This window comes from Stegostoma tigrinum, chromosome 43, assembly GCF_030684315.1.
Source record: "Stegostoma tigrinum isolate sSteTig4 chromosome 43, sSteTig4.hap1, whole genome shotgun sequence".
Classification (NCBI taxonomy): Eukaryota; Metazoa; Chordata; class Chondrichthyes; order Orectolobiformes; family Stegostomatidae; genus Stegostoma; species Stegostoma tigrinum.
The window spans coordinates 2529207-2583042 of NC_081396.1; the positions used below are offsets into that span (position 1 = coordinate 2529207).

Sequence of the window (53836 nt, forward strand, 5' to 3'; positions counted from 1 at the left end):
CACCCTTCGGCACCACCTCGCCTTTATGAGTCTTTGCTGGAACTCACCAAAGCAGCTTTGATTGACTGGTATCAGAGATAATGGGAACTGCAGATGCTGGAGAATTCCAAGATAATAAAATGTGAGGCTGAATGAACACAGCAGGCCAAGCAGCATCTCAGGAGCACAAAAGCTGACCCCTCTGATGAAGGGTCTAGGCCCGAAACGTCAGCTTTTGTGCTCCTGAGATGCTGCTTGGCCTGCTGTGTTCATCCAGCCTCACATTTTATTATCTTTGATTGAATGGTGTCAGGTTCGTTGAAGTGCCAGGAGTGTTGGAATAGCGATTAAAAAGGCAGAAAGCATCGTTTCCTTTATTGGCCAAGGTGTAGAATATAAGATCCTGAAAGTCTTTACAGTGACCATGGTGTAATGATGAATGCCATTGGATTAGTATCAAAAATTGTGGGATTTTGCGTTCAATTCCCACACAGCAGCTGATGCAATTTGAAATGAGTAGATAATTGTGCAATTAGAACTATTCTCAGCATTAGTGACCATGTTATGGAGCATTGATAAACATAAAAATCCATCCAGTTAATTGACGCCCATTCTTACTCTTGTACTTCTTGCTATTAGTCTTTTCACCTGTGACATGAAGCAGACATCTGGGATTGGAACAGTTTGTAGTTGTTTTTGACTGGTGGAAACTCAATGGGTTCAATGGTCTTTTTCTAAACTCAAAGACTCAATTTAGCACATTCTTAACTGCTCCATGGAATGGTCTGGTAAGCCATTACATTCAAGGGCAATTAAGGACGACAAACGAAAGCAGGTTTTGACAGTGATGCCCAAATCGTATTGAAGAGTAAGGTAACTGTAAAAAAAAAGTTATGTTTAGGGCGCAATCTGTGTAGATTGTGCTGCTCAGTTACATTGCACTAGAGAGGGTACATCCCCTTTTTCCAGCATCTGGAAATGTAGGTACGTGGAAAAAAGGTAATGTAGAGAAGTGTGATGTGATTCACTTTGGAAGGAGTAACAGGAATACAGAGTACTGGGCTAATGGTAAGATTCTTGGTCGTGTGGATGTGCAGAGAGATCTCGGTGTCCGTGTGCATAGATCCCTGAAACCTGCCACCAGGTTGATAGGGTTGTTAGGAAGGCATATGGTGTGTTAGGTTTCATTGTTAGAGGGATTGAGTTTCAAAGTCATGAGGTCATGTTGCAGCTGTACAAAACTCTGGCATGGCCGTACAGTTCTGGTCACTGCATTATAGGAAGCATGTGGAAGCATTGGAAAGGGTGCAGAGATTTACTAGGATGTTGCCTGGTATGGAGGGAAGGTCTTATGAAGAAAGGCTAAGGGACTTGAGGCTGTTTTCTTTAGAGAGAAGTAGGTTAAGAGGTGACTTAATAGAGACATATAGGATGATCAAAAGATTAGATAAGGTGGACAGTGAGAGCCTTTTTCCTCGACGGTAATGGCTAGCACGAGGGGATGTAGCTTTAAACTAAGGGGTGATCAATATAGGACAGATGTCAGGTTATTTACTCAGAGAGTGGTAAGGGCGTGGAATGCCCTGCCTGCAACTGTAATAGACTCGCCAACTTTAGGGGCATTTAAATGGTCATTGGATAAATATATGGATGATAATGGAATAGAGTAGGTTAGATGGGCTTCAGATTGGTTTTACAGGTTGGCGCAACATTGAGGGCCAAAGGGCCTGTACTGCGCTGTAATGTTCTATGTTCTCTTTTGAATGGAGATTTGATGCACAAAATTGATAGGAAACAGAAAATTTGAATGTGAAGAACTTGTAAACCATAACAGTTGAGTGTAATGATTGGAAAATTGGAGACTTAAAAAGATCAGCAGAATGATTAGATGGGTTATGAACAAAAAAAAATCATTTTCTACAAGAAAATGTTGGAATTTGATTCTCTCTGTGTATGCACCTTAGGTGCTGTGCCCTGTAGGGCTATGGACCAAATGCTGGAAAGTTGGACGAGGTACATTGGGTTAATTTTCATCTGGCACAGACGCAATGGGTCAAAAGCCCCTTCATGCACCAGAAAATGTCAATGACTTTAGGAGTTTAAGGCGGCCAGAGATTTGAGATCAGACCTCACCTATCATCATTTGCTCCATTAAATGAAGACTCGAAGGCTTGACTTTTGGGAGTGACTGCAGACTTTGCTGGTAACAAATCGTTCACTTACACAATAGAATCATACACTTTGCCAACGTTACAACTAGAAATCACTGCTTTTATTGCTCCTTCATGAGATGTGGGAATTGCTAGATGTGCCACATCTTTGTCCATTCTTAGCTGCCTTGGTGAAGATGTTGCTAAATTGCATTCTTGAACAGTTGAGGTTTGTGTGGTGTTGGAACAACCACATTGCTGTGATTTCAATGATTTTCAACTAATGACAGTGAAGCAAAGGTGATCTGGATCCATTCAGGATTTTACTGGAGTCTTGGAATCGGAAGTGTAGGTAGTTTTGCTGCCATATATCAGCTTCCATTGTCCTTCCAGGTGGTGGATTGCAGAGGTTTGGCAGGGCATGAAACTGCGAGTTAATTTCTTTGTAAGTGGGCATACTGCAACATAACTGTTCCTCTCCAAACCCCACTCGCAATAAATAGGGACAGTTTTGCCACAGAGCTAAATTCTAAAGCTTTTGTAACTACTTTAGTTCTATTAGCTTCTGAAAGATCACGCACATGCCAACAAATAGCCTCTTCTTTGCTTTCTGCTTTCCCATTCTGTCAGCTGTGGGTGGCCCTGGTAAGTATTGGGTGTCAAATGACGAATTTTTGTTGCTGTAAATTTCCAGAAATGTCAGTTCCCTTTTGCAGAGCAGTATTAATTGTTCTAATATTAGTTGCTGCCCGGGTGTAAGGGATATTAAACAGGCTCTATGACATATGTAAGTTACTATAGAATATTATGCTATTGTAATAAATCACACAACTGTTGTCCTTATATCATTAAACATTGAATGCATGATGCTGCACTTTAATGGAAATGATATTTGTTTGACTGCTAATATATGACTTATAATGCATGGCATTGTGTGAACAGTTCTGTTTGCATTTTTGAACATGAGGTTTTATTCCAATTTAATAAGCCCATTCTAGTATTGTTAGTAATATGTGGAATAAAACTATTGTGTCATAAAATCTTTTGTTTCTGCTCTGAACGTATTACCTCACTTGAACTTGCATTTCATGTGTTCATTTTATTAGAGTGTTCGAAAATGAATTACTAAAGTGTATTCATTACGTTAAATCAATTGTAAAATTAAAAAAAAGTAATCAGTGAATGCACAAATCTACAGGGAAGTCTCTGGAATGATGCAATAGCTTCTCTGGGCAGACCTCGGCAATTATAATGAACTTACTTAAAAGTGCAGAGATCCAAGAGTTTTAACCTGTCCTTTATTTTACATTCTGCTCATAGGATTGGAAAGTTCAGTTTTTAATTTGGATAATTATTCTAATTATATTTTAATCATTAGATGAATGTCACTGACTCTGGCTAGGTCAACATCGGTTGCTTATCACTGGAAGAGTTTCTGCAGAAATTCTCTGAAGAAGGGTCCCAATGTGAAATGTCAACCTTCCTGTTCCTCTGATGCTCCCTGGCCTGCTATGTATTTCCAGCTCCACACTGTGTTATCTCTGACTCCAGCATCTGCAGTTCTTACTATATCTCTCATTGCAGACATGGTTATGGACCAGACTCACTCAAAATATTTCAAAAAGTTAACTTAGACCCTAACTTTTTCTCATTTAAAGGAAAATGTAAAGAGTCTGCTCCACATGCAATGTTACTGGTCAAACTACTCCACATTAAGCAAAACACAATTTATTTGAACACCGTAGTTAAAACATAACCAAAGAAAAATAATTTTGGAATAACAACTCTATTGGAAAACCTAACACAATAACAGATACAATAGCTATTACTAATTAACTGTTCCAATGTAGTAACATCCCAGAAACAGATCCCTTGGTAAAAAGAAAATTCAGACGCAGATTCTCACATGCAGTTCTCTCACCCAGGAGGGAGAAAAAAAAACATATTCAGAATGTAGAAGCCAGGAGACATTCACTGAAGCTTCCAACTTGGTTGAACCCCAAATAGCTTATGACACAACACAGAAATCCTGACCTATGAGAGCTGAGCACATCTATTTGGGCTGCACCAAAAAGAACCCCAGTCCTCCCGAGCTGTTTACTCAAGTGGTCTTCGGCAGGCAGCTTGTCACTTCTTGTTCAACCTCACTCTTAAAACGAAACAGGGTAAAACATCCTCTTAAATCAACAGTTTCATCACAATGTAAATGGCCGTAGATACAAATGTAAATATGGAAACCAAGAGACACATATCTCTTATTGCAAACAGAGATGCAAGCACAACTACAAATGCACACACACAGACTTAGAACACATATATGAACAATAGAGATACGTATGCAGGTGCAGTAAGAGATGCACATACATTATACACACAGCTACATATAAAGGTCTGTGCAATATTTATTCATAATTTAATGTCTGATGCCATGTTAATATTTTTATTCTGGTTTAACCGTTGCCAACATCTTGCAAACATTCAAACTTTGTTGCAAACTCTGCATTTGTTGCAACATTTAGCTTTTCTGTCTCAAAGTCCTGGAATGTGATAGACTGAAATTTCAATGCCTGCTGCAATGATTGCAAATTGGCATTCGCCAGTCACAAGAGAAGTCATTTCAGTTTCCAGGAACACTGCTGGCTCTGAACAGAATGATTCAGTTAACCCCACTCCCCTATTCTTCCCACAAGTACTGCATATGTTCAATCTGAAAATAAGATTCAAACTGTTGTAGCTCCCTATCAAACAGTTTATTTCACTTCAGAATGACTTTCTTCAAAGATAATGCATCCTCATAATGCCCCTGAATCTTTTGCGACATTTTGTTTGTCTCCAGAAAGTGGAATATGAGGATCATTCTTCTACACATTGGGAACAGCAGTTACAGCATTTATGTGTCTAATTTTGTGATATTGTCAGTAAGAGTTTCCTGAGAATTTGTTTAGCAGTGTTGTATTGTCTGCGAATGAGACAAAGTGAGTGTTAGAGAGTGTCTGACTGTGTTCTGAGAGACAGTGTGTTAGTTTTTCAGTGTGTGAGTGTTTGAGTGACAGTTTGTCAGAGATAGCTTGACACCGTAAGAGTGAGGGTGTGACACAGTGTGTGAGCATTTTTTTTAATATGAGGAGTATGATGAGTAGGGCAGGTAAATGCAGAACGCAGATTAGTGCACAAAACTATGATGTTGTTGCTATTTCAGTGATTTGGTTGAGAGAGCGATGAGACTACAATCTCAACTTTTCGGAGAGCCAAGGGTGAGGTGCCAGAAGACAGGAGGGTGCCCAATGTGGTGCCATTATTTAAGAAAGGATGCAAGGACAAGCCAGGGAACAATAGACCAGTGAGCCTGACATCAGTGGTGGGTAAGTTGTTGATGGGAATTCTGACAGAGAAGGTTGACATGCATTGGGAAAGGCAATGGCTGATGAGGGATAGTCAATGTGGTTTTCTGTGTAGAAAATCATGCCTCACTAACTGGTTTGAGTTTTTTAAGAGATGATCAAGAAAACAGGTGAAGGCAGAGCAAGAGACATTGTCCGCATGGACTCCGGCAAGATTTTCAGCAGGGTTCCCTGCATGTGTGAATGTGAGAGCAAGAGAGTGTGAGTGTGCGTAACAGTTTGTCTAAGAGTGAGTTTGACAGTGTGTAAGAGAGAGTTCATATTTGCATGTTAGTATGTGAGGGGGGTGCTTGTATGAATGAGGGGTTCATAACTGTGAGAGGAGTGTGTAAGTGTGAGAGAATGTGTTAGTCTTTTGTAGTGAGAATTAATCACTGGGGACAAGATAATTATCTGTAAATTGATTTAATAGAAATGCATTTTTAATTAAATCATTGCTGGAGAGTAAAAATGGCAGCTGTGCCATTGTCTACTTCTCCTGCAGAATCTGGAAAATCAAAGACAGTTCAAACGTCCCCTGATGGCTACATCTGCAGGAAGTGTGTCTGACTGCTGCTCCTGTCAGACTGCACTGGTCAGCTGGAGTGGAAGGTGGGTACAATTAAGGGCATGTAAGAGGCAGGAAGTGCCACAAACAGGAGATTTATAGATGTGGTCATGCTGCAAGTACAGACAAATAGAAGGGTGGCTGCTAGAAGGGGCTCACAGGTATGCAGGAGTCCACCGTGACTGTTGACCATTCCAACAAATGCCCGGCTTTGGATACTGTTGAGTGAGGAGAGTGCCTATCGGGGGTGGCAACAGCAGCAGCAAGATGACGTTGTCACCACAGCTGGCCATCTTGTACGAGAGGGAGGGCCAAAGTTCAGTAGGTAGGTAGTAATAGGGAAGTCCACAATCAGGGGTACAGGGAGATGTTTCTGTAGCTGCAAAAGAGATTCCAGGATGGCATGCTGCCTCCCTAGTGCCAGGGAAAAGGATGTTCTGAGCAAGCACAGGACATTCTCAAAAGGCATGGTGAGTAGCTAGAGGCCAGGGTACCTATTGGCACTAACATCATAGGCAGGAACAGTGACGAGATCCTGAAAAGGGAGTTCAGGGAGTTAGGTAGTAAACTGAAAAGCGGACCACTATAGTTATAATCTCAGGCTTACTCCCTGTGCCACATGCCAATGAGGCTATGAATAGGGAATTAATACAGTTACATGTGTACATAAAGAGCTCGCGTAGGAGGGAGACCTTCAGGTATGTGGATCTTTAGAATGTTTTCCGTGGTAGGTGAGGCCTGCCCAAGAAGGATGTGTTGCACCTAAACTGGAGGGACACCAATATCCTGGCACAGAGGTTTGCTACTGTCACTCAGGAGGGTTTAAACAAGCACAACTTGGGGTTAGGAACCGAAGCTGCAGATCCACAAATGAAATGACTGAGGAGTTGTTACAGGCCAAGGCCAGGAACACTGAGAGCAAGAACAGTCAGGGAGAAATTACTGAACACAACCGGACTAACTGTCTGTAGAACATTTGTTCTAATACGAGGAGCAAGACAGGTAAGGCAGATCAATTCAGATATTGGATTTGTGCACATAACTATGACGTTGTAGCTATTTCAGTGACTTGGTAGAGAGAGAGAGAGAGAAGACTAGGCTCTTATGTTTAGGAGAGCCACGGTGAGGCACCAGAAGACAGGAGGGTGGCTAAAATTGTGTCATTATTTAAGAAAGGCTGAGCCTGACATCAATGCTGGTTAAGTTGTTGGAGGGAATTCTGACAGAGGGGGTCTGCATGCACTCAGAAAGGCAATGACTAACTAGGGATAGGCAATGAGGCTTTCTGCATGGAAAATCGTATCTCACTAACTTGTTTGAGTTTTTGAAGAGATGATCAAGAAGACAGATGAAGGCAGAGCAAAAGATACTGTCCACATAGGCTATAGTAAGGCTTTGGATAAGGTTCCCCAGGGTAGACTGGTCAATAACGTTAGATCACATGGGATCATGGCAGAGCTTGCCTATCAGATCTGAAATTGGATTGAAAGTAGGAGACAAAGGATGGGAATAGAAGGCAGTTATTCAGACTGATGACCTGTAACTAGCAGCGTGCTACAAGGAGAAGTGTTGGGTCCGGCTCCACCTTGCTCATTGGAAACGAGAGATGAGCAACAAATATTGGCCTTGGCAGAGCCAGCCACATCTCAGCAAAATTAAAAATATTTATTTGAACTAAGAGCTAAATTGTACAAGACCTGTCAGTGCAAAACTAAACGCACTAGCAGCTCTCCAGAGAGAAAACTTACTGAATTTTAATGATTATATCCTTCCAGGGGTAGCACTGTTGGTTTTATCAATGCTGAATATACTTTTACGTTGCGATTAATCTAACATAATGGCAATATTTCCTATTCTTGCACGGGTTATGCGCATGACCTATTGGCTACCTTTTGCTGCTCATCCGTCACTGCCCTCTAGAAGGGGAGGTAGGTCACTTGGTGAATGGCTTGGAGGTGAACTTGCAGGGCGTGGTGTTCCCATGTATCTGCTGTCCTTGTCCTTCTAGATGGGAATGATCATGCGACTGGCAGACGTTGTCTGAGGATCTGTGGAGAATTTCGGCAGTGCATCTTGTAGGTAGTTGCAGTTGACTGTCGGCGGTGGAGTGAGAGGGTGTTTGTGCTAATCAGGCAGCTGATTTGTCCTGGGCAGTGTTAAGCCTCGAGCGTTGCTGGAGCTGCACCCTTCCACACAGGTGGGGAGCATTCCAAGACACTCCGGACTTGTGCCCTATAGATGATGGACAGGATTTGGGGATTCGGTTGATGAGTTACTCACATCAGTTTTTCCAGCCTCTGGCATGCTTTTGTCGTCACTGTGTTTAAATGGCTGGTTGAATTGAGTTTCTTGTCAGTAGCAACTCCCAGAATGTTGATAGTGGAGGATTCAGTAATGGGAACAATCTTGAATGGCAATGGACGGTGCGGGGGTAGTCTTTTATTGGTGATGGTCGTAGCCTGGCATTTGTGGGGTGTGAATGTCACTTGCTACTTGTCAAGCCCAGTCCTGGAACATTGATCAGACCTTGTTGCATTTGAACAAGGACTGCTTCGGTTTCTGAGGAGTCACAAATGGTGCTGAACATTGTGTAATCATCAGCAAACCTCCACAATTCTGACCTTATGATGAAGAGAAGATCATTTCTAAAGTGTATGAACTCTACATGATAACGATGACCGTACAGTATGGTATCAAAATCAGAAAAATGTATTGCAGTTCTCCATGCAACACGATTATCCAATGTTCAATTCAGATTAATATTCATGCAAAATAACAAACTCTGCTCAATATTAAAATGACTTACCACACTGTCTAATTGATACACAGGCAGACAGCAGAAACACTGCAGTTCCAATTTTGGGATGAATATAGATGGGTTGGAAAATATTATTTGATTCACTGCGAAATTTCTCTCAAGAACTTGGTGCCTGATGATGTCCCTTCAAAACATTCTCAGCTGAAATTCATCTTAGAATTATTTAGAACATAGAACAGTACAGCACAGAACAGGCCCTTCAGCCCACAATGTTGTGCCGACTATTGATCCTCATGTATGCACCCTCAAATTTCTGTGACCATATGCATGTCCAGCATTATCTTAAATGTCCCCAATGACCTTGCTTCCACAACTGCTGCTGGCAACGCATTCCATGCTCTCACAACTCTCTGTGTAAAGAACCCGCCTCTGACATCCCCTCTATACTTTCCTCCAACCAGCTTAAAACTATGACCCCTCGTGTTAGCCTTTTCTGCCCTGGGAAATAGTCTCTGGCTATCAACTCTATCTTTGCCTCTCATTATCCTGTATACCTCAATTAGGTCCCCTCTCCTCCTCCTTTTCTCCAATGAAAAAAGTCCGAGCTCAGTCAACCTCTTTTCATAAGATAAGCCCTCCAGTCCAGGCAGCATCCTGGTAAACCTCCTCTGAACCCTCTCCAAAGCATCCACATCTTTCCTATAATAGGGCGACCAGAACTGGACGCAGTATTCCAAGTGCGGTCTAACCAAAGTTTTATAGAGCTGCAACAAGATCTCACGACTCTTAAACTCAATCCCCCTGTTAATGAAAGCCAAAACACCATATGCTTTCTTAACAACCCTGTCCACTTGGGTGGCCATTTTAAGGGATCTATGTATCTGCACACCAAGATCCCTCTGTTCCTCCATACTGCCAAGAATCCTATCCTTAATCCTGTATTCAGCTTTCAAATTCGACCTTCCAAAATGCATCACCTCGCATTTATCCAGGTTGAACTCCATCTGCCACCTCTCAGCCCATCTCTGCATCGTGTCAATGTCCCGCTGCAGCCTACAACAGTCCTCTATACTGTCAATGACACCTCCAACCTTCGTGTCGTCTGCAAACTTGCTGACCCATCCTTCAATCCCCTCATCCAAATCATTAATAAAAATTACAAAATTACAAAAAATTAATGGTTGAATAACTCTAAAACAGTGTCAACATAGATCAACAGAGCTACTTTTCCCCAGGAGGCCGAAGGGTGCCTACCCTGCCGCTGCTAGCATCTTGAGGCAGACTCTTACATGCCTACGCAATGCTTCAAATGATCATTAAACCTCCACAAACACAAAGTCACTCATGCCAACATGAGAGCATGGAAATGTGGCAACAGTACGTGGGGAATTTGTTCTCCATCTGAACCAAAAGCTCATTGTCAGCGCACAACTCAGACGAGTTGAAGGTGAATCCAGAGGAGACAGGGAAAGGGAAATTTCTACAAAAGTACCGAAATTGCATTAGAGATATTAACAAGTGTCAACACATTATGTGTTTAACACAAAGCCGTTTCTGTTGAATTTTATTCAGAGTGGGAACAGCTAAAAATACGCTGAATTTGTCAAAATCATGAGAAAAGGAAACCAAGGTACTGGGTTCAGTCCTGGAAGTGACTAGCAGTAAAATCTAGCTCCTAAAATCACTTGTGAACTCGCTGGTGTCTCAGTAGGTTACAAGTCCGAGTGAATCTCTTCCCACATTCAGTGCAGGCAAATGGCCTCTCGCCGGTGTGAACTCTCTGGTGTGCAGTGAGATGAGACGATTGCCTGAACCCAGACCCACAGTAAGAGCACCTGAAAGGTCTCTCCTCAGTGTGAACTCGCTGATGTGCCACAAGGCGACAGGACCGAGTGAATTCCTTCCCACATATGGAGCAGATGAATGGCCTCTCCCCAGTGTGAATTCGCCGGTGCTCAGTGAGATCAAATAATCGCCTGAATCTGGTCCCACAGTGAGAACACGTGAACTGTCTCTCCTCAGTGTGAACACGTTGATGAGAAGTCAGCTCTCCAGAACTTTTATAGCACTTCCCACAATCCAAACATTTAAAAGGTTTCTCACTACTGTGAACACGTTGGTGGGACATCAGTTCCCCAGAACTTTTAAAGCAATTTCCACAGTCTGAACATTTAAAAGGTTTGTCATCAGAATGGACACGTTGATGGTTCATCAAATCACGGGAGCTTTTAAAGCATTTCCCGCAGTCTGCGCATCCAAAAGGCCTCTCATCAGTGTGAACACGTCGATGGGAGATCAGATTGCTGGAAGTTTTAAAGCATTTCCCACAGTCTAGGCATTCAAAAGGTCTCTCCTCAGTGTGAACTTGTTGATGGTTCATCAGTGCCCTTGGGCTTTTATAGCACTTCCCGCAGTTTGGACATTTAAAAGGCCTCTCTTCAGTGTGAATATGTTGATGGCGCATCAGATCCCCGGAGCCTTTATAGCATTTTCCACAGTCCAGGCATTGAAAAGGTCTCTCGTCACTGTGAACACGTAGGTGGGCCATTAAATTGCTGGAGCTTTTATAGCACATCCCGCAAACTGGGCACTTAAAAGGTCTCTCCCCAGTGTGAACTCGCTGGTGTTTCAGCAAGATGGACGACCGAGTGAATCCTTTCCCACACTCCGTGCAGGTGAATGGTCTCTCTCCGGTGTGACTGCGGCGATGAATTTCCAGCACAGACAAGTAACGGAATCCTTCTCCACAATCTCCACATTTCCATGGTTTCTGTCCACTGAGAACGGTGTTTTTTCCTTCCATGTTCAAAATCTGTTGCTATTCAGGTCGTGGTAAATAGGGCACATCTGTCTGATCCCGATGTAATGATTGGTTTCAGTTTCCTTACTGCAATTCCTGTAACATCCTGTGAAGTTGATTTAAAACAGAAGAAAGAGAGTGAGAGAGAGCACACCAAATCACAAAGGCAGGCTGAGAAACACAGCTGAATGACTCTGGTCATTTGTGGGGCTGGAAAGTAGAAAAAGTGACCATGAAAGCTGCTGGATTGTCACAAATACCTGACTGGTTCATTGATGGCCTTCAGAGAAGGGAATCTGCTACTGATCTGGACACATGGAAGACTCTACATGTTTTGAAATTGTGCTATGATCTAAATTGTTTATGTAAATGAGGAAAAGTAGAATTCCTAACAGCACTCCATCGGGAACTCCACGGTGAAGCTTCCTACAGTCAGAAAAATATCTTTCTCCTGTCTATCAGTCAGGTTCATGTTCAAGTTGCTACTGTTCCTGTTATTCCATGAAGCTCCCTCTGGAGCCTATTGCACGACATTTGCTCAAATGCATTTTGGAAGTCCATCTAAAGTACATCAATAACATTAACTGTAACAACGCTCTCTGTTACCATATCAAAAATGGAAGCAAGATAGCAAAACATAATTTGTCAAACAACAAGTGGCTTTTCGTAATTAAACTAAATTTGCTCAAGCGACTGTTCATTTTGTCCTGAATCATTGGTTCTGTACCCTTCATCACCAAAGTCAACTGACTGATCTGTCATTGATGGACTTATCTTTACTAAATGTTAGAACAAGGGTGTAACACTTGAAATTCAACAGGTCTTTGACACCACCCATTATGGGTCTTAGGGAATTGAACTGCCTCCTGAGCCTCTACACTCACTTCCCTCAGTAATCCATGGATATGTGTCCTCTGGTCCTGAATCCTGATCAACATTGACAAACAACCTATCTGATGCCTCTTGTCAATTTTAAACATGTGAAGTGTCTCAATGTCTTCCACTTTCACCATGGCCTGCATCGCATCAACTTCCTCAGTGAACAATCTAGATTTAATACCTCTGCCAACTCTCTGCCTCCAGCTGTAAATCAAATTTTCAATTCCTAATTGGCTTCTCTTCTCAATTACCATATTTACAATTTACAGGCTGACAGACCTGAATCGGTAAGCCTTCGATTTTTCCTTCCTCTTTCTGCTCATCCTCTCACTTTGCCTCTCTAATTAGCTCATTCAGTTCCCCTTGAAACTTCTGGTTCCAGTCCAACCTCACATCTGTCACAAGCATTCTTTCCTCCTTCACCTTAATTTCTTTATTTTGCCATCTTGGGTGATCTGGATTTGTTTTCTCTGGCTTTCTCTTTGAGCATGTTGCAATTTATGCCTGCAGCTGACACTTGGTCCTCCTAAGATCTTCCTTGTGTCGATATGCTGACACTAAACCACCTTCTAAATTATTCTACTTACTAACATTAATTGATGAACTAATAAGTCTCGCAAAAGAGTCGTTACTAAATTAACAAGGTAATTTGTTTCATAGCAGTAAAATTAACAGGTTAAACATTCATGCTTGGCGAGAAACATTGTTAACTCTTGAGACATACTAAGTTGGTCAGGGCTACATGGCTTTGTCACATCGAATGAACAACTGAACATGAAATGAGAACCCGACTGGCACAGCTCAGAGACAGTTATCTATGACTCAGCGCATGGGACTATACCACAGGTTCTGAATTAACCCTTGAATGTCTACTGTCTTATGCAACAGTCGGAAAATTTGTACCATGACTGTTTCAGCAGTATTTCATCTTTAAAGGCAGATCGTTGTTTGGACCTGATTTCAATTTATCTGGATCAGGTCCATTCATACGCTATTGACGTTGGGTTTTTACCAATTAATTACCCTTACTCGCAGCTGAAATGTTTGCCCACAGTTAGAAGTGTCAAATCACTTCCTATCAAATTGAACACTTGATGATAATCAGATCCTGAAGAGTTAATTGACCCTATCAGATATGGATTTCCCATTTAATTTAAGTTCCGCAGCTGTTGATTCCCCCGTTTTCTAATATTCTGTAAAGTAAAATTTAAAAGAACTTCAGAGTGAGTTCAAGGTAGAAGTTCAGACGAGAGAAACAGGTTTCTTGAATAAAAAGAAATACTGTAAATGCCAGAAAACTGAAATGAAAAACAGAAACCGCTGCAGAAACATTGCATGTCCAGCAGCATCTGTCAAGGAATCATAAGAGTTAACACTTCCAGTTCAGTTACTCTTCTTTCTCATCTGCTCTTGATGCGACCAGCATTGAGATTTCGTGCATTCTATGTCTATCTACAATTTCATTTCATGTGAGTTTGCTGCGTCTAAATGCTCCCCTCCACACATCTGTAAACTCCAAGCCTGTCAGTTCAAGCGACATTCACAACATTCTCTCTCCTGGCCCCCAGTATGGCCGCGCATGCGCCCTGATGCGCCTTTCCCCCTACAAAGATGGCCGCCATCACCTGAGCCTTTCGCCGAGGGACATGGCCTCGCAGCTTCCAGCCCACTCGCCGTCAATGCGGAACCGGGAGTCCCTCATTTAGGAGTTTTATGTCAACGGTGGATGTTTAATGAAGCCTCCCTACGCACAGAGACCCCTCCGGGGCCCTCCTAAATCCGTTTTTGCCTCACCATTTACGGAGCCGACATCATCAAATGCCTGCAGGAGAGATCTCACACAGCGCATGTGTCAGCCCAGCTCTGTACAGGGCATGCTCCAATCACAGGGACCACTGCGCGTGCGCGCATCTCGAAAGGGTGAAGACCAGGTCCTCAGGGTGCTCAGAGCTGCAGATCACAAAGTGTGGGGCTGGAAGAACACAGTTCCCATTATCTCTGAGCAGAACTGCAGATGCTGGAGAAACACGGCAGGCCAGGCAGTATCAGAGGAGCAAGAAATTTGAGGTTTTGGGTCGGGGCTGTTCTTCAGAAATGTAGAGGGGAAGGGAGCTCAGAAATCAACCGAGGAGGGATGGGGCTAGGAGATAACAAAGTGTAGAGCTGGATGAACACAGCAGCACCCAAGCAGCATCAGAGAAGCAGGAAGACTGACGTTTCGGGCCTAGACCCTCCATCAGAAGGTTGGGATTGGTCAGAGAAGGTGGACAGGTTGTGTCACGTCAAGGAGGCAAGGATGAGAGAGGGGGTTAGTCATGGGATGAAGCAGAGGGGTGGGGAGATTTTGAAACTGGTAAAATCCACATTTAGGCCATTGAGCTGTAGGCTCCCAGGATGGAATATGAGGTGCTGCTCCTCCTGTTTGCGGGTGGCATCATTGTGGCACTGGAGGATGTCCAGGATGGACATGTCACCCAGGGAGTGAGAGGAGGAGGTGAAATGGTTCACGGTCGTGAGATGTTATCCTTTGTCTCGAACAAAGCTCAGGTGCTGTACAAATGGTCTCCAAGCCTCCGCTTGGTCTCACCAATGTAGAGGAGTTAGGGTTAGGGTTAGAGAAGGTGAATCCCTGTCTCATGTGGAAGGTTTGTTTGGTATCTTGAATGGAGGTGGGGGGGGAGAGGTATATGGACAGGTGTAGCACTCCCTGCAGTTGTAGGGAAAGGTACCGGGAAGGGGGAGAGTGGTGGGACTAGTGGGGTAGTGTGGAGTAGATGAGTGAGCCGTGGAAAGAGCGGTCTCTATGAAAGGCAGGTAGGGCTGGGGAGGGAAATATATCTTTGGTTGTGGGGTCGGAATGCAGGTGGCAGAGAATGATACGTTAGGTATGGAGGTTGGTGGGGTGATATGTGAGATCAAGGGGGATTCTGTCTTTTTTTTGTTGGGGCAACGGATGTGAAGGCAGAAGTGTAGGAAACACAAGAGATGTGGTTAAGGGCATTTTTGATTTCCGAAGCGGGGGGTGTTGCAGTCCTTGAAATAGGGAGATATCTGGAATGTATGGGACTGGGATGCCGCATCTTGAGACTAGCTGTGATGGAGACAGAGGAATTGGGAGTAGGGGATAACTCAGTTCTTACAGGAAGGTAGGTGAGAGGAGGTAGTCCAGGTCACCATGGGAGTCGGTGGGCTTGAAACAGATGCTGATTTTGAGGCAGTCATCAGAGATGATGATAGAGAGGCCCAGGAAGGAGATGGAGGTATCAGACATGGTTCAACCGACATGGACAAGGCACATTCTCTCTTGTCTGTGGACAATGTCAGGATGTCAGAAATAGGAGTAGAAGAATACTTCCAGCCTCTCAAACCTGGCCCACCATTCAACCATATCAGCACTAATCTGCTCCAGGCCTTAATTCCTCTTTTCTCTGACATTCTGATATTATTAAAGTTGGATTTCTGTTTTTTTTTTCAAAATTCTGTCTACTGCCTTTCAAATACTTGTAGTGACTTCACATCTGCAACCATCCACCTAGGAGGACAAGGGCATCAGACATATAGGAACACCACCATCTCCAAGTTCCCCGCCAAGTCACTCACCATCCTGACTTGGAAATATATCACCATTCCTTCATTGTCGCTGGGTCAAAATCCTGGAATACCCTCCCTATTAGCATTGTGGGTCAATCCACATCAGGAGGACTGCGGCAGTTCAAGAAGGCAGCTCAACGCCACCTTCTCAAGGGCAACTAGGGATGGGCAAGAAATGCTGACCAGCCAGCGACGCCCACATCCCAGAAATGAATAAAAAAAATCTGTCTGGTGCAAGATATTCTCTACTCCCAGGGAAGAAATCCTTCACATCCCACTGAGTGCCACTTCATTCTGGAAATGTGCTGCTCGTGCAATATCCATCCACTTGGGAAAAAATCTTCTTAACATCGACCCTGTTAAAATCTTATCTGCATCAACAAGATCACCCCTCATTCTTCTAAACTGTAATGAACAAACTTCTAACCTGTTTAGCCGTTCTTAACCTTCATTGCAGGAATCAGCCTCTTGAATCTCTTTTGAACAGTCATTATATCCTTTACAAATAAGGGGTGAAAAACAGTGTACTGTACACACACAGACTCACAAAAAAGCATACTGTTGTAACAAGACCTCTACTTTTAAACTACAACTTAATAATAAATGGCAAAATTCCATTTGACTTATTAATTATTTGCTGCACTTGTCTGCTAACCATTTCTTTCATGCGCAAGAACACCCAGCTTGCTCTCCATTGCAGTCTTTTTTTTTGGAGTTTCTGTTGAATTTAATAATAGTCTGCCTTTTGACTCTTCTTACCAAAGTGCATGACCTCACACTCCTGACATTAAACTGCGTCCACTTAGTTTTGCCAATTCACTCAAACTATCTATTTTTCTTTGCAAATTCCATGTCCTCATCCCAAGATGCCCACCAACCTCCCAACCTAATTGGTATTGTCAGCAAATTTTAATGCATTGCACTCTGCTGGTTCCTTCAAGTCATTAATACTGAGATAAATAACTGAGGTGCAATGACTGATCTTTCTGGCTCTCCACTAATTACAACTTTCCAACTGGAAATATATCGATCAACACCGGCTCTGTGTTTTCTATGTGTTAAACAATGAGCAGTCTACGCACATTTATTACCCAACACAGTGAACTCCTACCTTGTGCAATGACCCTTTCTATGGCCACCTACTGAGCGCCTGCTAGAAATCCAAATACACTTCAACCACCAGCTCTGTTTACCAACTCTGCCTGCAAAGAACTCTGCAAACTTCTCAAATGTGAGTTCCTCTCTACAAATGATGTTGACTTATTTTGACTGCGATAATCTTTTCTAAATATCCGGCTATTTGTTAATGAACAATGGTCTCCAGTATTTTCCAAGTCACAGAGAGTGGGCGAAGACCATAAGACATTGGGGCAGATGGAAGCCATTCGGTTCAATCAGGTCTCCTCTACCTTTAAACAAGATCACAGTTGATTTGATAATTGTCAATTCCACTTTCTTGCCAATCCTTATGACCCTTTATTGCCTTAGTGATTAAACATCTGTCTGTCTCAGCCTTGAATATACCCAGGCTTGACAGCCCTCTGATGTAAAGTATTCCAGATTTGCTACCCTCTGGAACAGAGAAAATCCTCCTCATCTCTGTATTAAAAGGATAACCCCTTCTCTGAGGTTAGGCTTTCCGGTCCTACACCATCCTGGGTGTACGTCAGGGCAAAGCAAATCCCTAGAGTGACATGTGAACTCACTGGTGTCTCCACTGTCAGTTGTGGGTCATTGCAACACTGTCCTTTTTGATCTCAGGGTGAACAAAGTGCCTCGGTTTACAAATTAGAATTGCTTAAAACTAATCTTCTTCAAAAGAGCTTCATTGAGTCATTGTGGTTTCAGGTGGTGGTGAAAGGCGCTATAAAAATACAAGGACATCTGTCTTCATCCATCTCCATGATCATTTATACATTTGCTCGTGGAAATCTTCCCATCCATTCTGTCTCTCAGCAAGGTGTACAGCTCAATTCAAACTCCCCTCTGGTTCCTTTTTTCTGATCAACTGCAAGGTGGTGGGAAATGTTGGGGTCGTGGCCCAGACAGGACAAGGCAACTATCTTCCCTGTGTGAACCATACCATGAGACACATTAAAGGCAACTCTGGATCTGTTGCACGGCCAAGGAAATGGGTTAGAAAGCTATTGAAGCTTCCCTACTTAGGATCATATCCTGATGGCTACGTTTCCTGATCATGCAAATTTTAAATGACTTCCTTCTGGATGAGTTATCGTTCAAACTCCAGAAAAGCCGTGTCAAAAAACCCACACTTTAACAGGTCTGTTTATTTGCTGTCATTCGGGAAATTCTTGCTCCGAGAAATTGTACCGGACTGAAAACGTATCTGTTTTTCTTTCCACCGATGATGTCGGACCCGTAGAGCTCCTCCAGCCTTCTCTGCGTTTATTCTACATGAATGCTGTTTCTCATTCAATATCTTCAATCCCAGTCCTCTGGTAACTGGCCCAGGTCAGTGGAAACATTTTCTCCTGATCTGCTCCGTCAAACCACCCATCCTCAATCACACTCTGCCCCCACCATCAGGAAATCTCCGGTTAACTTTTTTGCTCCAAAGAAAACACTCCTGGCCTCAAGAATCTCTCCACAACATTGGATTTCCTCATCTCAGGATAGGGTGCAAGGTGGAGATTTTAAAGAATTTGGGAAGGGATATTGTTAGTTGGTGGGTGGGAAGGTGTTGAGGAAACCAAGAAGAAAGCTGGTCTCCAGCTTTGAGAACCTTTACAAACTGTGAGAGCTGCAATCAGTGGAGAGTGATGGGTGAACTGGCCAACTAAGCAGAGACAGTCAAGGCTCTCAGAGATAGCAAGAACTGCAGATGCTGGAGTCAGAGGCAACGCAGCATGGAGCTGGAGCAACACAGCAGGTCAGACAGCATCAGAGGAGCAGGAAAGTCACTGTTTCAGGCCCTTCTTCAGAACCGGGCAGGGGGAATGGAGCTGGGAAGTAAACAGCGGGAGGAGGGGTAGGGTTGGGGGAAGGTAGGTGGGATAGTGATAGGCGGATGCAAGGAGTGGACACTCTGGACATCCAATCCCTGTACACTCATATCCCCCTCGTAGATGGCCTAAAAGCCCTCAGCTTCTTCCTCTCCCGCAGGCCCAACCAGTCCCCCTCCACCAACACCCTCATCTTCTCAATGGAACTTGTCCTTACCATAAACAAATTCTCCTCTAACTCCTCCCACTTCCCAAGAACCTACGTGTAACAGCCCTAAATGTATTCAAGGATTCTACTACTTTCTACATTAATGATCTAGATGGAGGAAGAGAGGGCATATCTGGCTAAGTTTGCAGATGATACAAAGATAGGTAGAAAGACAGGTGTTATTGAGGAGGCAGGGAGGCTGTCGAAGGAGTTGGACAGGTTAGGAGAGTGGACAGCAAAGTAGCAGACGGAAGAATGTGGGAAGGTGTGAGGTCGTGAACTTTGGTTGGATGAATAGAGGCATAGACTATTTTCTAAATGGGGAGAAAATTTAGAAATCTAAAGTGCAAAGGCACTTGGGAGTTCTAGTCCAGGATTCTCTCAAGATTAATTTTCTGTTTGAGTCAGTAATTAGGAAGGCAAATATAATGTTCGCATTTATTTCCAGAGGACAAAAAATAAAAGCTAGGATGTATGCCTCAAGCATTGTAATGCTCTGGTCAGACCAAATTTAGAGTATTGTCAACAATTTTGGTTCTCATATCTCAGGAAGTATATATTGGCCCTTGAGCAGGTCCAGAGGAGATTCATGAGAATGATCCTGAGGATGAAAGGTTAACCAATAATGAACATTTGAAGACTCTGGGTCTATACTTGATGGAGTTTAAAAGGATGAGGGGAGTTCTAATTGAAACGTACAAAGTACTGAAAGGCCTCGACAGAATGAATGCTGGGAAGAGGTTTTCATAGTAGGAGAGACAAGGACCCAAGGGCATAGCCTTAGAACGAAGGGAAAGCCCTTTGGAACAAGAGATGAGGAGAAACGTCTTCAGCCAGAGAACGGTGAATCTATGGAATTCATTGCCGTGGAGGCCAGGTCTTTGAGTATTTTTAAGACAGAGATAGATATTTTCTTGATTGTTAAGGAGCTCAAAGGTTACAGGGAGAAGGCATGCAACAGGAGTTGAGAAACCAGGTTAGTTATGCATTTCAGTAATATAACGCTGGCGGAAATTATCAACTTTATCCGTGGAATCAGTATCTTTATCAAAATCTTTCTCTCGCTCTCTCTGTCTCTTATTAGATTGCAACAGTCAATTTTACAACTTTAAAAAGGACTTCAAGAGCTGTAATGCTCCTTCCATTGCCCTGAGGTGATGAAACGTTCTGCTTAGATATTTGCCTTTCTGTCAGTTAACAGCCACGTCGAATGGAGAATTAGTCCTTTCAGTGTCTACCTGGGTATTTGTCTCTATTTATCTCTCTCGGTGTATCCACCTCACCCTCGTTCACTCTCTCAGTTTCCCTTGTCGTCCACCTCTCTCATTTCCTACTTACGCTCATTGTAAAATCTGAAATTCAGAGACAGTCGGAGAGCAGAGCTGGTGGAGAGACCCCTGGCTGGAGTATCTGGAACTGGGCTCACATTCTCCAAATAATATGTCTGTCACTTAGACCTGATGGGACGAGACATTTCTTCCCCCAAGACATTGTGAATCTTTAGAATACCGAATAGAATTTCTATTCCATCATAAAAATAAACAATTCCACCATAATTACAGGATTTATAGAGACGCCTGTACTGTTGGTGTGAAGCTAATGAATGGTCACAGCAGGGAAAGAAGTTAATCAGCTTGTGATATCTGTCCATTACCACAACACTCTCTGGTCACTCGGCAGAATATCCTGCCTCTCCTCATTATTCCTATCAAATTGGGGGTGAAGAAATGAGAATAAAAGAAGAGGTGGAGCAGAAGTGTTTGTGGAATGGAGGAAAGAAACTCTAAGATCAGTTCATTATTCACAAAGTAGCAAGAAAGAGTATTTTCCGATGGGGCCAAAGTGGGAGCTCTAATTATTAACCTACTTAGTTCAATCATATGAAGCTTGTTCGGTCAACAGTTGTCTTAGGTTGGATAAACAACATCACATTTGAGAGAAGTTTAAACAAGGAATCCCTCATGAAAAGGGCAGGAACCGTTGGGAATGAAACCCAGGTTCCGAACTGAAACATCAACTTTCCTGCTTCTCTGATGCTGCTTGGCCTGCTGTGTTCATCCAGCTCTATACCGTGTTATCTCAGATTCTCCAGCATCAGCAGTTCCTACTATCTCAGCAAACCTAGTCTCCAGCTTTGTGAATCTTCAGAACCTCATCGGGTAAGGGAATGGAGAATGAACTGCCGAACTGTGCAGAGACGAAGAAAGTTCTGTCCCCGTCTTCCGCCATGAGCTGATCATTGAAATGACTCTCATCAAAGGTGCTCTGCTTTTGAGGTTGTCACCACCAGGAACCTTTATCTCTTACTCCCTCATTGGCACCAAACCCAGCCCACAGTGAAGGAAGTGCCAAATCCTAACCACTAAACTGCCAGGGATGACGACAAACACACTTATACTTTTTCTTAATGACACAGCTTTCAACATTTTTTAATGGTTTCCCTCCAACATGATCAAGTCATTGAGTTTTTACAGCATGACAAGAGACCCATCATCCCAGTTTCCAGCACTTGGCCCGTAGGCCTGTCTGCTCTGAGATTCTGAGTGTTCATCTCAATTAGATTTTATGGTTTTAATATCAGACAAAACAAAGAATGGGACTGAAGTTTGAGATGCTCAAACAGTGTTAATACTCTTTCAGGGAACAGAACCTCACATTCATTCGCAGAGGGAAACACACAGTCACAGCCCCGGAGAGTGACCGAAGCCTCAGCACAGACCAATCCCCAGAAAGCTAGGATTTCATCCACTTGGCTTATTCTTGTTTCATTACAGATTTTAAAGCCAGCGTCTGGTTACAGTAAAGAAAGAAAACATTCGGCCGCTGCCCTGTCTATTTTATACCGCCGTCGTTTCCCCACGGGTGGCACGGTGGCTCAGTGGTTTGCACTGCTGCCTCACAGTGCCAGGGACCCAGGTTTGATTCCAACCTCGGGTGACTGTCTGTGTGGAGTCTGCACATTGTCACTGTGTCTGTGTGGGTTTCCTCCGGGTGCTCTGGTTTCCTCCCACAGTCCAAAGTTGTGCAGGCTAGGTGGATTGGTCATGCTCAATTGCCTGTAGTATTATGGGATGTGTAGATTAGGTGGGTTATACAGGAATGGGTCTGGGTGGGATGCTCTGAGGGTCGGTGTAGACTTGTTGGGCTGAAGGGCCTGTTTCCATACTGTAGGGATTCTACGAAGTTCACTATGTAGTTTATACTACCTCACCTTGTTCTTCCTGCCAAACTAGAGCATTGATCATGTCAGCTGCTTCTTCTCCATCCAAATGGTCTTCCTTGTTGGAGGAGAAACAGGAATGTGGAATTCCAAACTCAAGCAGATCAGCCCTGGCCTGTGGAGAAAATGACATCATGCTGTTACATCAGAAAATAAAACACACCAACATTTAAAGCACTCCTCTACTCCCAGCTACAGTAGGTGCACAAAAATTCTGCAAGATCCGAATGAAAATCAAATTCAGGATCGTTAGCTTACAAGACCAAATGCTAAATGCTGAGCTGTGTAGTCAATATTAAAGTGCACACTTTAAAATGGACAAAAAATGTGTCCAGCATGATATAATTGGATTGGAGGAGACGTGTAATGCAATCCGAGACAAATGTAAAACTGTAATCACTTTGAGACGTTTCATGCATTAGGAATTACAATATAAAAGATGACTGGATAGCCTGTGTGTCATAAACCAAGGCAATGTAACAAAAGTGAGACAAATCAAGAGGATTATACCCAGGGTGACAAAAAGACAGATCTCCCCTGGTGGTCCAGTGATTAGGATTCAGTGCTTTCACTGCGTATTAGTGACTAACAATTTCAGTAATAAATATAAAATACTAACTGATCTTTAGAAGCAAAATGATATCATGGACCATTCAGAATTGCTTCACTGAAGGTTACAGTTCCACATCAGCAATGTCAGCTGCAAATGATTCGCATTCAATTGGCTTAAAACAAGACTAGAGGAGATACCTGCAAAAATGAAGGGCAACGGTGGCTTGTGACAGGTAACTAACCTAGAGGAACCAGGCTCAATTTGGATGTTAAAGAACAGTTTTCACTATTTACCCTGTTACACAGATCAGTCCAGATCAATCACCTGCAATTATATTCTCTTGTGTGTTGCCCTCTGCATATCTCATTGCGGTTTCATGCCCCCAGGAGATCCACATATTTTTAACTTGGTAAACTTTATGCAGGTCAGTTTTGCTGTCTCATATTAAGACGATAAAGTTTAGGAGCAGAAAGTTGCTGTTCATCCCATCAGCCTCCGACATCCCAAAGAAAATAGCCCCCTCCTATTCAGCCTCGCCCTAGTGCTCACAATTTCCAACCCTGGCGATGTTGCGAGAAATCTTCGTTGAATCCTTCCAAGTTTCACAACATCCTTCCTGAAGTAGGCAGACCAGAATCACAGATAACAAGGTGTAGAGCTGGATGAACAGAGCAGGTCAAGCAGCACCAGAGGAGCAGGGAAGTTGGCGTTTTGGGCCTAGACCCTTCTTCAGAAATGGAGATTTCGGGCATAGTCCATTCTTCAGAAATGGGGTGGAGAAGAGGACTCTGAAATAAATAGGGAGAGAGGGGGAGGCGGATAGAAGATGAATGGTGGAGAAGATAGGTGGAGAGGAGACAGACAGGTCAAAGAGGTGGGGTGGAGCCAGTAAAGGTGAGTGTTGTTGGGGAGGTAGGGAGGGGATAGGTCAGTCCAGGAGGATGGATAGGTTAAGGGGGCAGGATGAGGTTAGTAGGTAGGAGATGGGGGTAGGGCTTGAGGTGGGAGGAGGAGATAGGTGGGAGGAAGGACAGGTTAGGGAGGCGGAGGCGAGCTGGGCTGGTTTTGGGATGAGGTAGAAGGAGGGGAGATTTTGAAGCTTGCGAAGTTGAGGTGGGAGAAAGGACATGTTAGGGAAGGGGTGCGGGGGGGGCGAGCTGGGCTGCGTTCTGAGTTGGGCTGATTTGCTGTTCCTGCAACCTTCGGGTGACGTCGTTGTGGCACTGCAGGAGGCCCAGGATGGACATGTCGTCTGCGGAATGAGAAGGGGAGTTGAAGTGGTTCGCAGCTGGGAGGTGCAGTTGCTTAGGGTGAACCCAGCGTAGGTGTTCTACAAAGCAGTCCCCAAGTCATCACTTGATTTCCCCGATGTAGGGGAGGCTACAACGGGAACAGAGGATGCAGTATACCACGTTAGTAGGTGTGCAGGTGAACATCTGCTTGATGTGGAAAGTCTTCTTGGGGCCTGGGATGGAGGGTAAGGGGGGAGGTGTAGGAGCAGGTGTAGCACTTCCTGTGGTTGCAGGGAAAAGTGCCAGGTGTGGTGGGGCTGGAGGGGAGTGTGGAGTGGACAAGGGAGTTACAGAGAGAGTGGTCCCTCCAGAAGGCAGATAATGGTGGGGAAGGAAAAATGTCTTTGGTGGTGGGTCAGATTGCAGATGGCGGAAGTGTTGGAAGAAGATGGATCCGGAAGTTGGTGGGGTGGTACGTGAGGACGAGCAGGATTCTGTTTTGATTTTTATTGCTGGGAGGGGGTGTGAGGGATGAGTTGCAGGAAATGCGGGACATGCGGTCGAGGGCATTTTCCATCACACGGGTTGGGGGAGGGGGGGGGAGTTGCGGTCCTTGAAAAACGAGGATATCTGAGGTGTACAGGAGTGGAATGCCTCATCCTGGGAGCAGATGCGGCGGAGGCAAAGGAATTGGGAATAGGGGATGGCATTTTTGCAGGAAGGTGGGTGGGAGGGGCTGTATTCTAGGTCGCTGTGGGAGTCGGTGGGCTTGAAATGGATATCGGTTTCGAGGCAGTTGCCGGAAATGGAGACTGAGTGGTCCAGGAAGGACAGAGACGTATTAGAGATGGTCCAAGTGAACTTATGGTTGGGGTGGAAAGTGTTGGTGAAGTGGTGAACTATTGGAGCTCCTCGCAGGTGTACAAGGTGGCACCGATACAGTCATCAATGTAACAGAGGAAGAGGTGGGGTATAGGGCCTGTGTAGGTACAGAAGAGGGATTGTTCCACGTAACCTACAAAGAGGCAGCCATAGCTTGGGCCCATGCGGGTGCCCATGGCCACCCCCTTTGTCTGTAGGAAGTGGGAGGAATTGAAAGAGAAATTGTTGAGGGTGAGGACGAGTTCGGATGAACGGATGAGGCTGTCAGTGGAGGGGGACCGGTCGGGCCTGCGGGACAGGAAGAAGCGGAGGGCCTTTAGGCCATCTGTATGGGGAATGCAGGTGAATAGGGACTGGATGTCCATAGCCAGAATCACAGACAGTGTTGCAAAAGTGGCCTCACCAATTCAACTGCAACATGACCACCCAACTTGTATATGCAGTGCACTGACAAATAAAGGAAAGCACACCAAACGCATTCTTCACTGTCCTATTTACCTGTGACTCCACTTTCAAGGAACTGTGAACTATTCCAGGGTCTCTTTTTACAGCAACACTCCTCAGGACCCTACCATTAAGTGCATAAGTCCCTCCCTGAATTTCACTTCCAAAATGCAATAATTAGCTAAATTAAATTCCAAGTACTGTGCGTCTGAATGGGGATCCCCTGCTCCCAACCATCCTCCCGCCCTGCACTTTTCATGCACATCGTGGTATTCCAGTATTCCTTTGGGACTCCAACTCCCACAATCCCTAAAGAGGGCAACACATCCTGAAACTGCGCATGTTCGCAGTGAAGGCGGGGCTTCGGATCACGTGCGCGGTGAACCGGGTGTGGGCACGTTCCGCGCTGTGATTTGCCGGCAAACGAGGGCAACCTCTTTTTTTCAGAGATAATGGGAACTGCAGATGCTGGAGATTCCAAGATGATAAAATGTGAGGCTGGATGAACACAGCAGGCCAAGCAGCATCTCAGATGCTGCTTGGCCTGCTGTGTTCATCCAGCCTCACATTTTATCAACCTCTTTTTTTATTGGTCGATCCGCGGCGTCAAAGTGTCACCGCGCACACGTGGGCCCAGGTTCCACACTCAAATCGTCATAATGCCGAGAATTGACCAATGAGAAAGAAGAGAGGACCGGAAGCATTCTCCCAGCCTGAACCATGCCGCAGAACTGTGAGCAAAATCCTCAACCCCGAGCAGCTAGCGTGACGGGGTAGGTGTATAAATGTTTATTTTTTGTATATTTTATTAATAAAGTATATTTTTTAACTAAAAAAGTGAGCAAAATCTTCTCTTTTATCTTCCTTTTCGTTTGCCTTTTTTCCGTTGTGTTAAATTATTGACATGTAGCAATTGAAGGGAAGCAAGTGAACTCAGGATGGGTGCACAGTCTCAAGAAGTAGTGAGTATGGATCTATTTGGAGAGTGGGGAGGGTGTATATTAGCGACAGCAGAGTGAACATCATAGGAGAAAGCGTGGGATGAAGGTTTACAGATTTGGGGGAACATCGAGGAAAAAGCTATCCCAGAGAAAATAGAATTGTGTGTTCTCAAAGTCTAATTTGGTATTTGTTCTTTTTTTTTACAGGATGCTAGAAGATAAATGCTTTCAGACAGAAATCACAAAACAAACTTCATGTGCAGATAGTGACTAAATTAACCAAGATTTGAATAACCATTGAGGGATAAATGCCCATTTGTTCTGTCTGCAGCAAAGGTTTTAAATATTAATTTGACTGAGACATATCCTACCACTCCCGAGTAACAGTCTTCCAATGAACTGACTCTGGCAAAAAAAAACTTTAACATGTGACACAGCCTGAAAAACCATTACACCATTCACAGCAGGGAGACACCAATACCTGTGCTCTGTGCTCTGTGTGGGTAAGGCTTCAGCTGATCGTTGAACACTCAGAGACACAACAACACCCATAACATGGAGAAACCATGGAAGTGTGACGACTGTGGGAAGGGATTCCATTCACTGTCAACACTGGAATTTCATCGACGTGGTCACAGCAGGGAGAGGCCGTTGACCTGCTCGGAATGTGGGAAGGAATTCCCTGATTCATCTGCCCTACAAAAACATCAGCGTACTGCCACTGGAGAGAGACCGTTTGCCTGTTCCGAGTGTGGGAAGAAATTCAGGGAATATTTCACCTTGTTGAGACACCAGCGAGCTCACACTGGGGAGAACCCATCCGCCTGCTCAGAGTGTGGGAAGGTATTCACTCAGTTGTCGGGTTTGCGTGCACACCAGCGAGTTCACACTGGGGAGAGACCATTTAGCTGCTCTGATTGTGGAAAGGAATTCACTCAGTCATCACACCTGAGGAAGCATGAGCAAATTCACACTGGGGAGAGACCATTCAAGTGCTCCAACTGTGGGAAACGATTCAGACAGTCATCTGCCCTACATGTACACCAGCGAGTGCATACTGGGGAGAAGCCATTTATCTGTTCTGAGTGTGGGAAACAATTCACTCAGTCATCACATCTGCAGAAACACAAGCAACTTCACAAGTGAATACCACCTTCTCAAGGAGGACAATTCGGAATGGGAAGTAAATTCTGACACAGACATTGATGCTATATCCCATGAACAGATGTAAAAATGAGAGCAAATCACATCCAAGGCTGAGCCATGTTCATTTGGACAGTGGGTTTCTTTCTGCTGCACTGGCCGCTCTCACCACTTTGCCTCCAGTAAGGCTGATGCTTTTCGAGCCTGGGACTGCACGTAACTACTTTAACGATCCCCAAAAGTTGACAAACGATATTTATCCTGGACAGGTAATAGTTTTGTTTATCCCCCACCCCCCCCCACCCACCCACCATAAAATCTGACTGAAACACATGAGTCTGCAACACAGGCCAAGCCAATCGACTCAGTTGAGCTCTGACAGAGTTTAGGCTCCACATGTGTCTTCGCCCCCTCCCCTTTTCATCTTCCCCATCAGCAGATCCTTGTGTACCATTCTCCCTCATGAATGTGCCCAGCTGCTACCCTGCTACTTCTCAGAGATGGAGGCTGAGTGCTTGGAAGATTTGACAAAGTTGTGGTCGATATGTAGGTGCATAAATTCCCTCACCTTCAGTCCCTGCCTTTCATTCTATCTTTGCACAGAAGCCAGAGTCTTTTGTGAGATTCTCTCTCACTCTTTTTGTTTTTTGTTTTTATTTTGTTTGTCATCAGTTTCATAAGATATTAGAAGAGGGAGATTTATAATCGAAACATTACACTTGATCTGATGGAGTCCCCAGTTTATCATAAACAGAATGGCATCAGATTTTGAACATAGATGGAAAAAGTCCCATTCACAGTGGAGATGAAGTGTGCACATGTTGTGTGTGTGTGAGAGAGAGAAGGCTTCGGCCAGTCATTGGACCTCAAACCACGTATGCACTCACGCTGGGGAGAAACTGTGGAAGCATGGGGATATTGGGAGAAACTCATTTCCCCATCTGAGCTGGAAGCTCATCAACACAGTCACTCCAGTAATAGGCCATTCACCTGCTGAGTAAGTGGGAAGGGATTCACTCAGTCATCTAACCTGCTGCAACATACCACTCAGTCACACTGAGGAGAGACTGTTTCAATGCCTGACCTGCAGGAACTGCTGTAAAAAGTACAGGGCGCTGTTGTGCCATCATGTTTTCATACTATGGACAGATCTTTTGAATATCCAGACTGTGGAAAATGCTACATAACATCTAGAGGCCTGGAGTCCCACCCATGGATGAGAGACCTTTTAAATGCTCAAACTGTGGCAATTGCTTTAAAATGTCTGTGGACATGTTGTCTTATCAGCTTGCTCACATTTATGAAAGACTTTTTAAATTCCCAGACTGTGTGAAATGACCAGGACCTGACGTTCAATCTGAGGAGAGACCATTCAGTGACTCACTCTATAGGACTCGGTTCAGGCAGTTATCTGACCTCGTAGAGCACCAGCAGGTTCACACTGGGAAGGAACTGTTCACTTGTGCCGAGTGTGGGAGGTGATTCACTCAGTCATCCAACCTGAGATACCATCAAGCTCACGCTGCGCAGAGGATTTTAAATGCCCAGACTTTAGGAAGTGCTACACACTCTCCTGAGAACTGACTTATCATCAATGTGTTCACACTGGGGAGCCAACCTTTAAATGTGAGAATATCAATTCAAGTTTCTGGGACCTGTTTATTACCAATGTGTTCACATTGGGTGGCGACCTTCCAAACATCTAGTTTGTGGGAAGCGCTATTGAAGTTCTGTGGAACTAACGTCCCATCAACATGCTCACATGATGGGAGACCTTTCAGGTGCTTTCGCTGTGGGACTGGGTTCAGGCGAGCAACTCCATTTTCAGGACACTAGTGAGTTCACACTGGGAAGAAACCATTCACTTGTGCTGTGTTTTTAAAAAAAACAGTCAGCTCGTTCATCCACCCTGCTGAGACAGCAGAGAGATCACACATCTCAGCAGTGATTAGACTTTGCTTTCAGTTTTTGAATGTAATTAACAGCAAAGTTTTAATTTTCAGGATAAAAGTCAAATAAATCTGCTTTATGTCAAACACAGTGTAGCAGGTCATTGTGATACTGTGATTACAAATTAAGGCCTTTTATAGGTTTCTCCCTCTCCTGCATCTACCCCTTGAACAGCAATTCAGCATCCATCAGGCCATACATCCACTGAGCCTCTCCTATCCCAGCCCTGACTTTCCCTCCTGTCATGCCCTGTTAGAACTCATGTCCATCAGATCCACCTCTTTGTCTCTTGACTCTACTCCCATAAAATGACTGACCATCCGATTGCCCCGTGTTCCTTGTATTGATAATTCTCCCTCTCTGGGCCTGTCGCTTCACCTATTAATCCACCATCATCCCACGCTATAAAAAGAAACCCTTTGCACCACCATCCTTGTAATGATGGCTGTTTGGCACAACATGACTGCACTGACTCTCTGAGCACTTTTCCTTATCAGGGAGGCGAAGGCCTAGGGTATCATCGCTGGACTTTTAATCCAGAGACCACAGCAACGTTCCGGGGACCTGTGTTTGAATCCTGCCACGCCAGATGGTGAAATTTGAATTGAATAAAATATCTGGAATTAAGAGTCTAATGATGACCATGAATCCATCGTCTATTGTTGGGAAAACCCATCTGGTTCACTAATGTCCTTTAGGGAAGGAAACTGCCATCCTTACCTGGTCTGGCCCACATATGACCCCAGACTGACAGCAATGTGATTGACTCTGAACTGCCCTCTGGGCAATAAATGCTGCCTAGCCAGCAAAGCCCTCAACCTGTTAATGATTAAAGAAATTGTTTCTATTGAATTAATTATCATTGCCATCCGCAGTGTTTCACTCAAACGTTTGTGACATCTGTGATGTGGCTTCCTGTCAAAGATCACAGCAATAGGTCTGAGGAGGAAAAGATGCCACAGGAGGGTTTTTCTTTTCTTTTGTCCATCATTTCAGTTTATATTCTACAAGGAGAGGTCATAATGAATTCCCAGCTTTCACCTCATGAAACGTCTCCAGATGGTTTTTCAAACACTGCAGCACCAAGACACATTCGTGAAGGTAAGAAACATCTCAGCTAAAGAGTGTGGACCTCAGGAACTGTCCTAAAGAAGAAGGCATGGATTTCCTGTTCCAGTGAAACAGCAATGGTTATTGGCACAGAGCAAGCAGCTTATTTCTCTTCCACCACAACACATCTGATGGAAATTTCCATATAGATTCGTAAACACAAAGATCAAATGAGAGCAGAGGCAGTCGGACCGGTTCTGAAAAGTTGGAGCAGTTTTCCTGGTGGTGGTAGGGATTCAGATTTTCAAAGCCTTTCCCATTTGGAAAGTAGTCTCTGCCTCATTTCTTCCCACCAAAGCACATGACCTCACAGTCACGCATATTGTATTCCATCTGCCACTTCTTTGTCCATTCATCAGGCCTATCCAAGTCCTTCTGCAGCTTCTTGCTTCCTCAACACTATCTGTCTCTCCAGCCATCTTCATGTCATTTGAAAACCTTGCTACAATGCCCTCAGTTCCCCTGTCAAGTTCATTATTGTATATTGTGTAAAGCTGTGGCGCCAACACTGACCACTGCAGAACTCCACCAGACACCAACTGCCGTACTGAAAAAGATTCCCTCAGACCCAGACTTCTGCCAATCGTCCAATCCTTTGTTCATGCCAATACCTTGCCCCTGACACCATGAGATTTTATATTCTTTAGCACCGTGGACCGCTTAAATACTCTCCTATTCAGTGTGAGACTAAAATTCAGCCCTTCTTATTTTTGGAGAACAATCTCACACGATCAGAGACAGTCTGTTGACCTGATGACGAAGAAGTTGTTCTCAGTCTGAAATCAGCAAGCTTGGTTCACATCCAGTTTTTACACAGGACCACGTGTCACAGAGACAAACAGCACAGCAATCACCCTTTGTTGGCATGGATGAGGATTGGAACAAAGTTTCCCAAACCAGGCTAGTCTCATTTGTCTGCGTTTGGCCTGTAACGCTGGCTAAGATCAGGAAAGATGAGGAACGTAATAAATCCGGCTCAAATCTGCGAGGGGACAACCAATAGGTTTCAAATCCATCACCTACACTTGGCCATGACTACAGGACGCACAACATTGTCAATACAGCAGTCCTCCCTGGACTGACCTATCCCCTCCCTACCTTCCCACCCCTTTACTGGCTCCATTCCCGCCTCTTTGACCTGTCTGTCTCCTCTCCACCTATCTTCTCCTCTATCCATCTTCGATCCGCCTCCCCCTCTCTCCCTATTTATTTCAGAACCCCTTCCACTCCCCCTTTTCTGAAGAAGTGTCTAGGCCCGAGATATCAGCCTTCCTGCTCCTCTTTTGCTGCTTGGCCTGCTGTGTTCATCCAGCTCTACGATGACAAAGTGTGGGGCTGCATGAACACATCAGGCCAACAGCTCTGCACCTTGTTATCGCAGTTCCAGGCTGAAGCCCGTTCGACAAGTTCCGCATTGTGACGTCTGACGTTGAGGGGCGGGCTTTTCCCAGACGCAGCCAGTAAGAATCGCTGACTTCGTCGGCGCTGCCCCCAGGTTCCAGGCTGCAGTCCAGGCACGCGGAGCCCCGCCCCAAATCCATTAATTTCCCCTCTCTCCGGATCCAGGTCAGGCAGTGGGGGAGGGGAGGGCGCTTTGCAAAATCGCTTCCCTTCGTTTCCTTCCTCTCCCTGAACGACTGGGGGCGGGGGAGAACAGTTTAGAAAACCCTCTTCCATTTTCCGAGTTAACAAAGTGTGGAGCTGGATGAACACAGCAGGCCAAGCAGCATCTTAAGATTCTTCAGCATCTGCAGTTCCTATTATCTCTTCCACTTTCCGCCAGGTTACCCAATAGCACAGAGTTTGTATATTTTCTTTCGAAAGAAGGAGCAGACCAAGAGCTGCAAGAGTCTTACAATGAATCAGAAGGTGAATATGAGATAACACAGTGTGGAGCTGCAGATCTTCGGAAAGGGTCCCAACCCGAAACGTTAACTTTCCCCCTCTTCTGACGCTGCCTGGCCTGTACCTCCACTTCCACACTGTTATCTCAGATCGCCAGCATCCACAGTTCTTGCTATTCTCTGAAGGTGAATATGATCCGAACCTCACTGTTTGCGTGTTTCAGGTTTGTCTGTGGGGAAAGATATAGAACATGTGGAAATGAAGAGGGGAAGAGCATAGAGGACTTTGAAAACAAGAATAGGAATTTTAAAGAGAATAGGAACTGCAGATGCTGGAGATCTGAGATAACGAGGTGGAAAGCTGGATGAACACTTTTCAGGCTTAGACCCTTCTTCAGACCCTTCCCATTTTCTGAAGAAGGGTCTCGGCCTGAAACGTCAGCCTTCCTGCTTGTCTGATGCTTGGCCTGCTGGGTTCATCCAGCTCTACACCTTGTTACCTGGGAATTTAAAAATTGAGATGTCGCTGAGCAGGAGGCCTTAAATTTCTCTGTATGTTTATTAATGCAATGTGGGCAGTGCTGCTTGGGTCAGCATGAGACTAGCCATCTCAGATGCTTTGTGGAAGTTGGTGCCATGTACCAGGTCTGCCATCATTGACTACGCAGTACAGAGGTGTGTGGGCAAGTCAGAGTTGCTGGAGTTGCAATGGAGTCTTGGAGTTGCAATGTGTTATTGAATTGAATAATTTATTTTTACGTGTATTCAGTTAAAAATACAGTGAAATGTGTGTGCCTTCGCTGTGCATACATGGCACCATTTACATTAACTTAAAATAAAATAAGAATAAAAAGGATAACTTGAGAGTCCAAGTTTTCCCTCCGTCACCGCAGTTCCGCCCCGGGCCTTCCAGCCCTCGCCATACCTCTGCCAGAGTCCATCTCTGGGCTGCCTAACTGGCCCAATCTCACCACCATCTCACCAGCCAATCTTGATCTGCTGCTATTGCTCCTGCCCATGTTCAATCCGCAGTCACTGCAGGACACATCGCTCACGTGTAGCTCACGCCATGTGGTTCCTGGTCGTGGTTCAGCTCCTTCCTTATTCCTTCAGTAGGTAGTTGAAAGAGGTAGGGGGTGTAGAATTATGATAGAGGGAGAGAAAAGGGAGCCAAAAAAGGAAGGACAAGGAAAGAAAGTAAAACAGCAGTGCCCAGCAGAATGGAGTTCCGAATGAAGCAACTTACCCTGCTACCATTTGGAGCACCTAGTTTTAAATAGCCTTGGGGTCACTCTTGCAGCCAAACTCTTTTCTGTTGTCTTGTCTGTGCTGGAGAGAGACCATGCAGTGTCCACTGGCAGGATTGATACCTTCCATGACCGTTGGGCACTGCAGAGCATAGACTCTGGGGATAACTTCATGGTTTAGTTGGAAAAGTTCCTGTTACTTTTGTTAGGTATTTGTTGCAGATTTTGGCTTTTTTGAATTTGACTGAAACACATTTGGGGAATTTAGAGGGGTAAGAATTCTCCAGAGAAACGGGAATAGTTTGTTTTTAACATGTATCCGAGACTGATAGTGAGACTGATACTGAGAATTCCTTTTGCAAGATGTTGAATGAGATCTCAATTTGGATGGCATTCATTGGTAGATGGGAATCTCAAAGCAAACATCAAGTCAAGATCTGACAGGGTCATGAGATTCAGCAGTACCTGAATACCATCAGCCTTTGAACGTGGATAGAAATTTTTTTCTCTGCTCTGTCTGTGGGAAAAGGTTTCAAACATTCGTGTACCTGCAAAAGCTCAATGCTGAGAGAGAGTATTCCAATGAACTGACACTTGGGAAAAACAGTTACAACATCCCACAATTCACATGATCTGTGTGGATAAGGCTTTAACCAGTCATCCAATCTGGTGAGACAGAGAACATTGACATCATAGAGAAATGTGCAAATTGGGAGTTACACAAAGAACTGAGCCTTGAAACACAGCCAGACTCACGCTGTGAGGTGAGGAGTTACACTTTATTCATCCAGTGATGAAGAGGGAACAGTGATATGTGTCCAATAACAAGTTGGATTTATCATGACGCCTTTTAAATATTGGATTGTTCCAAGATAATCAGGAGTGTTACAAAGTTGTAGAACAAGATATTAGGGCAGAAAACAAGTTTTGATCTCTTTTGGTCAAAGAGGTAGATTTTTAACACGCATCCTAAAGGAGGAAAATGAAGTTGAGGGGCAGAAAGCGTTAGCAAGGAATGTCCATAGCTTCTGGCTTGTCAGCTGAAAGCATGCTGGACCGATTTAAAATCAGGGCTGTCTGTGACCCAAAATTAGACAGGAGCAGAGATCATGCAGCATTGCGAATGGGGCAGGGGGAAGATAGTTAGAAGCTCATCTTGGAGTAAAATACCATGCCCTGCTTGTGTAGAAACTCAGATGGTTGCCTAGGGGGAGAGGGATGGAGTTGGAAGCGAGGAAGTGGAGATCATGATGGAACTGAAGGCCATGGTACTGGTCTTCCTTAGTATTTGATTGGAGGAAATTTCTGTTCATCAAGTTCTGATGTCCAAAACATGGGGACAGTATGCGAGATGGAGGGAACCTGGCAGTCATGATGTTCACATCCAGCTGCTCCTCTAATCCTTTCAGGAGGTAGGACATGACGGTCTGGGAGATTTTCTTAAAGTCTTAGCTGTGTTCTGGAGATGTAAAGTCCCTCTCTATTGCTCCCTTTTTCTCCTACGTTCATCTCTCCCTCTCCCTCTCTCATTAGTTTTTTACAACAGTCTGGTAGCTTTCATGGTCACCTTCTTTTCCCAATGGCCCCACATGACCAGATTCATTCCGATCAATTTCATAACTTTCCTTTTGCGTTTTTGTGGATTCTCTCAAAGAGGAGAGAAACTGGAGCAGGTTTCAAAGAAAGAGAAAATTGGAGGGAGTTTGTCCGATGGGCTAGTGGTGGGTGAGGAAGAAGTACAGGCAGCTGATCAGATTTATCACTAAGATTGAGACAGTCAATGATAGAGAAGAAGAGAGGGAGAACCCTTCAAAGTGAAGTCTAAAGAACGTTAAAAAATTTAGGCAGACTCTGTACTGAACACAAAACTAATTTATCTGACTATTTTGCCAAATATTGGTACTTGTGACTGAGCTAAACATCAGCAGAAATTGACCTTGATGAACACAGCTCCATTCTAGTTGTGGTTAACAGCAAAATACAGCCCCTGCTGCAGTCACTTGTGAAGTCGCTGGTGCCGAAGCAGGTGAGCTGACTGAGTGAATCTCTTCTCACACACTGAGCAGGTAAATGGCCTCTCCCCATTGTGAACTCGCTGATGTATCAGCAGGTTGGATTTGGTTGTGAATCCCTTCCCACAATCAGAGCAGGGGAATGGTCTTTCTCCAGTGTGAATTCGCTTGTGTACACTGAGGTCAGATGATCGCCTGAACCCAGTCCCACACCGAGAGCACTTGAATGGTCTATCGTCAGTGTGAATACGTTGATGACGCATCAGATCTCCAGAACTTTTAAAGCATTTCCCACAAACTGGACATTTAAAAGGTCTCTCGTCAGTGTGGACATGTTGATGGGACAACAGAGCCTTGGAACTTTTATAGCACTGCCCACATTCTGGGCATTTGAAAGGTCTGTCCTCGGTGTGTACCCGCTGGTGTGCCATGAGATGAGATGACTGAGTGAATCCCTTCCCACACACTGAGCAGGTGAATGGCCTTTCTCCAGTGTGAACTCGCTGGTGCGTCATGAGGTAAAATGACCGAGAGAATCCCTTCCCACACTCAGTACAAGTGAATGGCCTTTCCCCAGTATGCATTCGCTGGTGTACACGGAGATCAGATGACCATCTGAACCCAGTCCCACAGTGACAGCACCTGAATGGTCTCTCTTCAGAGTGAACACGTTGATGGGACATCAGCTCGGTGGAACCGATATAGCCCTTCCCACAGTCTGAGCATTTGAAAGGCCTCTCCTCAGTATGAACCCGCTGGTGTTTCAGCAGGCTGGATGTCCGTGTAAATCCCTTCCCACACTCTGTGCAGGTGAATGGCCTCTCCCCAGTGTGAACTCTCTGGTGTGCACGGAGATCATATGGTCGGCTGAACCCAGTGTCACAGTGAGGGCACTTGAATTGTCTCTCCTCAGTATGAACACTTTGATGACGTATCAGTTCCCCAGAACTTTTAAAACACTTCCCACAAACTGAACATTTAAAGGGTCTCTCGTCAGTGTGAACACGTAGGTGGGACATCAGTTCGCTGGAACGTTTGTAGCAGTTCCCACAATCTTGGCATTTAAAAGGGTCAGTGTGAACGCGCTGGTGCATCAGCAGCATGGATGATTGAGTGAATCCCTTCCCACATATGGAACAGATAAATGGCCATTTCTCACTGTGACCACGTTGGTGAATTTCCGGATCAGAAATGTAACTGATTGCCTCCATGCAGTCCCCACTTTTCCACAGTTTCTCCCCAAAATGACTGCACTTGTGTTTCAACAGGCTAGATGACTGTCTGAATCCTTGTCCACACACAGAACTCATGTACGGTTTCTCTCTACTGTGAACAAGGCTTTCTTCTTCCATGTTCAATATCCGAGGATTTTCAGGTTTGATAAATTGGGCGACTCCAACAGATCCTGGTGTGATACTGTTCTGAAGATCAGTCACAACAAACCTGAATTGTTCATACGGTTTATCTCTCTGCAGATGCAACCAGGCACTCCCCAGCACTTTTCATTTCTGTTACAGTTTTCCAAATCTGCAGAGGAGTTTTCTTTAATCGTCATAGGATGTTCGCATTGGATTCCAAACTTCAAATCTTCTCCTTCTGTGAAATGGATTAAAAATAGAAAAAAGGAGTGATTAGGAAAGATACCACAAAAACAAAGGCAGATTGTGTGAAATTTGAGCTGAATGATTCTAAAACTTCATCCATTCTTTTGTTAGCTCAAAACTTAACTACACTCAGGCACTCTCAGCCACCTTCCACATCCCATTTCCCTATAACCTACATATTCTTTTACCACGACCTGCGTAGAATTTTGTTCATAAGGAATGACAGATCTAAAGTACTTATTTAATATTTCAGCTGTGACTCATTTTTTTGGTCACAATGAGCCCTATTCTAGATTTACCTTGCCATTACATTTTGAATACCTAAATCAGACGTTTAGAGCTTCCCAATGTGTTGACCACCAGTCTTTTTTCTAAGCCCCTTTTTACTGGTCTTATTTGTTTTTTCATCTTTCCTCTGAACCTTCTGTATTCTGCCTGGTTCTAAATGATATTTTCTTTCTAATATCAATTGTAGATGTAATTTTCCTCCTTCACCTTCATTTCATAAGAACAAGAGTTACAAAAGCAGAAGCAGGCATTCAGCCCTTCAAGTCTCCTCCATTATTCAGAGATCCTGGTTTATCTGATAATCCTCAGTTTCACTCACATTCCTCAATCTCCATTACTGATTAAAAATCTGATTAATTGATCACTGTGCCTTAAACGTTCTCCACTCACATTTGGCCCACTTCATTGCCAGGCACCAGCCCTAGCATTGTCTCCTTTCTTTTTGAGAGTGAACAGGCATTGCTGTTTAAAAGCTTCCTGAACACACTCATGTAACTCTTGCCCGGCACAGTCCTTTACATAACGGTATTCTAGTCAAAAAGCAAAATATTGTGGATGCTAAAAAGCTGAAACAAATACAGAGAATGCTGGAGAAATTCACCTCATTAGAACACGTGGAAATATATTTGTGTTTTGAGTACACTTTACTGATTGCTATTCTCGCGTCACACCCATCATCACAAAACAAATAGACACCAGTGGCGAGATGTTTACCCACAACGCCCCACGGTGAAGAATGACCCCTATCCAGGACAGGGGAGAACGGTACGCAGGCGCAGTTCGCCCCAACCGTATCCCGAGCATGCGCAATGACCGTGATGACAATGGGAGGAGAAGCTTCGTTTCACTCATCTGCAAAGGGTGAGGGTGCGGGAACACGGAGGGACCACTGGAGCCGGCAGGGGAACGAAGATAGTTTATAAACACTTAATAAATGCTTCGAACCCCGATTAATTACCTGCAATTTGCCTATTTGTGTTCTTCGGCCCATTACCCGTGAACAGCTGTGGATTACCTGCAACCATCTTGGATACAATGGGATTAGGGCGCATGCGGGTACATTTGGCATCGTCCCGGAGTAGGCGGGGCTTTAGGTGTTCTATTTTACCTAACCGGGTCCTAGTGCCTCTTAATCAAATACCCGAGCATGGGGCCACGTATATATTCACTGTGACAGAACAGTCAGCTGCCCAACATTTGGTGACATTTCAGTTCCATTCTCCTGCCTTTGGCCGGTGCACTATGGAGTCCGTAGGGAACTCGGAGTACTTTCCTTCTGTTAAAACTAATTTGTGGGATTGGAATGGACAGCGTGTTTGCAAAGGGTCACTGTGACTGAACTTTAGATATGCGAGCGTGGGTAAGCCAATTGGCCATGAAGCCTGCTCCGCCATTCAACAAGATCGTGGCTCATCTGATTGTGGTTTAATTTCATTTTTCTGCCAGTTTTTGCTTCTCCTCTGTCATTATTTCTGTGCCTGGTTGTCTCTGGAGAGGAAGTATGCGGTGACCAGCAGCAGACTTGATACCTAAACAAACAGTGGACACCTCTGAGTACATAGTGTCTTAGAGAAACTGAGGAATACTGTCTGATTTCGTTAGAAAAGTTCCCATTTTACATTCCCTTTCTTGGATTTTGTTGCTTTATATTTATATGTAGGCCAGACCAGATCAGAGTTAACAAAGTTTCCCAGACCCAATGACAAAAAAGAGTTGATTTCTGGTCCCTTATCCTGTTTCTGAAATGATAATAAATGAATTGTTACAGTTGATTTTAAAGTGATTATTTTAGTTTGTTTGGATGACGTATTGGGTGAACAAAAACGTAAGGAAGGAGTCCCTTCAGGTAGCTATACAGAGGCTACACCTCTTACATTGAATGCATGTATAAAACCGATGGAACAAAAACCAGAAGTTGTTAGGAAAGCTCAGCAGGCCTGGCAGCATTTGTGAAGAAAAAAATCAGAGTTAACGTCTCGGGGCTGGTGACCCTTCCTCAGAAAGCCCATGGACTGGTCTCAGCAGCAAATATTGTCCCCCCAGTGCTTTCTTTCATCCCAATGATGTCAGAGTCTTATGATTGTTCTGTCTGGGTGACAGGTTCCTATCCCTGATGAATACGAGTGAACCAAGCAGTGATTTAATGACAATTTGGCAGCTTTAATGGTCACTATTCCCTACTGCCAGTCCCACAAGTTAACTGATCTATTCACCTTGATTTCACAAGATGCCTTTGTTTTGTGCATTATTTTACACTCTGTCATTTTTTGTTTGAGATCAATTCCACAGTGTTTTGGAATTTGAAGATATGCAGTCGAGATATATACTAAACACTGTGCCAGGATCAGACAGAGTTGCTTAATTTAATGTAAGCTGAAAATTATTGGATTTTTGAGTATGGAAGGCGGATGTACCAGTCACAGTGAAGAGAAACTGTGCACAGGTTCTGACCTCAGGGCAATGAAAAAAATGCTTCATGTCACCTCGAATCCCTGACAAAACAAGGTCAAAGCTTCCAATTTCTACCATATTGTCTCTTAGCCTCCTCTTTCTTCAGAAAACTGTTTGAGCTGTTCAGATTTTGCTGCTGATTATTATCTCTGTTCCTGAAAGATTTTTGACTGAATCTTTATTTTCCTGTTCCTTGTGAGAGTTGCCAGCAGCAGTAACAATTCCTAATCTGCGAGGGATTTTGGTTGGATTATTTGTATTTACAAATTCATTCCCACGCTCAAAAATGCTGTGAAGTTGATGTAAAATAGAAAAGGTCTGAGTAAGAACCCACAAAAAGAAAAAGGCAGCATGCAAAACTGAACTGAATGAACCTGATGATTTGTGGGGCCACCATTTGGAAAATGTGACCATGATCACAGATAATAAAATGTGAGGCTGGATGAACACAGCAGGCCAAGCAGCATCTCAGGAGCACAAAAGCTGACGTTTCGGGCCTAGACCCTTCATCAGAGATGAAACAGCAGCAATGTCAGTCCCTCTTGGCCATGGGAAATGGTGTTGAGGCTGGAAAAGAAACAAGGAAACAAAAGATGTGCCTAGAGCCCAGTGTGCAGCTGACCGAGAAACAAATTGAAACAATAAATGAAGACAAAATAAGGGGCAGAGATCAGAGTCTGAAATTATTGGTCTCACTGGTGAGTGCAGAAACCTGTAAAGCCTGAGACTCTATTTCAGCTAACACAAACATGACAGGCCAAGTGGCCTCGGGCTGTGTTGTGACTTCCTGAAACTTTTATTCTGAGATTTGGAATTCAATTCTGACGATGTTAATACCCTCTTAAATTGGACTGGAATTTAAAATTCTGGAGAAATGTCAAATAAATCAGCTTTTCTTCAACACGTCTCTGCAGATTGTTGAATTTCTCCGCTGAGGGTTTAATATCACCTGGAGCTCAGAAAGGTCAACCTTGGGGGAGGATTGTACAGCAGCAACAGTACTTCAGCCTGGACACGTCGTTCAAGGTCAAATTGTGGGGAACAAATGGCACTTTGATGTTTCTTGTCTCTCTGACAGCAAAGGCCAGTGTCAGATAATCCTGCAGTGTGTAAGAAATGTGTTCCTGCTCCTGTCTTCCATAGCTTAGAGCTCCTGGACACAGTGCAGAATCTTGTTTACAACTGGATTTAGAGTCAGGAAGAACAATGGTGAATTCTGGAAATATGCTTCAAATCAGAGATTAGTGTAAAACTGTGATCTGTTCCTGGCTGGAAGCGAACCTACAGGTTTAATTTCCCCTGCACTGGTAAAGTCAAAACAGTGTTTGCTAAACCTGCTACATGGGGATCAAAAGCATGTGAGCAGTAGAAGCAGAGGTATGAGCAGCCTGTCTCAATCTCTGCTGAAACCACACAGCATGACCTAGGTAGAAGTGAGAGAAGGCTCTCGGGTATAACGTATACTTCACCAAGATGTGGACCTGGGGAAAGTTGACAAAATATGAGCTTTTGTTTTTCAATTCTCACACGGAACAAACATTGGTCAGGAAGGGGTTTAGTAGGGGGTTAGTACTGGCAGTGGGAAGTGTTTTTCGTGAAGGAGTCTTTTATCATGTTCTAATGATGTGTAGCCTACTGTGACTGCCTCTAGGACGTCTATTTCATTCCCACTTGGATATCATTGCACAGCTTGCTCACTTTTAATTCACTTGTCCTATCCAGACATTACTGACAAAAAAAAAATCATTCATGCTGTGGACATTTTCACCTGACAGTGCTGCTGAATGGCCTCCCTCTCTGCACTGGCACGATAACCCTATGTTGCAAACAGAACAGCTGCTCCTGTCTCTCCACACAAATGAAGTCCCAAATCCCTGATGACATTCCTGTAATTCCTGTCTCAAATAGCTTAATGTTTTTCTGCAAAGGTACGGTCCATATCTAATCTCTTTTCTATAGGGATAGAACTGAAAAGGAGGAAGATGATGTTTCACATATTTCAAACCAAAGTTTGACTCCACTGGCAGCTCTGTCAACATTTGTCATCTCCCTTTTGAGAAAGGAAATTGAGGTACTGCAAGATGTGTCAGACAGATTCACAATGATATTATCAGAACTGAGAGCATGTAACCTTCAGGAAAGACTGGGGAGCATTACTCTAGAAAAGAGAAGACTGAAGGGTGAGCAGGTGGGAGTCCATAAAATGATGAAAGGATTCAATAATCCAATAGGCATTTCAAGAGAAAACTCTTAACCCAGTGAGAGGGTGAGGTGAATGGCAGGAATATATTTAATGGGAAACTGCATATAGACATGAGGGAGAAAAGAAGGATCTGCTGATGGGGGAGATGAAGACAGGAGGGTGGAAGATCATGTGGAGTATAAATACTGATACAGTCCATTTGAGGTGATAGGCCTGGCCCTGTAGACTATCCACTCAATGGAACAAAGATATGTATTTAGTATTAATTAGAGTGACAGGAGGTTTATTTTATCCTATACTGTCAATGATATGACTTTCATCAGATTTTGTCAATCATTTCCAAGAGAATCCAGTCCCATGATCAAAGAGCATCAGCCTCACTGGAAGCAAAGTGGTGAGAGAGACCAGTCCAGCAGGAAGAAACCCTCTGACCCTCCACTTCACCCACTGTCCAAATGAACATGGCTCAGTCTTGGATGTGATTGTCCCCCATTTTTAAATAATTTCATGGGTACAGTATCAGTGTCTAGGTCAGCATTTACTGCCCATCCCGAATTGTCCTACTTGAGAAGGTGCTGGCGAGTTGCCTACCGGGACTGCAGTCCTTATGGTGCGGGATCTCCCATAATGCTGTTAGAAGGGAGTTCCAGGATTTTGACCCAGTGACAGTGAAGGAACAGCCAATATATTTCCAACTGAGGATAGTGTGCGACATAGAGGGGAGTTTCAGGTGGTGATGGTCTCATGTAATTGCTGCCCTTGTTTCTCTGGATGGTAGAGGTTAAGAGTTTGGAAGGAGCTGTCTAACAGCACAGATGTTGCTGATTTAAAGCAGATCAAACTCACGTATTCACTTGTGAATTCGCTCATTGTTCCACCTGTTTGATGACTCAGTGAATCCTTTCTCACAGTTGAAACAGTTGGCCTCTCCCCAGTAGGAATTCGCTGGTGCATCTGCAGACTGGATAACTGAGTGAATACCTTTCCACAGTCCAAGCAGGCAGATGGGCTCTCCTCAGTGTGAACTCACTGGTGTCTTAAAAGGGTGAAATCCTCAGAAATTACTCCTCCCATCCTCGGAGCAAGTGAATGGTCTCTCTCCAGTGGCAGCATGCTGGTCTTTGCAAGGGCAGATGAGTCAGGGAATTCTTTCCCACATTCCAAGCAAGTTAGCGAGTTTTGAGAAGATTTGTAGCTCAGGTTGAAGTTCTGGATGTGAGTTTGCTCGCTGAGCTGGAAGGTTCGTTTTCAGACGTTTCATCACCTTTTTTTTTATTGGAAAAAATATACTTTATTCATAGAATGTACAAAAAATAAAACATTTATACACCTACCCAGTCATGCAAGCCACTCCGGGTTACCCAGGGGGTACGTACACCAACTAAAGGGAAAAAAAAACAAAACAGAGAAAAAAAAAACAAAGCAAAGAAACCGCCCCGGCGGTCGTCACCCCGCACAGTCCCAGTTGGCCCCCTGACCAGTTGGGGAAGGCGCCAGCTGGGCCCAGTTACCAGATAGGATTCTTTTCCCTTTTCTGGACGAGGGGGCTCATACGGTGGTCTTTCCCCACCGCGCCTTGGCGGCGGCTGCCCCAAGCTTTAGCGCGTCCCTCAGCACGTAGCCCTGGACCTTGGAGTGCGCCAGTCTGCAACACTCGGTCGGGGGCAGTTCTTTCAGCTGGCAGACCAGCAAGTTGCGGGCAGACCAAAGAGCGTCTTTCACCGCATTGATGGTCCTCCAGGCGCAGTTGACGTTGGTCTCGGTGTGCGTCCCCGGAAACAGCCCGTAGAGCACGGAGTCCCGCGTCACGGAGCTGCTCGGGACGAACCTCGACAAATACCACTGCATCCCCCTCCAGACCTCCTGCGCATAGGCACACTCCAGAAGGAGGTGATCAACAGTCTCGTCCCCCCCGCAGCCACCCCGAGGGCAGCGTGCGGTGGTGCAGAGATTCCGGGCATGCATAAAGGATCTCACTGGCAGAGCCCCTCTCACCGCCAGCCAAGCAATGTCCTTGTGCTTGTTTGAAAGTTCTGGCGATGAGGCATTCTGCCAAACGACTTTGGCAGTCTGCATGGGGAACCACACGACGGGATCCACCCTCTCCTTTTCCCGAAGGGTCTCGAGGATACTACGTGCTGACCACTGCCTGACGGCCTTGTGGTCAAAGGTGTTTCCTTTCAAAAATTTCTCCACGAAGGACAGGTGGTACGGAACGGTCCAACTACTCGGAGCGTTCCGCGGCAACGAGGCCAGGCCCATCCTTCGCAACACCGGGGACAGGTAGAACCTCAGTAAGTAGTGACACTTGGTGTTTGCGTACTGAGGATCTACGCACAGCTTGATGCAGCCACACACAAAGGTAGCCGTCAGGGCGAGGGTGGCGTTCGGTACGCCCTTTCCCCCATTTCCCAGGTCTTTGTACATGGTATCTCTGCGGACCCGGTCCATCCTCGACCCCCAAATGAAGTGGAAGATGGCCCGGGTGACCGCAGCGGCGCAGGTCCAGGTAATAGGCCAGGCCTGCGCCACATACAACAGTACCGAAAGCCCCTCGCACCTGACAACCAGGTTCTTACCTGCGATGGAGGGACCGGAGCGTCCACCTGCCCAGCTTCTGCTTAAATTTGGAGATACGCTCCTCCCAAGTCTTAGTGCATGCCCCAGCTCCACCAAACCAAACACCCAGCACCTTCAGGTAGTCTGTCCTGACGGTGAAGGGGATGAAGGAGCGGTCGTCCCAGTTCCTGAAGAACATGACCTCGCTCTTACCCCTATTGACTTTGGCACCCGAGGCCAGTTCAAACTGGCCGCAGATGTCCAACAGCCTACTCACCGACCGACGATCGGTGCAGAAGACGGCGACATCGTCCATGTACAGGGAGGTCTTGACCTGAAGGCCTCCGCTGCCTGGGATAGTCACGCCCTTCAGGCTCACGTCCTTCCTGATGGAGGCGGCGAAGGGCTCCACACAGCACACGAACAAGGCAGGAGAGAGCGGGCAGCCCTGCCTGACTCCAGATCTAACAGGAAAACTGTCTGATTCCCACCCGTTGATCGAGACTGCGCTAACGATGTTGGCGTAGAGCAGCCGGATCCAATTGCGGATACCATCCCCGAACCCCAATTTGGAGAGGACGTCCCTCATGTAAGCATGAGAGACCCTGTCGAAGGCCTTCTCCTGGTCCAGGCTGACGAGGCAGGTGTCCACCCACCTGTCCTGTACGTAGGCGATTGTATTCCTGATGAGCGCGAGGCTCTCAGCGATCTTCCTGCCCGGCACAGCACAGGTTTGGTCAGGGTGAATCACCGACTCCAGGACAGACCTGACCCGGTTGGCAATGACCTTGGCCAGGATTTTGTAGTCCACGTTCAAAAGTGAAATGGGACGCCAATTCTTAATTTCTTCCCTCTCCCCCTTCCTCTTGTAAATGAGGGTGATGATGCCCTTCCTCATGGACTTGCACATTTCCCCTGCCCGAAGCGCACTATCGTACACCTCCAGCAGGTCCTGGCCGACCAGGCCCCACAGAGCAGAATACAGCTCGACCGGTAAGCCATCACTTCCGGGAGTCCTATTCCTCTGCAAGGACTTGAGGGCTCTGGCCAGCTCGTCCAGGGATATCGGCCGGTCCAGCCACTCCCTCGTGCCGTCATCTAAGACCTCCGTGATAGACGACAGGAACGACGCGGAGGCCGTGCTGTCCGTGGGCTTCGTGTCGTACAGTCCGGCATAGAAGGATCTGCTGATCCTCAAAACGTCAGGCCGAGACGACGTCACCGAGCCGTCGTCCTCCTTCAGCCGGCTAAGCACAGAGCTCTCTTTGTGCACCTTCTGAAAGAAGAAACGCGAGCACGTCTCGTCCTGCTCCACGGAGCGGACCCTGGACCGGAAGATTATCCTGGAGGCCTCCGCGGCGAAGAGCGAGGCTTGCTGGCCCCTCACCTCGCGGAGGTCCTCCGTGACATCGACCCCCATCAACTGCAGAAGGAGCAGGTTCTGCACCCTTTTCTGGAGTCGCGACAGCTTTCCCCGCCTCTCTCTTGCCTTCTGAACACCCTTGAGGACAAAGAACCTCTTGATGTTCTCCTTCACCGTCTCCCACCAGTCGCCTGGAGACTCAAAGAGGGGTTTCACGGTCCTCCAACCGGTGTACTCCCTCTTAAGCTCCTCGACGTTCTCTGGGGTCAACAGTTGTGTTGAGCTTCCACGTCCCCTTGCCGGCCGGCTGGTCGTCCTGTAAGTGACAGTCGGCCAACAGGAGGCAGTGGTCAGAGAAGAACACCGGCTCGACACCAGTGGATCTGACCGAGAACGTCCGTGACACAAACAGGAAGTCTATCCTTGAGCGGATAGACCCGTCTGGCCGCGACCAGGTGTACCTCCGCTGCGCTCTGTCTGCAGGGGTGCTGAAGACGTCGAGCAGCTTGGCGTCCTTCATCGTGCCCATCAGGAATCTGGACGTGACGTCCAGTTGACTCCCCCCACCCGCTGTCCCCACGCCGGATCTTCCATCTGGATCGATGATGCAGTTGAAGTCTCCACCTAGGATGACCGGCCTGGATGTAGCCAGCAGGGGTGGAAGCCGCTGCAGGACGGCCAACCGCTCACTCCGTACCGCTGGGGCGTACACGTTGATCAGCCTCAGGGGAGCGTTCCTGTAGGTGATGTCAGCCACTAGGAGGCGCCCCCCCACCACCTCCTGAACTTGAGAGATGGTGAAGTTGTGCCCCCGCAGCAGAATAGCCAGGCCCGAGGAGCGACAGTCGTTACCCCCCGACCAGATTGAAGGCCCACAGGTCCAGGCGCCGGACCATTTCCCGTACCTGCCGAGGTGCGGTATCCCGCACTCCTGCAGAAACAGGAGGTCTGCCTTGATGGTGGTCAGCTAGGCCAACGTGGATACACATCTCGTGGTTGACTTGACGCTGCGCACATTAATGCTCGCAATTCGTACCCCCATTGTGGGCAGTGACCGCAGTACCCCCCCCAAGTCCAAGGTCCAGCCCCTCCATCTGTCCCTTCATGCCCATTGCCCGGGCTAACTGCTGGACGCTCTCTGGGCTCAGGAAACCGTCTGTGCTGCCTTCCGGGTGGCATCCCCCCGTCAGGGGTGCGGAGGCAGGAGGGTCCGGCTCCGGATCAGGCTGGGGACGTGCTGTTTCCTCCTTCCCGCCTGGAAGTTCCGGGGGGCCCTCCAGTGCTCCAGCGGCACTTGACTGGGTGTCGGAGTGAGCCTCAGGACGCCTCCAATCACCTGGAAGCGGGGTGCTGCTTTCCTTCCCCCTCGAGACCTTTAACTTCTGCTTCGGGTGGGCCCTCTCCGAATCCTCCTCGTCAGAGGAGCTCTTATAGCCCCCCTGTAGCTGTCTCTTCCCTCCTGATTGTTGCAGTTCCTGGGCCCGTCGACGCACCTTCCTCCTCGCTTTCCGGACTGTAGTCCACTCCCCTGGGTCGCCTGTCGCCGCCTCCATTGGCTCCGGGTTGTCGGGGGAGATTGGAGCCTGCAGGGGTGCTTTGCTGGCCTCGGGCCCATCCTGCAGGGCTGGGCCCTCCTGCACGGCCTGGCCCTCCTGCACATTAGTGGGGTCCTTGCTGGGCCCTGGTGCCTTCCTCTCCTCCGGGGGGGCTGGCCCCGCATTTCCCCTGCCGGCGACCTGGGCGTAGGTGGTACCTCGCCGCGGGCATGCCCTATAGAAGTGGCCCGCTTCCCCGCAAAGGTTGCAGCTTCTCTCTCGTGGGCAATCCTTTGCAAGGTGTCCCTCCTCCCTGCAGTTCCTGCAGATGGTGACTTTGCAGTCGGCCGCCACGTGACCTGACCTACCACAGGCATGGCAGACTTTAGGTTGCCCTGCATAGGTCAGGTAGCCCCTGCTCCCGCCGATCGCGAAGCTGGACGGTGGGTGTGCGACATTCCCGTCTGCGCCCATCCTCAGCGTCACCTTGACCTGCCTCTTACTCGTCCAGATGCCAAAGGGGTCCACCATGTCAGTTAGGTCCCCTTCCACCTTCACATACCTTCCGAGGAAGGTCAGGACATCAGCTGCTGGCACATGCGGGTTGTACATGTGTACAGTCACCATACGGCTCCTCTGCGCTGGCATCACAAACAGTGGGACAGCGGTCAATACAGAGAGGGGGCCCTCACCTCCTTTCTCCTTGAAAACCTCCAGGAAGCGCTCGCAAAGCTTGGCACTCCGGAAGGTCACATCGTAAAAACCCCCTCCGGGGAAATCCTGCAGGCAGTAAATGTCCGCAGCAGCGAACCCACAACAGTCCAACAGGACCCTCTTCACGAAGAAGGTGCGGTCCACAGGTGCACCCTCATCCACCTTCTTTACGGAAACACGGATGGTGTTCCGGACCCCCTGACCTGGGGCACGAGCACTTGCCGCAGCCATCGTTGCAGGTTGGCTGCTCCCCTGAACCAGCGTTAGGCCGAAGCCAGCATTAAGATCCACTGGTCGCAAGGGTGCACAGCCAACCCGACGTCCTCCTTTCACCTCCAAGACAGCACTCTCCTCCTCTCAGTCCACAAGAGAGTGGGTCTTTATTGTGTTCGAGATGTGAGCTGGTTCACTGAGCTGTAAGGTTTGTCCCCAGATGTTTTGTCACCATTCTAGGTAACATCATCAGTGAGCCTCCAACGAAGCTCTGGTGTTATGTCCCGCTTTCTATTTATCTGATTAGGTTTCCTTGGGTTGGTGATGTCATTTCCTGCATTGGTGATGTCATTTCCTGTTCTTTTTCTCAGGGGATGGTAGATTGGCTCCAAATCAATGTGTTTGTTGATGGAGTTCCGGTTGGAATGCCATGCTTCTAGGAATTCTCATGCGTCTCTCTGTTTGGCTTGTCCTAGGATGGATGTGTTGTCCCAATCAAAGTGGTGTCCTTCCTCATCTGTATGTAAGGATACGAGTGATAGTGGGTCATATCGTTTTGTGGCTAGTTGATGTTCATGTATCCTGGTGGCTAGCTTTCTGCCTGTTTGTCCAATGTAGTGTTTGTCACAGTTCTTGCAAGGTATTTTGTAGATAACGTTCGTTTTGCTTGTTGTGTGTATAGGGTCTTTTAAGTTTATTAGCTGCTGTTTTAGTGTGTTGGTGGGTTTGTGGGCTACCCTGATGCCAAGAGGTCTGAGCAGTCATTTCGGAAATGTCTTTGATGTAGGGGAGAGTGGTTATGGTTTATCGGCACGTTTTGTCTGTTTGTTTGGGTTTGTTGCTGAGGAATCGGCGGACTGTGTTCATAGGGTACCCATTCTTTTTGAATACGCTGTATAGGTGATTTTCCTCTGCTCTGCATAGTTCCTCTGTGCTGCAGTGTGTGGAAAATGAAAATGAACCTTCCAGCTCAGCGAGCAAACTCACATCCATTCAGAGCAAGTGAATGGTCTCTCTCTGATGTGGCTGCGTCAATGAAACTCCAGCATTGACAGGGAACAGAATCCTATCCGACAGCCCTCACAATTCCATGGTTTCTCCATGTTTTGGGTGACTTGTCTCTGACAATAAGCTGGATCTTCATCCACCAGAACACAGGTATAGTCTATTCTTACCGTGAGCAGTGTGATGTTTCTGTAAGCTGAGATTGGTTGAAGCTACTTCAGCAGTCAGTTCACGAGAAGATTCTCATTGGGTGTCTATGTTTCGGTCTTTTCCAAAGAAACTGATCCTTAAATGTTTTGAATCAGACATTTCTCCATGTATAGTTTCCAGCTGATGGTATTGAAGTCTAAGTTATTTTCAGCAATTCCTTTAGAGCTTCTTGTGATGGTTGTTTGGAGACCTGTAAATCTTCCCTTCTTGTAAACAAAACTTATAAAATTCATCACTTTGGTGCAGCTGGAAATTCAGAAGACAAATCTAATTTCTGTGGAATACTTTTTTCCTCTCCCATTCCCTAAAATCTGTAAACCTTCATCCCACACCCTCTCCCACCATTCTCACTCTGTTGCACCTAATATACTCATTTTCCTCATTCTCTTGAAGGAGCTGGTTAACAGATTCTGTTCTGAGGAAGGGTCACTCGACTTAAAATGTTAACTTTGATTTCTCTCCACTGATGCTGCCATACCTCCCAGTTTTTAACAGCAATTTCTGTTTTTGTACCAGATCCGCAACCATCATAGACCCTGCATCCTCTATGGGTTCACTTCCTTTCCTTTCAGTTGTTGCAAGTAAATAATTTGACCACAGAATTTTTTTAAAAAAAGAAGAAACCGAGAAAAAGTGCTGTGCTCACAGACGTTGGATGGAAAGGGAGGTTTCAGTCTAGGTGAAGCTCAAGCTTCATTTACAAAGAGGGGCAGAACGAGCAGCCTCAGAAACTCATGTTCTGAGTCTAAACATGCGGCAATGAGGGAGCTCTGATTGGCTGTAAATCCGTAGTTCTTCCAGTCTTTTGGCACTTTCTATTGGTCACCTGACTGAATTATAATGAGAAAGAGGGGGTGAACACGGACCACATGAGTTTACAAGGCATTGGTCTCCCATTATGTGAAACGCCCCAGCCAATCGAAAAAAAAACAGGATGCCATGATGCCATGGGATTGTACTCATTCGAGTTTAGAAAGTTGAGGGGAGATCTAATAGAAACTTGCAAGATAATGTATGGTTTAGAAGGGGTGGGCGCTAGGAAGTTGTTTCCGTTAGGCAGGGAGACTAGGACCCGTGGGCACAGCCTTAAAATTAGAGGGGGTAAATTTGAAACTGAAATGAGACGACATTTCTTCAGCCAGAGAGTGGTGGGCTTATGGAATTCATTACCACGGAGGGCAGTGGAGGCCGGGACACTGGATGCCTTCAAGGCAGAGATCGACAAATTCTTGATCTCAGAAGGAATCAAGGGCTACGGGGAGAGTGCAGGGAAGTGGTGTTGAAATGCCCATCAGCCATGACTTAAATGGCAGAGTGGACTTGATGGGCTGAATGGCCTTACTTCCACTCCTATCTCTTATGGTCTTATGATTACCAATCGTCCACAATGGCGGAGCTGTTCTCGCCCTGATCTCGCAGTTTTTCTGCGGCCTCTGCCTCTGCGCTTACCTCTTTCAGCCCTGCTGAGTCTTTGCCATCCCCCCAGACTTGCCCCTTACTGAGGATGAACTGTCAGTCCTCAGTAAAGGGCTCCCCTTTGTCCCCCTCCTCCCACACATCAACGAACACCGGTCACGCTTGGACGATGAACAGTTTTTCCACCGCCTCCGCCTCCATGCTTACTTCTTAAACCGCAATTTTAACCCCTCATCACTGTGTATGCCTGTTTCCCCAACACGCGATTTCTGCCATATGACCCATGGCGCTAGGGATTGTGTGGGAGTTGAGACCCCATGAAGATTCGGAGACCCGTCTCCTCGAAGTGAGTGAAAAAGGTGTGGGGTGGAGACTGTTCGGTACAGGGTCTCCATTCAGACACACAGGACATGAGCACAGTCAGAGAGTTTACTGTGACACACACGCTTAGCCAAACAACTTTCTGGCATCAGGCATAAAGCCTCAGGGACCTGGATTATAGCTTTTTGGGGAGGAGTGGAATAGGTGACTGTGACAGTGAACCTAAGCAACTTCAGGGAAGGAAATCTGGGCTAAAAGCAAGGAGATGGTCAGTGTTCCAAACATAGGTAAGGAGCAAGTATGTGGGATATATTGATTTATAGTTATAGAGTGAGAAATATATTCATACCATCGAGAATAATGTGTTCTGAATTTATATCCTGTATTTGCAATACCTTGTGCAAAACTGCACTCCTCTTCTTGGAATGTGACTGTGCATCGAGGATGATTTCTTTTCCACGCCAGTGTTGTAGGTCCCGAGATTATTGAATAGTTCAATGCTGAATCCAGGAGTATTGCCACATGTGGGGTAGGTGATATTTGCTGAATGGTAGGATGCTCAGATTTTAAGAAGACTCTTCCATTGGTAACATTTGTTCTCTATTTGGGCCTGTAGGAGATGGTTAAAATAGTTTACTTCTTCACAGATACCTTTTCTTCAAACTCGATGGTAATGGGCCAAAGATTTCTCCAATTGATTGAGGAAATTCCTTTTTTAAAATCAGAGAAAATGTAGAGTCAGACTGAACACATTTCTCTATCAACTTGGAAATTCCTTTCCATAGGGTTGTTTGCTCAGATTAGGGAGCTTGTTTTGGAAGTCCTCAGTCAGGAGTGCAGATGATATGAACTGCTTAATACAGCTGACGGATCACAACTAGCGCCTCAGTTCAAAGCTCTTTTGTCCATTCGATACTTTTCACAATTGACAGCACCACATCCTATTGGTGCAGGGTGATGAATGGTGTGATACAGATGACAGCATCAAATCAACATCCTACAAGGATGCCTAATAACCATGAATAACAGTAACTTCTCTCAGGAAGATGGAACATTGTGACAGTGAATGATGAGATGAGGAATGAGATCAGCTATTTAAAGTGCAGAAAGGGACTGCATTAGATCACTACTTCTAAAAGTTTTCCCAGTGCAACTGTTTTCAATACCTCAGAATCTGTGTCACCCAAAAATAAAGTGTTTGTTTGATCAGTGGGGGAAGGGGAGACAGCTAGTGTATTAACAACAGATTATCCATGTATTTGGAACTCAGTTATTCATGTGATAACATCCAGATTATTCACCTTTTACAAATGGCAAATGCTTTTAAGGTAAAAGGATCCTGCTTATTGGAGTAACAGGGCTCTAATTATTAATTAGAATAACGGATGTGAGTTTGCTCGCTGAGCTGGAACGTTCGTTTTCAGATGTTTCGTCACCATTCTCGGTAACATCATCAGTGAACCTCTGGTGAAGCGCTGGTGTTATGTCCCGCTTTCTATTTATCTGTTTAGGTTTCCTTGGTTGGTGATGTCATTTCCTGTTCTTTTTCTCAGAGGGTGGTAGATGGGCTCCAAATCAATGTGTTTGTTGATGGAGGTCCGGTTGGAATGCCATGCTTCTAGGAATTCTCGTGCGTGTCTCTGTTTGGCTTGTCCCAGGATGGATGTGTTGTCCCAATCAAAGTGGTGTCCTTCCTCATCTGTATGTAAGGATACGAGTGAAAGTGGGTCATGTCGTTTTGTGGCTAGTTGATGTTCATGTATCCTGGTGGCTAGCTTTCTGCCAGTTTGTCCAATGTAGTGTTTGTCACAGTTCTTGCAAGGTATTTTGTAGATAACGTTCGTTTTGCTTGTTGTGTGTATAGGGTCTTTTAAGTTTATTAGCTGCTGTTTTAGTGTGTTGGTGGGTTTGTGGGCTACCCTGATGCCAAGAGGTCTGAGCAGTCATTTCGGAAATGTCTTTGATGTAGGGGAGAGTGGTTATGGTTTATGGGCACGTTTTGTCTGTTTGTTTGGGTTTGTTGCTGAGGAATCGGCGGACTGTGTTCATAGGGTACCCATTCTTTTTGAATACGCTGTATAGGTGATTTTCTTCTGGTCT

General features: G+C 45.7%; 2 protein-coding genes across 3 annotated transcripts; one reads left to right on the plus strand and one right to left on the minus strand.

Moving 5' to 3' along the window:
- Positions 1-3841: 3841 nt before the first annotated feature.
- Positions 3842-38786, minus strand: LOC125449120 (zinc finger protein 850-like). Its single transcript, XM_048524778.2, has 4 exons — positions 38705-38786; positions 35843-37450; positions 11427-11534; positions 3842-11183 (listed from the first exon to the last, which is right to left on the minus strand). Exons 2-4 carry the CDS (start codon positions 37204-37206, stop codon positions 10517-10519), a joined length of 2139 nt encoding a protein of 712 aa, XP_048380735.1. The 5' UTR covers positions 37207-37450; positions 38705-38786; the 3' UTR covers positions 3842-10516.
- On the plus strand, positions 26216-27950 carry LOC125449117 (zinc finger protein 664-like). Of its 2 annotated transcripts, XM_059641859.1 has the most exons (3): positions 26216-26380; positions 26756-27391; positions 27476-27950. In XM_059641859.1, exons 2-3 carry the CDS (start codon positions 27104-27106, stop codon positions 27692-27694), a joined length of 507 nt encoding a protein of 168 aa, XP_059497842.1. In that variant the 5' UTR covers positions 26216-26380; positions 26756-27103; the 3' UTR covers positions 27695-27950. The 2 variants fall into 2 exon arrangements, with proteins under 2 accessions (XP_059497842.1, XP_048380732.2); XM_048524775.2 differs by having other exon boundaries at positions 26756-27950.
- Positions 38787-53836: the final 15050 nt, after the last annotated feature.

What these genes read in the sequence shown, in the direction of transcription:
- LOC125449117 (XM_048524775.2), top strand. Translation starts at nt 27,104, where the DNA reads ATGGAGAAACCATGGAAGTGTGACGACTGTGGGAAGGGATTCCATTCA.
- LOC125449120 (XM_048524778.2), bottom strand. Translation starts at nt 37,206, where the DNA reads ATGGAAGAAGAAAGCCTTGTTCACAGTAGAGAGAAACCGTACATGAGT. An exon ending in CGGCACCAGCGACTTCACAA is followed by an intron (nt 11,535 to 35,842) that starts GTGACTGCAGCA and finishes TCATCGCCGCAG; the next exon opens with TCACACCGGAGAGAGACCAT. An exon ending in ACTGGGGAGAGACCTTTTAA is followed by an intron (nt 11,184 to 11,426) that starts GTGCCCAGTTTG and finishes CACTGAGGAGAG; the next exon opens with ACCTTTTGAATGCCTAGACT.